General features: G+C 61.0%; 2 protein-coding genes across 4 annotated transcripts; one reads left to right on the forward strand and one right to left on the reverse strand.

Annotated features, from left to right (window-relative positions):
• The first annotated feature begins 6,558 nt into the window (after positions 1 to 6,558).
• On the forward strand, positions 6,559 to 49,748 carry ADGRE5 (adhesion G protein-coupled receptor E5). Of its 2 annotated transcripts, none has more exons than XM_077838434.1 (20): positions 6,559 to 6,631; positions 23,979 to 24,035; positions 24,798 to 24,935; positions 25,640 to 25,795; positions 29,783 to 29,938; positions 31,113 to 31,268; positions 37,618 to 37,749; positions 40,759 to 40,808; positions 41,228 to 41,338; positions 41,717 to 41,891; positions 42,341 to 42,457; positions 42,837 to 43,069; positions 43,297 to 43,461; positions 44,842 to 45,033; positions 46,309 to 46,529; positions 46,910 to 46,976; positions 47,286 to 47,377; positions 47,716 to 47,884; positions 48,566 to 48,655; positions 49,152 to 49,748. In XM_077838434.1, the coding sequence occupies exons 1-20, from the start codon at positions 6,601 to 6,603 to the stop codon at positions 49,185 to 49,187; spliced, it is 2,544 nt and encodes an 847-aa protein (XP_077694560.1). In that variant the 5' UTR covers positions 6,559 to 6,600; the 3' UTR covers positions 49,188 to 49,748. The 2 variants fall into 2 exon arrangements, with proteins under 2 accessions (XP_077694560.1, XP_077694561.1); XM_077838435.1 differs by having other exon boundaries at positions 49,155 to 49,748.
• A 992-nt stretch (positions 49,749 to 50,740) lies between these two features.
• Positions 50,741 to 59,893, reverse strand: DDX39A (DExD-box helicase 39A). 2 transcript variants are annotated; one of them, XM_077838679.1, is made up of 11 exons: positions 59,777 to 59,893; positions 58,694 to 58,902; positions 58,056 to 58,183; positions 56,268 to 56,360; positions 55,616 to 55,799; positions 54,803 to 54,921; positions 53,572 to 53,703; positions 52,920 to 53,029; positions 52,616 to 52,760; positions 51,327 to 51,474; positions 50,741 to 50,905 (listed from the first exon to the last, which is right to left on the reverse strand). In XM_077838679.1, exons 2-11 carry the CDS (start codon positions 58,899 to 58,901, stop codon positions 50,889 to 50,891), a joined length of 1,284 nt encoding a protein of 427 aa, XP_077694805.1. In that variant the 5' UTR covers position 58,902; positions 59,777 to 59,893; the 3' UTR covers positions 50,741 to 50,888. The 2 variants fall into 2 exon arrangements, with proteins under 2 accessions (XP_077694805.1, XP_077694806.1); XM_077838680.1 differs by lacking the exon at positions 59,777 to 59,893 and having other exon boundaries at positions 58,592 to 58,720.
• Between the last annotated feature and the right edge of the window lie 3,438 nt (positions 59,894 to 63,331).

The raw sequence follows: 63,331 nt of genomic DNA on the forward strand, positions 1-63,331 counted from the left end.
GCTCTGCATATCCCATAAGGTGCGTGTTTGGGATCCCTGTGCTGCATCCGGCAGAGCGGAGATTAGAACCTGGGCCTCCCACATCCTGGAAGAGGCTCTGCCACTGGGATAAGCAGGGCACCCCCCATGATCCTTTGTGCAGGACTCAGTTTGGGCTGGAAACTGACTGGGAGGCAGATGGCAAACGAACAGAGCCCAGTGGTTCTTATTTTGGAAGATCGCCTGGTTTGCAAGCTGCGCTGGTGATTCTCTAAGGGTCTGAGGTGTGACGACCACATGCGGCACTGAGGAGACACAAACCTCCACCTTCCTTTCATCTACAGCCCATGGGCGGCCGGAGTCCCCGGCGATGCTCTGGAACGACTCCCTACGAAGCCAGTCAGGACTCTGGGGGAGCCTCCTCTCTCTGAGCAGACTGTCTCCAGGACAAGAAGCTCACACAGCTTCGACCTTCCTGAGTCTGACCTCGGAGCATTCAGCATCCCCTTTTCACACCGTGCGCTTCCCCCAGGGAATCCGCACCGGCGGGGCTCCTGGGGAAGCCAGAGGGTCCTGCACCCCAACTCCGCAGTCAGACGTGACTCTCAGCCAGCCAGTAAAACAGAAGGTTTATTAAAACGACAGGAACATGGTCTAAAACAGAGCTTGTAGGTACAGAGAACAGGACCCCTCAGTCAGGTCTGTCTTGGGGGGCAGGGAGCCCAGAGGCCCATCTGGGCCTCCCTCTGTTTCCCCAGCCAGCTCCAAACTGAAACTCTCCAGCCCCTCCTCTGGCCTTTGTCTCTTTCCTGGGCCAGGTGGCCACCTGATCTCTTTGTTCTCCAACACCTTCCGTGGACACCTTTGCAGAGGAGGGGCCCAGGCCATCAGTTGCCAGGAGACAGGGTGTCGGCCATTCTCTGTGCAGACAGCATCACACTGGCCGTCTAGGGCTCTGCAACAATCACACACCCTTATCCCACCACCTAGATACTTAAGAACTGCCTAGGGGAAACTGAGGCACTCACACAGTATTCAGAGAAAACATTAAGAACATGCCCACTTCGTCACAGGGTTTGTACCACAGATCGTACGCTGTAAAGCCAGATGGGACAAGTGTGACCATCCCATCTGACCGCCTGCATAACACAGGCCCTAGGACTTCCCCCGCTTAATTCCTGTGGGAACTGGAGCAGATCTGCTAGGAAAACATCCAGCCTTGATTTAAAAATAGCCAGTGATGGAGAATCCACCATGGCCCTTGGTAAATTGTTCCAATGTTTTGTTCCCCACACTGTTAAAAATCTGTGTTTTATTTCCAGTCTGAATGTGTCTAGTTTCAACTTCCAGCTTTGCTCGATTGACGAGCACATGATCAATATTTTGTTCCCCATGACGGTACTTATAGACTGTGATCAAGTTGTGCCTTAACCTTCTCTTTGTGGGGCTCTGGGTTCTTTGCCCAGCTCTGGGAAAGGAGCGGGGTCTAGTGTTAGAGCAGGAGGGCTCTGGGAATCAGGAAACCTGGGTTCCGTTCCCAGCTCTGGGAGGGGAGTGGGGTCTCGTGGTTAGGGCATGAGGGGGCTGTGAGGCAGAACTACTAGACCCCACTCCTCTCCCAGAGCTGGTCCATGGCTGGCGTTTCTGCATGTACAGTATTCAAGATAAATAATCCATGCAGTTACCTGGATCTGAAATGGCCCCATTTGAGTATGTCAGGGATGCACTCTGGTCCCCTGAATGTTGAAACCGTCACAGCTGCCTGTAGTGATAAGGACTCAGAAAACAGAGAAATCATAAATAAACCATTCCCCATGTAGTGCAGATCTTCCCCCGGATAAAGCAAATATTAAATATACGGCACTGGCTATTTTTGGCCTCTCGGCCTGGCTGTCCCATGCTGTGTTGGTTGTTCAAACACGATGGAAGTGCGGGGTGGGGGCTAGGCGACCAGTTTATTTAATAAAACAAACTCTTCCCTTCCAGCCGCACAAAGGAGCAGACAGGGCTGGAGCCATCCCTGCATCTCGCTGGGGAATAAGGGGACAGGACAATGAGCGGATCAAAGGGATGATTTGGAGTGGGGTCTAGAGGTTAGAGCAGAGGGGCTAGGAGTCAGGACTCCTGGGTTCGATTATGACTCCATTCTCCTTCCAGAGCTGGAAATAGAACCCAGGAGTCCTGACCCCCAGCACACCATCCCACCACCCTTCTAACCCAGCAGACCCCCGATGTCATTTGCACCAGTAACGTAGAAGATCCTGGACAAAATTGGACCCAGTCCGGGAGGGTAAATAGATCCAATTTGTGGCTCTGATTTCCAAAGACTGGATCCCCCCGCCCCGTTTGTGGGATGCCCTGTTTCCCCCGCCCCCCAGCTCCGGGGCAGGAGCTGCCCATGCGGCTCAGACACGGGCGGAGCACGGGTGCCAGAGGAAGGAGCCGGCCCACGCTCCAGCACAATAGTGCCGTCGCCCAGAGCCAGCGCCAGGGCGTCCGAGTCCCTGCACTGCGGCCGGCCCAGGGCAACCACTTCCCTCAGAACAACAGCAGGAGCCCACGAGCGAGGAGTGGCCCCGGTTTGTCGGCGCTTTCACTTCTCCTGCTCCTGAGCTTTCCTGCCCATTGTTCAGCCTGGGAGTCGTTGCAGACGCTTCCTTATGGCACCGCAGCTGATATCCCACGAGAGCCGGGGCACATGTGCAGCTGCATCCCCAGCCTGGCCCCAGGGGGCGCTGTGCTGCTGGGGGTCCTGCCCCCAATGCCCTGCGTGTGCCCCGTCCCCTTACACGCCCCAGCCTGGTCCCAGGGGGCGCTGTGCTGCTGGGGGTGCTGCCCCCAATGCCCTGCGTGTGCCCCGTCCCCCTACACGCCCCAGCCTGGTCCCAGGGGGCGCTGTGCTGCTGGGGGTGCTGCCCCCAATGCCCTGCGTGTGCCCCGTCCCCCTACACGCCCCAGCCTGGCCCCAGGGGGCGCTGTGCTGCTGGGGGTCCTGCCCCCAATGCCCTGCGTGTGCCCCGTCCCCTTACACGCCCCAGCCTGGTCCCAGGGGGCGCTGTGCTGCTGGGGGTGCTGCCCCCAATGCCCTGCGTGTGCCCCGTCCCCCTACACGCCCAAGCCTGGTCCCAGGGGGCGCTGTGCTGCTGGGGGTGCTGCCCCCAATGCCCTGTGCGTGCCCCGTCCCCCTACACGCCCCAGCCTGGCACCAGGGGGCGCTGTGCTGCTGGGGGTGCTGCCCCCAATGCCCTGTGCGTGCCCCGTCCCCCTACACGCCCCAGCCTGGCGCCAGGGGGCGCTGTGCTGCTGGGGGTGCTGCCCCCAATGCCCTGCGTGTGCCCCGTCCCCTTACACGCCCCAGCCTGGCACCAGGGGGCGCTGTGCTGCTGGGGGTGCTGCCCCCAATGCCCTGTGTGTGCCCCGTCCCCTTACACGCCGCAGCCTGGCACCAGGGGGCGCTGTGCTGCTGGGGGTCCTGCCCCCACTGCCCTGATCACATCCCCTCTCCTCGGTAGTCACTGGGGGCCCATCTCAGCATCGGGCCCATTGGCCAAGCTGCAGCATTTGGAGCTAGTCTCTCATTACTCGGCCTCTCTCGCTCCAGCGAAGCATGAACCCCTGGGGCCAGGGCTGGTTTGTGGTTTGATTGCCTGGTTCCGGAGCAGCAGGGTCAGCCGCCAATTCCCACCCCCCCCGGAATCCAGGCCAGCCATGGAAACTGATCCCCTTGGCGTGAAACTGTCCATGGAAAAACCCCGGGGCCAACTGAGGCAGGAGGGGGTTGAGGAACCCCACAGAATGACAATCGCAATCAGGGAACCTGCCCTCGGCTGGACACGGGGACCAGGGCTCCCAGGCTCTAACCTCACCCCGGGGAAAGGCATGACCCCCAATACCACGGGGAGAGGGTTGTGGGGGCACAGGAGATGGGGTGTATTTGAGCTGTTCGGGGGGGTCAGAGTACACTTGTGGGGGTACAAGGGGTTGGGGGGTGTATTGATGGGGGGTCTAAAGGGGGGTTGGGTTGTCCCAGAGCTGCCCAGCACTACAGAGTATTTTAGGGCAGGGGACTGTGACCTGCAGCCCCCCGCTATTCCAGCCCTGTCCCCACACTTTGCTGATGCCCCTCAGTCCTGACTCACAGGCCCCTGTCATCCCAGCCCAGAGCCCCACAGCTGGACGTTCTCCCCACCCCCATCCCCGCAGCTGATCTCACACACCGGTTCCTGTTTCTGCTGGGGCAATGTTTCCATGAGGTCTCTGGTGCCTGCCCAAGGGGTGGCCAGGATATCCCCGCAGTGACACAATCCCCAGGGCTCCAGCCACAGGGTCTCAGCAGCCTGACCTGAACCGCCCCCCACATGCCAAAGGGCATGACCCTGCCAAGCAGGAGGCAGCCTGTGGGGTGAGAGCAGGCTGGGAGTCAGGACTCCTGAGTTCTAGTCTCACCTTGAGGAGGGAAGTGGGCTCTAGTGGTTAGAGCAGGGGGGTCTTGGCATCAGGACTCATGGGTTCTATTCCCTTCTTTACCATCTCTCTCTCCTCATGAAGAGCATCACACTGGATGGCCGCATTGCCCTGTATCAATATCACAGCCCTTTCCAAACCCTGTGAAGCTCTTGTCTTCCCCCACTCTCCTGTGGCAGGGAGTTCCCCGGGTTAACAACACAAGGCTGAAGGGATTTACAGGTAATGGTGGGGGTGAGTGCAGGTCGTGAGCTCTCAGCCAAGCACAGATCTGCCCCAGGGCCTTTCTGCACTGGGGGGGCTGTTCCCAGGACTTGGATGGGCTTCGGATCTAGCCCCAGCTGGGCTGGAATGTTGGCAGTTCTTCAGCTGTTGCGCCCCAAGGGGAAAAGCAGCCCTTGGCTGCCCCGACCCTGCTAATCTGGGCTCCGCACCATGCTGGGGCTGTGTTCCAGGAGGCACGAGGGGTGACAACAGCGGTGTATGGGGAGGCAGCACAGACAGGGGCAGTGGCGGCATGGGGTGGAGATAAGCTTGGGGCTGGGGGCCGGGCTGGTATGGGCCCTGCTGAGTGTCACGGAGTCCCCGGGCGCTGCTCTGGATCTGCTCCCTACGAAGCCGGTCAGGACTCTGGGGAAGTCTCCCTCCTGTGAGCAGCCTGTCTGCAGGACACACAGCTCCCCCGGCTTCCACCTTCCTGGGTCTGACCTCGGAGCATTCAGCCTCCTCTGCCCCTCTGTGCGCTTCCCACAGCGAGTCCGCCCAGGCGGGGTCCTGGGGAAGCCAGAGGGTCCTGCCCCCCAACTCCGCAGTCAGACGTGACTCTCAGCCAGCCAGTAAAACAGAGGTTTATTAGATGCCAGGAACATGGTCTAAACAGAGCTTGTAGGTGCAAAGAACCGGACCCCTCAGCTGGGTCCATTCTGGGGGGCAGTGAGCCAGACAACCACGTCTGCACTTCACTCCATGTCCCCAGCCAGCCCCAAACTGACTAACTCTCTCCAGCGCCCCCACCCCCACCCCCCTCTGGGCTTTCTCCCTTTCCCGGGCCAGGAGGTCACCTAATCTTTTTGTCTCCAACCCTTTAGCTCTCACCTTGCAGGGGGGAAGGGCCCAGGCCACCAGTGGCCAGGAAACAGGGTGTCGGCCATTCTCTGTGTCCCGACCCCTGCACACCCCTGCCCTCTAGGGCTCTGCAACGATCATACACCCTTACCCCACCCCCTAGATACTTAAGAACTGCATAGGGGAAACTGAGGCACCCCCACAATATTCAGAGGAAACATTGAGAACAGTCCCGCTTCGTCACACTGGGTCATTCCTGGGGCCATCTCAGGGGGATGCGTCCGGGGGTCGGGCTGTCTCTGGTCGAAAGACGGGTCCCCTGGGCCTGGGGAGCTCAGAGCAGTGTCTGTGGTGTGTCAGATTGGATCGGAGTCCAGCTCATTGGTCTGCAACGCAGATATCCCCGTATACGCCGGACCCCTCCCTCCCAGCCAGCCTCCCTCAATGGCCTACACACCCCTCCATCCACTCACCCACCCCACCCTGCCTTCCCCACCTCCCTCCAGCCACACCCCCTGCCCCCTCCCTCAATCTACCCAGCCCCAGCCCCAGGCACACCCATCCAGCCTCTGCTGCCATCCCCTCTTCAGGCTTCCCCAGGCACCTCTCCCTGTGGTCTCCCGCATTGCTAACCCCAGGAAGGGGGGGCCCCTCTGCCCCCCAGTCTGCACCTCGGGACTTGGGCATTGGCCCATGTGGCTGCCTGGTCGGGGGCAGCTATGTAAACGGGAACCGAATCCATGCCCCTCCCCCTCGAGCCCCCCTGGGATGGGGGCTCAGCCCAGACCGGGGTCTGTCATTTAGTGGGAGCCCCTGGTTAAAATATGGCCGGCACCTGCCTGTCAGCTGGCCCCCTTTTCCGACACCCCCCCCCCGCCTCCCCACACACAGCCCTCCCCCGATCCCGCTCTCCTCCCACCCAGGCTCCCCCCTACCCCGCCGGATCGCCAACCCCAGCAGAGAATAACTCCCCCCCCCCAGCCTTCCTGGGCGGGGCCCCCCTCCCCCATATAGCCGGCCCTGCGCTTGGGGGCGCTGCCCTCTGGCTGTAGCTCGGTGCGCGCCGCTCGCTGGACTCCCTCGCCCCACAGCATGGCCCCGGCTCGCCGCCTGCTGACCCTCGGTGAGCCCCCGATCCCGGCCCCGGCTCCACCAGGTGCTCGGGCCGGTCTGCTGCTTCCCGGGCGCGTTTCTGAGCTCCCCGGGTGTAAATCCCCGGGGAGTGACTCCGGTGTCGCTCCGCCGTGGCTGCCAGCGGGCTCCGGCCCCCGGTGGAGCTGGGATCTCCGCGGGCTGGGCTCCGAGTCCAGGGGCCAGAGGGGGATGGGCCCGATTCTGACGCCACTTACTGTGGTGTAAATCCACGGGGGCGGATCCCCAGTTGGTGTATTTTGCTGCGTGGTCTCCCGGGGAGTGACGCTAATTTACAGCCGCTGCCTTTACAGTGTTGTGAGTGTGAGCGAGTGAGGGCAGGATCCGGCCTAGCCAGTGCCGGCTGGGGCTGATTCTCCCCTCCCGCTGCTGGAAAGCTGGAGCAGCTGGGCCCGATTCTGCTCCCACAAGTTTTCCCCTTGTGTGACTCAAGTGGAGTGACTCCTGGATTCCGTGCTGGTGTAAATGGGAGCAGGAGACTTGTCTCTGGCGGGAGGCGGGGCAGGGATCTGCTGGGCTGCCCAGGGCAATAGAGGATTGTGCTGTATGTCCGGCTGGGCTGGGCTCGTCTCTGACACCCTAGGGAGCAGCGTGTTACTGGGGGGGCGCTGTCACAGGCTCTCCCATTCTGGCTTGTGTTCCGGAGAGAGATGATCCTTATTTGACAGAGAGGCCAGCTGGTTTATCCAGGCTCCTGGCAAGATGGTGCTGGGAAGTGAACCCAGGAGTCCTGGCTTCTAACCGCCCTGCTCTTACCCACCAGCCCCACTCCCCTCTCACTGCTGGGAATAGAACCCAGGTGTCCTGACAATCAGCGCCCCCCCCCCCCCAGCTCTAACTACTAGACCCTGTTCCCTCAGGCTACAGAAGCAGGGTTTGTAAACTGATTTCCCGGGGTGTGTCAGCTGGCTTTACACCAGGAGTGGAGAGGCACAGGGACCAGGTTTGAAAGCCCTTTGAGGACCCCTTTCGGGTCCCTTTTGGGGTGATCAGGCTTTGCACTTCCCCCAGGGCTGGAATCGTCGGGTATGAGGTATCAGAGCGGGGGTAGGGGTGCCCCTCCGAACCCTTGGCCGAGTCCCGTGTAGTTAATGACCGTGCAGAAGGCTGGACGCAGTTACCTGCATGTGTCCTGGCTCTGCCCCTCTCTGAGCCTGATCCTGCCCCCACTGGAGACAAGCCAGGTCTACCCCTTGCGTGTACTGTCAGCGCATCCCAGGTGAAGGTGCCCCAAGTGCCTCCCCTCCCTTCCCAGTTCTTCTGGTCACGGGTCGTCCTGGGTCCAGTCAGCTCCCTCTCCAAGCTTCATCCAGACTTGATCTGATCGTTGGGGGCAGGGGAAGTTCCAGGGTCACCTTCCCCACCCCCGCTGGCCACTGATGCACCCGCAGTCGCATCCCCTTTGGGCTGTGGGTGGTGCTGGAGCGTGGGATCCACCTCGGAGCTGGGAGCTGCAGCATCAGGAGCTGGGTGCCTGGTGTCCCGGGGTTCAGAGGAGGCTGGATGGGGAGGGGGCGGGTTGGAATACGGGTCGGGGTCCTTTGCTTTGGGGCCTTTGAAGTCTTCGGCTTCCGTTTGAGGAGAGATTAATAAGACTGGGACTTTTCAGCTTGGAAAAGAGACGGCTAAGGGAAGATATGACTGAGGTCTATAAAATCATGACTGGTGTAGAGAAAGTAGATAAGGCAGTGTTGTTTACCACTTCTCATAACGCAAGAACTAGGGGTCACCCAATGAAATTAATAGGCAGCAGGTTGAAAACAAACAAAAGGAAGTATTTCTTCACACAACACACAGTTAACCTGTGGAACTCCATGCCAGAGGATGTTGTGAAGGCCAAGACCATAACAGGGTTTAAAAAAGAACTAGATAAATTCATGGAGGACAGGTCCATCAATGGCTATTAGCCAGGATGGGCAGGGATGGTGTCCCTCACGGTTGTTTGCCAGAAGCTGGTAATGAGTGACAGGGGATGGAGCACGTGATGATGCCCTGTTCTGTTCATTCCCTCTGGGGCACCGGGCACTGGCCACTGTCGGCAGACAGGACACTGGGCTAGATGGACCTTTGCTCTGACCCAGTTGGGCCGCTCTTATGCCTTTCACTTATCGGAGCATTTGCCTGGCTTTAGACGCCATCAAGGTAAAAAGCAAGCCTAGGATTCCTGGCTTCTATCCCCGCAGTGGGAGGGGAGTGCGGTCTAATGGCTAGAGCAGGGGAGGCTGGGGGCCCGGATTCCTGGGTTCTATCCCCGTAGCTGTGGGGCGGGGTGTTGGTCAAGAGTTCTTGTCTAAGTGGCTGGCCGTACAAAGGGTGGGATCCTGTTGGGTGTTCAGTGCCCCGCCCCTCCGTGCGTCCTATGTCCTGGGGAGGGGGGAGTGCCCCGCCTGTGACGAGAGCAGAGCAGCATCGTTTTCAGAAATATTTCTGTCCATGTTGTGCCAAGTGATAAATAAAATGAAGCATTCCTTGCCCTACTTGGCCCTGCCAGTCCAGCCGCCCTCTGGGGAAGGAGGAAGGGAGAGGAAGACATCAGTGCTGCCCGGGGTCTGTGCCCACCCACCTTTCCAGAGCTTTGGGGGGATCCGGTTTTCAATCCAGATTTAGGCTCCTGAAACGAGAAGCCTGACTTACAAAGGGGCTGCGATCTGTAGGCAGGCAGCGCCGTCTAGTCGAAAGAGTGTCGGCATGGGAGTCAGAACACCTGGGTTCTTTCCACTGATTTGGCAAGTCGCTTCCCTGCTCTGTCAGTTTCCCCACTTGCCTTTTGTCAGTTGAGACTGGGAGCCCTTTGGGGCAGGGGCTGTCTCTCGCTGTGGGTCTGTGCAGCCCTTGGCACAATAGGGCCTCCGTTTTTTTCAGGGCTGGTAGTCGCTGCCGTAATTCACTTAATAACGAGCATTCCCAGATCCTGCAGAATCTGGGCATAACCAGCCAGCTATTTTAGGAGCCTTGATGTGGATTTAGGTGCCAGATTTTAGGTGCCCAGGTTTGGCACGTGGGTCCCCAGCTGGGGGCTGGATCCTGCACTGCATGTTCCCACTAAGCTCCCGTTGGTGGCAGGCACTGTCCTGCTGGTGGGATGGGCTCAGGGTTGGATCCAGGAGTAGTTTGAGCTCCTGTATCCGCTGTTATCTTTGATGCCTCCTTAGATCTGTGTGGCACAGCCTTGCTAGCAGCTGCTGTGTGGCACAGGTGCCTGAGTGGTTCAGGGGCTGCACTGGCATGGGGAAAATCCAGGTTCAATTCTCAGCTCTGGCACTGAATCGCTCCAGGACTCAGTTTCCACAGCAGTAAAATGGGGTGACTGGTTCTTCAGTTGCTTGTCTGTTTGAGTCATACTGGCTCTCGAATCGATGCTGAGGGGCAACAATGGGGCCTTGGTGCCGCAGCAGTATGGCTAATAAATACAAGCTGTGGCTTGTGTCTGCGATGGTAGGATTGGTACCAGCCATTTGTTTGATCAATGACTTTGTTTTTGCATTTGATTTCCTGGTTTCATAAAGTGTGTGGGGAGATAATGTGGAGCAAAGAGCCAGTGGGGCTGTGAGCCAGGACTCCTGGGTTCTCTTCCTGGTTCTGGAAAGGGAGTGGGGTCTAGTGGTTAGAGAAGGGAGCTGGGAGCCACGACTCCTGGGTTCTATTCTGTGATGCAGCAGGGAGTGGGGAGTGTTGACCTGGGAATGTGGCAGGGGAGTTTCACTGGGGATGGGAGACCTGAGAGCCTGTAAGCTGAGCCAGGACGGGGAGGGGTAGGTAACACCTCTGCCAGGGAAACTGGACAAAGGTTGCAGGAGAGAGCCAGCTGCGGGCGGGTTTGGTTTCAGTTTGGTGCTGGGTGGTGGAACGCAGGGAACCCCAGCGCTGGAGTCTAAGCTCCCTGCTCCCCAGAAGGACTTGACTGAGGGGTCCCGGTTGTACCCACAAGCTCTGCTTTGGACTGTGTTCCGATTGTCCAATAAACCTTCTGTTTTACTGGCTGGCTGAGAGTCACAGTGAATCCCAGGAAGAGGGGTGCAGGCCCCGCACTCCCCCACACTCCGTGACATATTCCCAGCTGCCATTTGCTCTGAGACAGTGGGTGAGTTGTCGCTCAGTGCCTCAGTTTCCCCACCTGTCTCAGCAGGTGGAGCCATGTGGGCTGTGAATTCCCATGTAGTGCTTTAGGGCTGGCCTGTCTCCTCTTTGGCAGGGGCCATCTTTCTGGTACAATGGGGACCCAGTCCCAGGCTAAGGGCTATCATAATACCCTTACTACTAACTCCAGCCTTGCTGGCATGTGGGTGCCCTTGAAAATTGAGACAAGCCCTCGAAAATCAGGAGTGACTTGAAAAAGATAGTGAGATTGCAACTTTGGGTTCCTTGCGGTCTCGTAGCCCTCTGGAGGGTGTCCCATTTCTGAGCTCCACTCTGTCATCCGAAGGGTTAGAAACTTGCTTTTAAAGAGAGCCCAGATCCTCACAATCCCAGGAGTCCAGGAGTTGGGGCTTTCAGGAAAGCAACGACTGTCACAAGGCCGGTGGTAAAATTGCAAGTGTCGGCAGTGCCGTGATGCCCTTTCTCTCCTGTATCAGGACCCGGAGCTTTGGGAGAAGTGGCTGGCTGGGGGTCGGGGTGGGGATTGGTTGCATCTCCAGGGATTGGGGGGGAGGCTGTGGGTTGGGGGAGGGGTGCCTCATATCTTGGGGGTGGGGGGAGTTGGCGGATGAGTTAACCTGGCTGAGGGGAGGCGGGCACTGTTTTGCTGGGTGAGGTGTTGCACGGCTGATTTCGAAATCAAGAGCATAACGGAAAGGCGGGTGATGAGTTGTGGGGAAATGGTGACAGGTCTGGGAAAATGACAGGTCTCGTAACCGCTCCTCCTCCCCCCAAAAACCCCCTCGTCTTGTGTCAGGGCTTGCACCTGGGCGGAGTGAGCATGAGCCAGCGTAGGCAGGGGCAGGGGGGTGTTTTAAATTCTCCCAGATCAGCTTGGCAGCCGGGTAGGCACCTCCCTGGCTTGGGGCTGGTGGACACAAGGGGCAGATCAGTGATGGATCGGGCCCACCTGTGGAAACCAGGCCCCGGGTGTGAGATGCAGGGGCTGGACAGAAATGCAGATACAGTATCAGGGCACTTCTCCGGATCTCCGCACGGTTACTCAGTAGCAGCGAGATGCTGACATGATAGCGATTCCCGGAAACTACCCAGGGCAGAGGAAAGCACAGGGGGGCCAGAAGCCTGGCTGGTGTGAACCGGCCTCCTTCCACTGAGCTCAATATGGCTAGGCCGGTTTACACCAGCTAGGGACTCCTGGGTTCTAGCCCCAGCTCTGGGAGGGCAGTGTGGTCTGGTGGTTACAGCAGGGGGGCTGGGAGCCAGGACTCCTGGATCTAGCCCCAGCTGTGGGAGGGCAGTGTGGTGTAGTGGTTAGCGCGGGACTCCCAGGGCCGGGCCGGGGTTTGAAGCAGCAGCTGTTCTGGGCTCCTGAGGGGTGCAGAGATTGGGGGAAACAGCAGCGCATTTCCTGCCTCTTTAGAGGAGCGGGGACTTTCCAGGGGAAGCCGTGGGGGCGGGGAGGGAGGGGGGGGCTGCATCAGCTGCTTCCGCCCCCACCTAGGCCGGGTGCATGGAGGGGGCACTCAGCATCTGCTCGGCTGGGAACGCCGGGCCGGGGGAGACACTGCTTGGTGTCCGGCTGGGAATGTGGGACCCGTGGGGAAGCTGTTGCCTCCCAGGGGCCAGCAATCCCAGGAGGGAGGGGCAGGGGATTGCCTGCGGGGACGGGGTGTTCCCTGGGTAGGATGACACGAGGCTTTCACTCTGCGTCACCCGCCCAGCTCAGGGGTTCCCACCCTGACCCTCCGGAGAGTGGTGGGGCTGCTCCAGGGCTCCCGCGTCCCGGGCAAACAGCACCTCGCTGCACAGGTGGGCAGGCGGTTGGAGGAGTGGGGGCTGGGAGCTGACGCCTGGGTTCTATCCCCAGCTTGGGGAGGGGGCTGGGGGTGAAAGTGCTACCCAATCAGTCTGGGGTAAATGGCTGCTCTGCGGGAGGAGATTACACCAGGGCCAGGATCTGGCTGAGTGAGTAGATGAAAGACGTTTCTCCCTTACACAGGTGTTACTCCAATGAGGCCAGATCCCAGCTGGTGTAAACTGGCCGTCACTCCTTGGGAGGCAGCGGGGCCGGATCCCGTAGCTCCCATCGACTTCAATGCACTTACCCCAATTCCAGCAGCTGAGGATCTACCCCAGAGCCCGGTCTGTCCCGTGTGCTCTAGCCCTGCTCTCAGAGGCCGGGGCTCTGCCCTCCTGGCCGTCCCAGGGCTGAGGTCACTGGGGCACAAGGCCCCAGTCTCAATAACCGCTGGGCACAAGGCACTGACCCTGCTGTGAACGTTTCTCCTGGTGTCTCACGGGGCCCGGTCGGGAAGCGAATCGCTCAGGCCGGCGCTCCCAGAATGCTGCCGCTCCGACTCCAATCCGCCCCCAGTGTCTCCGCTTGGCCCCATTCCACAATGGAGCCCTCGCTCCCTGCCCAGCCGGGGCTATTTTCTGCCTCCAGCTGCCTTCTTTATTTCAGGGGCCTGAGTATTAATAGGAGACCGGGGTGGATTTGGTCAGCCGGCATCTAGCTCTGCCCACGTGTCCAGCGCCTGGCATTCTGCTCGGTGGGAAGGAAAGCGTGGGAGGGGGAAGGTCTCCATTGTTATCAGTGGGAGCCCAGTTCTCTCAGAAATCCGGCCCGATCCTCTTCTTATTGCCCCCCTACATAAATCCAGAGTCACTCCAGTTATGTCAGTGGTTTCACACTGTTCTACTAACCAGTGTCTGGTTTGGATATCACACTCTTATTACTTAGATTACAGAAACTCAGAGACCTCACCCAAGATTGGAGGCCCCTGTTGTCATCGGTGCTGCACAGACTGTGCCCAAGATATAGGGGTCCCTATTGTGGTGGGCGCTGCACAGACACCTAAGAGAGAGAGCCCCTGCCTTGAAGAGCTCGCAATCTACATTGATAATGTGTTGGAAGAGAAACTGAGGCACAGAGGGGGAAAGTGACTTGCCCAAGGTCACCCAACAAGCCAGTGGCAGAGGTGGGACTAGACCCTAGGTGTCCTGACTCCTAGTCTTGTGGCCGAGCTGCAAGGCCATGCTGCCTCCAGCCATTATGCCCTGATGTTACTAGTTACTCTAGATTCCCTCTGGTGTAGCCGAGATCAGAGTCTGGCCCCCTAAACTGGAATGGCTCCTCCCTATGTTCCCAGGGTTAAAAATGAGACAATGGGGTCAGGCCCCCAGCAGATGTAAAGTGACCCCACCGCTCCAATGGAGCGATGCTGATTGATGCCAGCTGGGAGCCTGGCCCACTGACCCCAGCTGCGCTACGGCTGACGGACCCCGGCTGGGCTCTGGACTGGTGCTGCACGCATGCAGATCTTAACCTTTCCAGGGGACACCTGCAGTCTAGTCGAATTCAAAGGCTGCCTTTCAGCTCGCCCTCCTCTGCCCTCCCCCAGCCAAATGCAGTGGTTTTAGAACCGCAATGTGTCACCCCGTTCGTGTGTTTTTTCCTCTCCGCTGTTGCTGAGTGACAGATCCACACAAACACCGAGGAGACTGACAGGGTTTTTGACAAGACCTCAGAATAAGGAACAGGCTGGGGCCGGAGGGCGGGGAGAGGGCCGTGGAACTGACAGGATGCAAAGTTCTGGCAAAGGTACCAAGAGGCAGATTTGTAAAAGGTTTCGGGGCCAAATTCCCCAGCAGCCCAGACACCTCCTCCCCCCCATCTTTGGATCTCATTGGACAATCCAGCTCTAAGGGCTTGTCTTCCCTAGTGAGTTAAGAGGAGACACAGCTCCCACTATCTCAACCCCTGTCCACACCCTAACACCTAGTGGTTAGAGCAGAGGGGGCAGGGAGTCAGGACTCCTAGGTTCTGTCCCCAGCTCTGGAGGGGAGCGGGGGCTAGCAGGTTAGCACAGGGTGGGGCCGGGAGTCTGGACTCCTGGGTTGTAACCCCAGCTCTGACACGCCCGCTGAGTGACCTGCCTGCTCATGTGGGCCTCAGTTTCCCCACGTGTGAAATGGGGATCATGATTCTGTTGCTCCTTGAGTGGAGTGCCCTTGAAAAGGGACTAAGAGAGAGTCGAATGCTCCGGGCAAGGCTCCCTGGAGAATGGCTGGAGACATGGAAATATCTGCCAGGGGCACCCAGGACGTGGTGGTGAGGAAATCCCCAGCTCTGCCCACTGGGAAACCAGGCTGCCTGCTTGGCTCCCCTGTCTGTCTCGCAGCTCTGGTCCATCCGTCTGTCTGTCTAACCTCTGCTGTGTAACGGCTAAACCAGCATTTCTCAAATGCGACTGGATTTTTTTATGGCCACAGCAACCTCCAAACCAGAGACGGGGGGGTGGGGGGGAAGCAGCAGCCCCTCCCTGCAGTGCCCAGCAGAACAGCTGTTCCCGGGGGCAGCGGCTGCCTCCGGTCGCCGGGACGCTCCCCTGGGCAGCTCCCCCTCCCAGCCGGGACTCCGCAGGTGAGTTCCCGACCCACCGTCCCCGGGGCGGGGACAAAGACAGGCTTGTCAGAAGGGCCATCAGCAGGAGTTGGTGGCCGCACTCTGAGGTGAGAACCCCTGGGATAGAGGCCCCGCCCAGTATAGGGCCCCCCAACTCCGTTCGGCTGGGCCCTGCACAGACCTGGCCTGAAATCGGGATCCCCTGTTGCGCCGGGCACTGCGCAGACATGCAGTGGGCTCCGAGTCGCTTTAGAAATAGGCTTGTGCTAAAGAGCTCGCAGTGTAATTGGACACGGGGCGGAAAGGGAAACTGAGGCACAGAGCGGGGCCGTGACTTACCCAAGGTCACCCAGCAGGCCAGTGACAAGAGTCGGGGAATGGAACCCTGGCGTCCTGACTTCCCGTTCTGGACTCTAGCCAACTCTGCCATGTTAGCGCCATTCTTCCCAGTTCCCTGTTGGGCTGAGGGCCCCCTCCCCTCCGGGCCCCCCCCCCCCCAGTGTATGAATTTCCTGACCTAGCCCAGCTCGTAAAGTGATTGCTAACAAAGACAATGGTGATGGCTCCAGAGAGCCCAGGCCCCCTCCTCCCCCAGCTCTGTGTGACACGGGGCCAAAGTGCAGGGTGAAGAGAGGAAGTAATGATGGTTAGAGGCTTGCAGCCGGCTCTGGAAAGGCCCTGGCTGTCCGGGGGGGTGGGCTGTGAGCGAGGGGGAATCTGGCTGAACCACGGGCAAAGCGGCACCATGTCGTGGCTGGACCCACATCCAGTCACTGGCTGAAGCCCTGGGCAAAGTCTGAACCAGTCTGATCCCTTGCCTGGCCTCTGGGTGTCCTCGCACACCTGGGCACTAGCGCCAGGGTCCCTCGCACCAATCCCCAGCCCCTGGGTGTCCTCGCACACCTGGGCACTAGCGCCAGGGTCCCTCGCACCAATCCCCAGCCCCTGGGTGTCCTCGCACACCTGGGCACTAGCGCCAGGGTCCCTCACAACAGCTGCCACAGCGCCAGGCTCCCTAGTGGGACAGGCTCTGTGCTTAGCACTTGTATCTGGGATGGCCTCAGCTAGCCTTGTTAGCAACCTGCCCCACTGCAGCCCCTAACGGCTCAAGGCTTTCGACACCGCTTGAGTCATGCCCTTCAGAGAAGTGGGGGGAAGTAACCAGGAGATAAGTGGCCTCGTGAAAAGGGAACGGATAAAATCCCTAGTTACCACCCGGATGTTTTCACAACAGAGTCGGCCTGGGCACTTCCCCCAGATCCCACCGTCTCACTCCGTGGGAGTCCGTGGGGCCAGCCCCCCAGCTGGGGTGACAGCCTTGCTTCATTGACATAGCAAACTACTGCCCCCCCCTCCTTTCTCCCCCTGCCCCCACCCCGCCACTCTGCTTCAGGCCTGGGTGTTGGGTCTCTAGGTGCAGTCCATCTTTGGCCTTTCTACTGAGACTGGGTCAGGTCACTTCCTCTCTTGCATTAGGTGTATTATCGTAGTGGCTATAGATCCCCGACTGAGATGGGGCGGCCCATGCACCGGGTGCTGCACAACCCTGTCTGTGCTCAGGGCCCTGCTTTGCCAGGTGCGACACAGACAGCCCTTGCCCCGAAGAGCGAGACAAAGGAAGGCCCTTGCGACAGATTTTTTTGTTGTTAAATCAATGGGAGTTAGACACCTCACTACCTTTACAAATCAGAGCCTTGCCCCTGTTTTACAAATGGGGAAACTGAGGCACAGCGGGTGGCAGTCACCTGGCCAGGGATTCTGCGGAAGAACCAGAGAGCTGAGTGCTGATCTCCAAAGTCCCAACCCGGCGCCTTAATCCCCAAACCACCCTGCTGCTCTGTGTCTTTCCCCTTTTGCAAAACAGATAGCAGAGTTTGTGCCCAGGCTCCCAACCTTTCCAGACCCCTGTGCCCCTTCCAGCAGTCTGATTTGTCTTGCGTACCCCAAGTTTCACGTCACTTAAAAACTGATTGCTTGCAAAATCAGACAGAAAAGCGTCACAGCCACGCTCCTCCTGCCAAATGGCTGACTTCATTTTCACCATATCATAAAATTAAATCAATTGGAATATAAATATGGTACTCACATGTCAGTGGATGGTGTATAGAGCAATATAAACAAGTCATTGTCTGCATGAAATTTTAGTTTGTCCTGACTTCACTAGTGCTTTTTCTGTCGCCCGTTGTAAAACTAGGCAAATATCTAGATCCGTTCATGTACCTTGGGAAGACCTGTGCGTACCCCTGGGGGCACGGGTACCCCTGGTTGAGAGCCACTGCTCTGTAAGACGCAGGAGATGATGGTCCCGCCCTGCTTGGCACTGGGGAGGCCTCAGCTGGAGTCCCGGGTCCAGTTCTGGGCACCGCGCGTCCGGGAAGATGTGGACACGCTGGAGAGAGGCCAGAGGAGAGCCACAAACATGATCCGAGGTTTAGAAAACCAGACGTGTGCGGAAAGGTTAAAACACGGGGCATGTTTAGTCTTGAGAAACGACGACTGAGGGGGGAGCTGAGAACAGCCCTCAAATCCGTTGAGGGCCGTTACAAAGAGGACGGAGACATTCACGGAAGGGCCTTCCTGCCTGTACGATTGCCGTGGTGGTGTAGCCCTGTCGGCCCCAGGATTTCAGAGACGGGGCAGGGGGTGATTTATTGGACAAACTTCTGTTGGTGGAAGAGAGGCGGCTGTGGAGACCCCAGCTCTGGGGGGGGGTTAAGAACAGGTTGGACAAACCCCTACAAGGATGGGCTAGGATGAACTGGTCCTGCCTCAGCACAGGGGGCCAGCCCAGCCCTGCCTGTCTGATTGCACAAGAGCGGGGATGCTGCTAGGGGCCTGCGGGCCCCTGGGGCCGGGGCTGCTCAGCCAGGGGTCAGAAAGCCATGGGCCCCATTGCAGACGGCCCCCAGCTGGTCCCAGCAAGCAGCTCCTAGGTTGGAATTTCAGCAACAGCCGGTCCCGGCTCCTGTCCGCATACCAGGGATTGGGTTTCATGCAACCGCAGAAAGCCTAGAGAGAGATTGATCAGCCGTGGCCGCCGGCCACCAGCCCCCAGCGCTGGAGGGGACTTGGCTGGCGTTTCCAGCCCCATCTGGGAAGCGGCACCCACTGCCAGGAGCCCGTGTGCGTCAGGGGAAGGGGGACACCCTGGGGGCAGCAGATTCCAGAGCAAACCACAGCTGAGCCTGCCTGAGAAACGAAGCCCAGACTGTGTGGAGCGGCTAAATCAAACCAGCTGTGCAGGCTGCCTCTGGGGGGCTGCAGGCCAGGAAATGGGGGGGGGGGGCTTAGCCCCCATCCCACCCCTGCAAGGCTCTGTCATCTTAACCCCTTGTGGCCCCAGGAGGCACCATTCTCCTGAGGCCAGAACCTCTGGTTGTTTCTTAGAGTCCAGCTCGTGCACAGAGCAGAGCAGCCCAGCGGGGTGGGCTAAGGGGGGAGTGCCTCCGGCATGCAGAGGAGTAGGCTGTTGTCCTGCAGTGGGGTGGCTACTGGGAGTGATGTGACGGGCACTCAGTGAACAGATCGGGGGGGAGGTCAGTCACCCCGGGGCAAGCCTGGTGCATTGTGACAAGGGTCTACGTGCCCCCTGCATGGCCCTGCTCCTGCACCCTGACCCCAAGGTGCTCTCCGTGCCCCTAATAGCCCCATTGACCTTCCCAGGTCTGCACAGGTGCAGCCGACTGAGCTGGGGCTAAGAGTCAGTCTGAGGATGCTGGATCCGGATGAGAGTTCGGCTCGTCCACCGGTAGCCGGGCTGGCTCTGCCGGCTTGGGGTGCGTTCATGCCAGCGCTGAGAGCGTTGTGTGCCCATCACTCCAGTCGGTGAATCTGCCTGACACTCGTGTGTGTGCGTGTGGGGGCAGGGGGAGTCACTTTTCCAAAGTCCATTCCCAGAGCAGCCCCCCACCCCCATCAGCTCAGCCCCTCCCCCCTTGGGATGCGCTCCTGCCCCAGAGTTTGTGCCCAGACTGACGCCAGCCCGGATCCCTCCCTCCCGCCAGGAGCCCGGGCTCTGCGGTGGCTCTGATCCAGCGCCCCAGGGCGATCACATGTCTGTTCGGCATGGAGGAGGGCAGAGATGGGGACTGTCTGCACTTTGTCTGGGGCCGCGGCTGTGGGAGTCGGGCAGCCCTTTCCATTGCGTCAGGGGGAGAATCACCCGTTTGTCCCGGGATCATTTCTCAGCACCAGCCTCTGTTCCTCCAGCGCCCCAGAGGTGGGGGGCGGCTCTGATTCCACCCCCCAGACTGACCTCGGGGGTGGGGCATCCTCGGGGCTGGGATGGTTCCGATGGAGCTGTATTGGGGGGGTCCCCGAGTGCTGACAGTCTGTGCAGGTTGGGGGGAGGGCACAGGGCCTGATCCATCCCACACTTACACCGTTTCCCAGCAGGGTTACTCCAGATTTACACCCCCACATGGGAAAGGAGAACGAAGAGCTTCTGTACAGGTGGTGGTAACTGGGCCTGGTTTACAATGGGGTGACTCCTGGGGGCAGTGAGAGGAGACTCTGCCCCCCATCCTGCACCGCCCCCCCCCGGCTGATGGTGCCAAGCGCCATGGGTCCCTTGGGGGTGAAAGGTCTAGTCTGGGTGCTGCTCCCCGCCCCCCCATCCCCTCCAGGCACCTCAGGCTGTGGGTCAGATCCTTCCCTGGGGTGACACAGCCAGATCTGGGCACGTCTCCTGGCCTCTGGGTCTCTGCCCCTCACCCCGCTCCTCTCTCATTCACCTTCCTGCCCCCCTCTGCTCAGTGAGGGCCCAATCCTGCCCCCCAGCCCTCTCTCAAACTTTCCACGCTCAGATTCTCCCCCCCCCACCCCCCGCAAACAGCCAGGGGTGTCTTTGCTGTGGCTGCCAAGGGGCAGGATCGGGGCTGTTTGGGGTGGGGCGGAGCGAGGAGCCCTGGCCATCTGCACACTATCTCTTTAAGACCTCCTGACACCCCGCCCCCCCTTAATGTTCCTTTTCATCCCTTCTGCCCCCTGGGAAAATGTTCTTGGCCATTGGGAGGCAGCTGCTGGCCAAGGCATGGAGGGGCCAGATGGGACAAAGGGACAGTTATTCTGTGCACCCGCCTCCGGCTAAGACATGAGCCTGAGACATTCCCGGGGTTGGGCAACATGGCTCATCGCCCCCCTTCCCCCCCAGTGGGGCCCTAAAACGTCAGGGGAGCCGGGGTGTGTCTGTGGTGGTGGCAGACCTGGAAGGGGGGCGCTGGATCGTACCCTGGGAGCACAGGAGATGGGATGAGTCCCCATCATGTCTGGCGGGGGGTGCTAGATCCAGGGTAGATGTGTTGGATCCAGAGAGCTGATGGCGGGGGGGCAGTTCGGACCTAGAGAGCAGGGGAGACAGGTTGGACCCAGGGGGAGGTGGGAGTCTGGAGGTCTGGGGGGCCATGTGGGACCCAGAGAGGAGGGAGACCAGTTTGGGGGTTCAGGTGGGAATCCGGAGTCAAGGGGGGGCAGGTTGGATTCAGGGGTCGAGGGGGGCCAGGTGGGAATCCAGGGGGCGGGGGAGTTCGGGTCACTTGAGTGCCTGAGTCAGCTCTTGACCGAGGTTGTTCCATGATTCACGGCTTCCCAGCACGGTGGGAGAGGACGGCACTCACTGGGAGTGGTCACCGCCCGGCCGTTGCCACCTGAGGGGACAGCCTGGGGGTGGCGCGATACCCTGGCTCCTGCCGGCTACAGGGGAGTCCAGGGGCAGCAGCAGCAAGCCCTGGTTAAAGTGCTGGAGTATTATTATTATTGCAGTCCTGGGCTGACCCAGCAGGGGGCGCTGTGGGGAGCGGGGCGGGAGCTCCCAGCCTCTCCAGATCCAGCCTCGCCCAGCAGGGGGCGCTGTGGGGAGCGGGGCGGGAGCTCCCAGCCTCTCCAGATCCAGCCTCGCCCAGCAGGGGGCGCTGTGGGGAGCGGGGCGGGAGCTCCCAGCCTCTCCAGATCCAGCCTCGCCCAGCAGGGGGCGCTGTGGGGAGCGGGGCGGGAGGGCTGGCTGTGGGATACTCGGGGAGGGAGGACTGATTCCCTGCTAAGAGGATTGAACTGGGGCTGGTGGGGGGCTGCATAGGGGATTCTGGCCACGTCCCTGGGGGGGTAGAGGGGGCAGGGCCCCACAATCTCCTCTCTGGGCAGAGTCACGGCAGCTCTTCCCCGGCAGGGGGGTTTGAAGTATTCTCCCCCCGTTCCGGCCTGGCTGGTGTTTGAGCAGCAGGGAGGGTCCTGGGGGCTCCTTGTTCCTGCATCTGACGCTACAGCAGGCTGCCAGTGCGTGTGAACGTACGTGGGTGTGTGGCACACGTGTGTACCCGTGCGTGGGTGTGGGCTCAGCAGTATGTACATCGGTACTTGTCCACAAAGGTGAGCACACGTCTCCACGTTTGCGTGCGTGCCGGAGTGTGCGTGCATGGGAACACGAGCGTGTGCCGTGTGTGTGCCTGGCCTGTGGGCGATTCTCCTGCTAAGGCTCTGTGGGGACTTGGGGGACAGTTGAGGGACCGGACCCAGCCCAGGCATGGAGGCTGGGGCTGTGGCCTTGGCGTGGGGCTGTGGGGCCCCCTAGTGGCTGAGGCTGTGCAGTGCCACTCTGTGGGCACAAAGGTTCGATGGGGGCGGGGGAAGGTGTTGGGCCTGGCCTTGGGGATCAGGTCCCCTGTGCTCCAGTCTAGCCCACGATGGAGACTAAAAATTGCTGACAGGCGTTGTATGAAATGAGTTTGGCCCTGCTTCCAAGCTGGGCATCAGGACTCCTGGGTTCCGGCCCAGCTCTGGGATGAGGGGAGTGGGGTTTAGAGGTTAGAGTGGGGACTGGGAGCCAGGACTCCTGGGTTCTGCCTCCAGCTCGGAGGGGAGGAGAGTAGGGTCTAGTGGTTAGAATGGGTGCTGGGAGCCAGGACTCCTGGGTTCTCTCTCCAACTTGGAGGGGAGGGGAGTAGGGTCTAGTGATTAGAGCAGGGGTAGGCCTCAGGACTCCTGGGTTCTATTCCTAACTCTGCCCCTGCACCAATGGACCATCTCAAAAGAAAGGCCTCCAAGGGGCCAAAGCCCTTCACCCTGGGTGGGGTGGGGTGTGTCCCAATGGGGCTGGGGCTGCCTGGGAACAGGTCCTGCTGCTGCCCCTGTTATAAAGAGCCCAAATAGCCAACACATCCCCTCTCAGGGCAGGACTAAGGCTCGTGTTCTAACGGGGAGGGGAGTCACCCTCGGGAACGACTGCCCTGGGGCGCGGCAGCTTCTCCATCACGTGGAGTCGAACAGATGGGCTCTCCTCGCTCAAGCTCTGCGCTAGCTCGATCCCCAGCTACGGGCTGGATGCAGGAATCCCTGGGTCGTTCTCGGGCCCGTGCAGTGCGAGAGGCCGGATCAGCCTGCTCCCTTCCTGGCCTTAGAATCTCTGAATTAATGGCTCGGCCTTCGCTCCCAGGGGAACTGTGATGCCATCAGCTCCCCAGCTCCCTCGTCCTCCATGGAGGCTCCCCGGGGGAGATCGACCGGAGCTGAATTTCAAAACCGCGCCCCCTTTCTAGCTCCCTTCTTATGAAAGCACAATGGGGTTCCACCGCGCACTGGGCTTCCCCTTTTCACATCACCTCGGGCACTCGGCCCACGGGTCCTTTATCATCTGGTTCTTCGCACCCACGTGTGTTTAATGACTCAGGGCAACAGGCTATAAATAAACACCGGCAGGAGGGGGTGGATCTGGGGCAATACCTGAGTGAAAAGCCGATCAAAAGCAGCCTGTGTTGTCTTTTCGCCCCATCCCGCCTCAGTGCTTCCCCTTTCCAAGTGGGTTTGTCCATTGCATGGACGCACTGGGTGACCTTGGGTAAGTTATTACCCCTCGCTGTGCCTCAGTTTCCCCATCTGTAAAGTGGAGAGAATGCTCCTTCCTTTGCCTATTGCCATGAGCCTTTTGGGTCACAGACTGGCTCACTGTGTGTCTGTGCAGCACCGAGTGTGATGCAGCCCTGATCTCGGTCGGCTCTGTGCAGCACCTGGCACAATGGGCAGGGCCGGATTGCCAATTAGGCACAGCAGGCATGGGCCTAGGGGCGCCGGCATTCTATGGGGTGCCTAAAAATTCCAGTTTTGCCACTCCCAGGTCCCAGCAGGGGGCAGGGCTTGCTGAGGGGGAGACAGCCCCACGGAGCCCTGCTGCTGGAGCGATCCTCGCTCTGCCCGGCAGACAGCGTCACCTCCCGGGGGGGCCAGTGAGTGTGGGCCGGGGGGCAGGGCTTGGGAGAGTGGGTCTCTGGGGGAGTTCAGGGGGCAGCTCTGGATAGAGAGAGTGGGGGGCGCTGGGAAGTGGGCGGAGGGGGCGCTGGGCAGCAGGGCACCTAAAAGTTAAAAGTGGTGGGGTTCCCCCGCCACCCGTGGCAGTTAAGAGCTTCCCGGCAGCAGGGGTACCCTGCCGTTCCTGGCCGTCTCCAGACAGCAGGGCCCCCGGAGCTCCAAGCCGGGGGGCGGGGAACACCACTGAGACCTACACCTAGGGGTGCCCTAAGTATAAATCCGGCCCTGACAACGGGGGCTCCTGGTCTTTGTTTCTAATACACACAATAAAAGACCCAGTTGCCCTGGCCCAAAGTCCAGTTCCCAACTGGAACCAGTTAAAAATATTAACAGGGATCCCAGCTGGGGCTGATTTCCCAGAGCACCAGGCGTCTGCATTTTTAACTCCACCATCGTCAGGGCACTGACTGGCCCTTGGCCCAGGATTGGCAGGACTGGGGCGGCTGGGGGGGCGGGTGCAGCTGAGTGGTGGTTATCATCTGCCCATGGTGCCTTACCCTGTCTCTTTGCCTTCCAGGGCTCTGCATCGCCCTGTGCCTGTGGGGCACTGTGGCCCAGAATAATAGCGTACAAGGTAAGGCCGACTCCTCCTGGCTAACCTTCCCGAGCGCTCCCGGCTGCCCGGGGCCTCTGGCCTCCAGCCCCTCCGGTCCCTTTCCCTTGTGGGAGGAGAGCAGAGTCAGGGGTCTGGTGAGCCAGGAGCAGCCCCCTTGGCGTGGGCGTCTTCGGGTGGGATTATAGAGCACGGTGGGTACGTGCAGGGGAGAGGAGAAGGGGCCCTGTGTAGCCCTCACCTTCCCAGCCCCGTGGCCAGCAGAGAATAGACACTGGGGCCCAGGGCTTTACACTGGGGGCTGGAGTGAGGGGCAGATCCCCACTGCAGCCAAGGCCGATTCGGTTCGGAGGAATGTTTGGTTTTACTCGGGGAAAAAATTGCCTCAGGGGAGGAGATGAAATAATTTTCAAAACAAAAAATTCCCGTTTTCCGGTTTGAAGCGAGGTTTGGGTTTGAAATTGACGCTAATCAGAGTAACGACGACAGCAACAAAAAGGAAACAAATTGGGTGAGATTGAAAACGTTTCACCTGAACCGACGCCCGGTTTCGGTGGCTCTGCCTGTCTGTACCGGGGGCACCCCCGGGGAGCCAAGGCCTCCTGTGCAGCCGAGGGCAGCTTGTTGCCAGGCGGTGGATGGCGTCGGAGCTGTTTGCCAGGCGCCCAGGGACGAAAATCAGCGAATGGGGCGTGTGAAAGGAGTCGATCCCACGGTGGGTGGGGGACACGGGGGGGCCGCTCTGCACTGGCTGACCCTGCCCAGCTGTTCCCGCCCCTGCAGGTACCACTGAGGACTGCAACAACCATGTGCTCTGCCCATCAAATGCCATGTGTGTGAACAACACCCACTGCACCTGCCTGGATGGGTACTGGTCCGGAAAGAATCGCTTCTTCACCGACGTAACGGAGACCTGTGACGGTAACGGGGCTCCCACGTTGTCCTGCGGGGCTGGGGCAGAGCAGGGCATTAAGAGCAACTAACTCCACGGGCTGTGGGGGGTGCTCAGCAGGGGAAAGAGTGGGGGCGGCAGCACGGGTGAGGGCCGCCCTCCTGGGGATCGAACCGGGGGCCTCCAGAGTCAGCAGCAATCTTGGGTTCTGTGAATTGGGCACAGGGTGGGGGGCCCATCACACTGACCCGTCTGAATCCCAGCCTGGGCCCTAATCAGCCCCTGGGTGTCCAGGGGCACAAGGGCCCCACAGATCCCTGCCCAGAGGAGCAGGACGGGGCAGCCCTGGCTATACTTCCCCCCTGCCCTTGACCCCCGCCACGCAGGGATCCAAGGAGGGAAGGGGCAGAGGAGAGGCAGCTTCTCATCCCCCCCACAACACACAGGGAGCCTGGAGCCCCAGGGGGACGTCTCCCCACCCTCCCCTCACATGGGGATCTGGGTGTTTGTGGGGCCGAACCCCCCCGTACCTGGGACTGGAGGCTCGGGGGGGTTATTTCCAACATTCCAGCTGCAGAAATGGGTAACTGAGAATCAGGGCCTTAATCACGAACTGCTCAGGGCCCCGGTCTCCTGGGTCCCATTACCCAGCTTAGTGCGGGGGGCTTGGAGGTGTGATACAGGGAACGTCTCCCTGCCAGGACTGTACAGAGCGTCCCCTCTTGCATTACAGATATTAACGAGTGTCTGGAGCCGAGCCCGGCAGACTGTGGACGCAACACAAACTGCAGCAACATGGCTGGGTCTTACTTCTGCATCTGCCTCAGTGGCTATGAGCTCAGCTCTGGGAAAACCATATTCATGAACGCGAGTGAGAACACCTGCCAGGGTGAGCTCTCCCCTGGCCCCCACCTGCTGAGACCCCCCCTCACACACACAAATGCTCGTTCCAGGCCTGGCGCTGCACCGGGGCTGCTGCTGGCTTTGGCAGTGGCCCGAGGCCGTCAGCGAGGCTGTGAAGAGACGTGGCCCCGGGCTCACCCCTGTGCCCAGCACTTGGACAGGGAATAAACCCTCGGGGTTAGAAACAGACCCACGGAGCAAACTCCTCATGCTGCAGAGATGCGCTGGGGAGAGGGGAGGGGACCCTCCTGGCCCCGGCACGCAGCATCTGAGCGGCTAGTGCCCCGCTGAGCCTGGGAAGTGGCCCCGGGAACAGCTCTGGGAATTGGGCTAAAGCGTTCTTGAATTCACCCCCAGCCCCCTATTGCTTGAGCTTCCGCTGGGGGCAGGCAGCCATGCTCTCCTCTGGCCTCTAGGGGGTGCAGCTGCTAGTTCGAGGGACCCCAAGTTCCCTGCGTGGGCAGCGCTGTGAGGGGGCATGTGCTGTGACTGGCATTGCCAGCCCAGCCCCGGGCTTCCCTGAGGCACCCCGAGTTCCAGCAGTCTGGTGCGGGGACAGGGGGTTGGCAGTCGTCGGCTCCGTGTGCTGTCCCGGCTCTGGGCGGGTCCCTGGCCCGGCAGACCTCCACCGAAGTGCCCAGACGGCCCACAGAGTCGGATCAGTGACGAAGGCGCTCGGTCGGGTTTATCGCCAAAGAAGGCCGGTGCTAGCACCCCTAGATGCCCAGGGACCTGCCACGTGTCTGTCTCTGACAATGGACCCCAACAGTTAGACTCAGACAAACCATCTGGGATAAACAAGTGACATACCAGCCTGCGTGTTTCACAACCTGCTTGCTACCCGCCCTTGTGCCTTTCTCCTGCTGCTTCAGACAAAACATCCCTTATTCACTGTCACGGAGTCCCTGGGCGATGCTCTGGGTCTGGAACTGCTCCCCATGAAGCCAGGCAGGACTCTGGGAAAGTCTCCTCTCCGGGAGCAGACTGTCTTCAGGACACACAGCTCACCCGGCTTCCACCTTCCTGGGTCTGACCTCGGAGCATTCAGCATCCTCTGCCCCTCCATGCGCTTCCCCCAGCGAGTCCACCCAGGCGGGGTCCTGGGGAAGCCAGAGGGTCCTGCCCCCCAACTCCGCAGTCAGACGTGACTCTCAGCCAGCCAGTAAAACAGAGGTTTATTAGATGACAGGAACATGGTCTAAAACAGAGCTTGCAGGTGCAGAGAACAGGACCCCTCAGCTGGGTCCATTTTGGGGGGCAGTGAGCCAGACAACCACGTCTGCCCTTCACTCCATGTCCCAGCCAGCCCCAAACTGAAACTCCCTCCAGCCCCTCCTCCTCTGGGCTTTGTCCCTTTCCCCGGGCCAGGAGCTCACCTGATTCCTTTGTTCTCCAGCCCTTTAGCTCTCACCTTGCAGGGGGGAAGGGCCCAGGCCATCAGTTGCCAGGAAACAGGGTGTCGGCCATTCTCTGTGTCCAGACCCCTGCACACACCTGCCCTCTAGGGCTCTGCAATGATCATACACCCTTACCCCACCACCTAGACACCCAAGAACTGCCCAGGGGAAACCGAGGCACCCCCACACCACTCGGAGGAAACATCAAGAACAGTCCCACTTCGTCACATTCATCACCTGGCTTTGTACTTTACTCATGATGCTTCAGACAAAACACTCCCCGTCCGTCAAGCCATCTTACCATGCGCTAGGCAGGGGAATCTCGTGCTGGAAAGTGGTTACATAGTCACTGTGTTTTGGCAATGCCAGGAATACCGCTGCCAAGTTCGTGCGCCGGATGGTGAACTTGCAGGCAGGCCTCGGCTTTGTGACAGGGTGTGATTGTTGGTGCTTTGGGGGAGCACACTGAGATCGCTCAATCAGGGTAAACTGCAGAGGGGGGCCGACAATCCCCAAACTGCTGATTATTTCAAATACTTTGATTCACCAAGCCAGCAACAAAACAGGTGCTCCGATACTGGGCTGCTTGCCCCGAAGCCAGAAACACAGCTCCCAGCTACTTTTCTAGTGTGGCTTTAAAGGCAGAATTTGGGTCATTTAGCCTGCCAGTTGCTTAACCCTTTCTGGCTCAGTGTCCCACAGGGCCGGACTTTTGCTCCGAGCATCCACTTTTGCTGACTTTGGTTCAGGCCTTGTACCAGGCCCCTGCTCCAGGCTCTCTACTCCAGCTCCACGTTGCTCCCCCAGGGCAGCGCTGTGAGGGGGCATGTGCTGTGATTGGCATTGCCAGCCCAGCCCCGGGCTTCCCTGAGGCACCCTGGCTTCCAGTGGCATGGCTCGGGGACACACGGGCTGGCCAGCTCCGCACTCAGGGACACACGGGCTGGCCAGCTCCGCGTCGCTCCCCTAGGGCTGGGAGTTTGCCCAGGGCACAGACCGAGAGGTCTTTCTGGGCTCGCAGTCCAGTGGATTCGGAGACCCCTTTGCACTGGTGAAGCTGGTGCGTGCACCAATGCAAGTCCCGGGGCAGGGGATACCCACATGCTGGTGTCCCACCGGGGGACGCTGGAACTTCCAGCTGCTAAATCGCTTTGTGCTGGTCCCTGTCTGTGCTCCCTGAGCCCCCGAGTCAGCAAAGCACGTGCTTAGCTCCATCCCTGCACAGCTACGCACTTAATTCGGCTCCAGTGGGTCTTGAGTGCACGGCTGAGCTCGTGACGACAATCCCAGGCATTAAAAGAAAATCAGATTAGCTTAGAAAATCACGAGCTTTAGAAAGACCAGTGAGCAAGGGGGCAGCCTGTGGATTAAATTGAATTGAAAAAGGGGGAAATTCAAAGCAGATACAAGGAAATACTCCTCCTCCACCCGGGGCAGCATTAGCCTCTGGAACTCACTGCTACCGGGGCATGGAGGCTGTGAATGTCGGGTTTTAAAGATTTCAGAGTAACAGCCGTGTTAGTCTGTCTTTGCAAAAAGAAAAGGAGTACTTGTGGCACCTTAGAGACTAACCAATTTATTTGAGGCATCAGCTTTCGTGAGCTACAGTTTTAAAGAGGGACTGGCTATTTCTATGGGGAATGACAATGCCTGGAGCTGTGCTAGTTAATGGACAATAATTCTGGGAGGGAGGGAAAACCTCCCACTTCAGGGCTTAAGACAACCTCCAACTATTAGAGACCAGGAAGAGACCTTCACGGGGGCAGATTATCCCCCAGCTGCTGTTGCAGGACTCTTGCACCTTCCTCTATAGCACCTGTCGCAGACGGGATACCGGGGTAGATGGGCCTTGGGGTTGACCGAGGCTGGCAATGCCTGTCTGTTCCTCTGTGGTTGGAACCTGAGGGGGATTTCTGCCAAGTCCCAGTGTTCCCACCCCTTGGGCAACTCAGCTTCAAACATGGACTCCTAAATCTCCCCAAATCTTGGCCCCACTGGGGCTTGGCCCATAGAGACAACAGTGGCTGTTCTGGGGTCTGAAGGTCTCCTTCCCTCTGTTATGTTCACGGCATACACACACAGTTTGAAACACAGCATCACATCCTCTCCCTGGCAGCCTGCAGCTTGACACAGGGTTATTCTTAGAATCCAGAACCCTAGCACACGCGGACCCCAAACAGAGAGAGACAAAGCAGGCTGCTCCTGAAGGCAAACAGGCACAACTAACCCCACTATGCTCTAGGCTGGCTCTTTGGCAGACACACTGCTGGAAACCCCAGATCACCTGCTTGTCACCCGAGCCCCCGAGCATGCAAGAAGCTCCGGGAAAGCCCCTTGCAGATGTAAAGTGAGAGCTTGTGATGCTAACACAGTTTTCAATACACCATAGTCTCGAGGGGCCGTTCCGCTGCCGGAGAAGCCTAGTGCGGCCGGAGCATAGCTGAGAATCAGGCCTGTGATTGTTAAGCTCCCAGGGGCCTGGTTGCCTGGGTCCCATCACCCAGCTCCGTACAGGTGGATGATACAGGAGCGTCTCCCTGCCAGGACTGTTCAGAGCGTCCCCTCTTGTGCTGCAGATATTGACGAGTGTCGGGGCCCGAGCCCGGCAGACTGCGGACCCCACGCAAACTGCACCAACTTGCCTGGGAGTTACTTCTGCATCTGCACCGATGGCTACGAGTCCAGCTCTGGGAAAGCCAACTTCACACACTCAAGCGAGAACACCTGCCAAGGTGAGCTCTCCCCTGGCCCCCACCGACTGAGACCCCCCCCCACCCCCCCAGCACACACAAATGCTCGTTCCAGGCCTGGTGCCGCACCGGGGCTGATGCCGGCTTTGGCAGTGGCCCGAGGCCGTCCGCGAGGCTGTGATGACACGTGACCCTCGCCTGCTCCTGCAGAGCCTGGGGCCGGGCTCACCCCTGTGCCCGGTGCTTGGATGGGGAATAAACAGAGCCACAGAGCAAACTCCTTGTGCTGCGGTGATGTGCTGGGGAGAGGGGAGGGGACCCCCGCTGGCCCCCGCACGCAGCATCTGGGCTGCTCGTGTCCCCCTGAGCTGGGAAGGGGCCTCGTGTAGTGCGCTCTGCCTCCTATGGGCCCTGGTGAGGAGAGAATAGCCACAGCCCAGTGTGCCCCAGCCACGCCCCCGATCCTCCCCCATGGGTCCTGGGGGGCAGGGAATAGCCACAGCCCAGTGTGCCCCAGCCACGCCCCCGATCCTCCCCCATGGGTCCTGGGGGGCAGGGAATAGCCACAGCCCAGTGTGCCCCAGCCATGCCCCCGATCCTCCCCCATGTGTCCTGGAGGGGCAGGGAATAGCCACAGCCCAGTGTGCCCCAGCCATGCCCCCGATCCTCCCCCATGGGTTCTGGGGGGCAGGGAATCGCCACAGCACAATGTGCCCCAGCCACGCCCCGATCCTCCCCATGGGTCCTGGGGGGGCAGGGAATAGCCACAGCCCAGTGTGCCCCAGCCATGCCCCCGATCCTCCCCCATGGGTCCTGGGGGGGCAGGGAATAGCCACAGCCCAGTGTGCCCCAGCCACTCCCCCGATCCTCCCCCATGGGTCCTGGGGGGCAGGCAATAGCTGCAGTGCTGGGCACCCCGGCCTCAGCCCCTACATCAGGGGCTAGGAGCAAGGTGGGTGCAGGACCCCGACCGCAGCTCCACACCAGCTGGGGTGGCCCCTTTTGCGGGGTGGGGGCTTCTCGAGTGGCCATTCCGCTCTGCCAGAGCAGCCCAGTGCCGCCGGAGCGTAGCTGGGAATCAGGCCTGTGATTGTTAAGCTCCCAGGGGCCCGGTCGCCTGGGTCCCGTCACCCAGCTCGGTGCGGAGGGTTGGGGGGGTGATATGGGGAATGTCTCCCTGCCAGGACCGTACAGAGCGTCCCCTCTTGTGCTGCAGATATTGACGAGTGTCGGGGCCCGAGCCCGGCAGACTGCGGACCCCACGCAAACTGCACCAACGTGCCTGGGAATTACTCCTGCAGCTGCACCGATGGCTACGAGCCCAGCTCTGGGAAAGCCAAGTTCATGCACGCGAGGGAGAACACCTGCCAGGGTGAGCTCTCCCCTGGCCCCCACCGCACCCTGCTCAGTCCCCCTGCACCCCCCCACACACACCCCTGCGCTCATTCCAGGCCTGGTGCTGCACCAGAGGCTGCTGCTGGCTGCAGCAAAGGCACCCGATCCACTCACCGGGGCTGTGATCAGCCGTGACCCTCAACTCCTGGGGGCCAGGATCTCCCCTGCCTCGGTCTTTGGATTGGGAATAAACCCCTAGGTTTGCGGGGAGGCGCCGGGGAGACCGGTGGGGACCCTCACTGTCCCCAGCACAGAGAATCCAGGCTCCTGGAGCCCCCTGAGCCTGGGAAGGGACCTCGTGTATGGTGCACACACAGCCCAGTGCTCTCTGCCCCTATGGGCCCTGGGGAGCAGGGAATAGCCCCAGCGCAGGGCACCCCGGCCACATCCCCAATCTGCCCCCTCGCTCACGGCTGGGAGCAGAGCCTTTTCCAGCTCCACACTGACAGGGAGCCCCCTGGATGGGAGGATATTTCCTAAGGGGGGCATTATGCCCCCTTAGGCAGCCAGGGCGTCCTGACGGGAGAAGGGGCCGGGGGGTTCAAAGCCCTCGTTTGCGACATTCAGCCGGTAGTTAGAGCTTGTACCAAGTCCCAGCCGGCCGTTCCCATGGGAACTGCCCTTTACACCCCCGTTTGGGGGGCGCAGAGCCCCGGGCCCGTAGAACTGGGAGAACTCAGGAGCCCATTCGTTCAAACGCTTCCCCTGGCAGAGACCTCGCCCAGCCGTTCCTGCGCCCAGCCCCAGCCCGCGGGGGATAACCCCAGCCAGTGTCCTGGGGCGGGTCGAGGCACAAGAAGAAGTCAGCGCCGCAGTTATCTCAGCCAGCGTCCCGGGGATTGTCCAGGGATAGCTGGTATTGGGAGCCGTAGGGAGAATCCCTAGGGCTTGCCCCCGGGGGGAATCGATCGCGATCGCTGTTCTCTTTGGAAGTGCACTGATTATTCCAGACCAGAGTGTCCGGATGGGGAGCTATTCCACAGGAGCTGTTACCGTCAATTTCCCCGTGTACTGAAGCCCCTGGAGACACCCGATCCCAGCTCCCTGCAACTCGGAGCGAGTTTGGAAGCCTCGGGACACCCGTGTGCCTGAGGGAGGGGAGAGCTCTGGCCACCCCACCAAGAACCCAGCGCATGGCGCCGTCTTCAGCAGACAGAGCGTTGGAGCAGGGGGAAAGCGCATTGGAGCAGCGGCTGTGGCTGGATGTGTGTACAGCACCTAGCACCACGGTGCCCCGGCTGCGGCGCTACCCGCTATAAACATCCCGATCGAACCAGGACGGGCGGGATAAGGATGCTGGAAGCTCCGTTCCCATCCCGCGTGGACTCTTGGAAGCCTTCGGGGGCGGAACCCGATCCTACGTTGTTCCCGGAGTAAAGCAGGGCTCTGGAAACGCGGCACCGCCTTGGTGCGTTCAGGAGAACCCGAGAGCGGTCGCAGGGTCGAGGGGCAGAGGAGGCAGAACTGGGCAGGACGCAGCCGGTCGGTTCTCCCAGGGTTCAGTCTGCCCCGGGAGCAGCTCAGCCTCTGAAGAGGCGAAACGGAGGCGCCGGCCAGGCTGAGACATAAGTAATGCTGGTACTTGCACAGTACAGACGGGATCAGAGCTGAGGCCCGTCTAGCCTGGTATCCCGGCTCCCAGGGGCCAAAGCCAGATGCTGCCGAGGACGGTGGAAGAGCCCTGCAGTGGCAGCCGGGGGATAGTCTGCCCTCACTTCCTGGTCTCCAATACTCAGGTGGGCTGAAGCCCACAGCAGGAGGTTCTCTCTCTTCCCAAACATTTGTGCCCTTTAACTCTGATCACTCCGGCTGTTCTCATCATCTGTATGAATGTCCAGTCGCTCCTTGAATCGTTCTCAAGTCTTGGCCGCAGTGACTCCTGTGGTGAGGAGTTCCACAGGCTAATTGCACATGGCGCGGAACAGCCTTTCCTTGGCTCAGTTTCGAATTTCCCCTCTTCTAACTTCCCTGACTGGCCCCTGCTCTCGTGTTATGAGATGGGGAGAACAGAAGCTCCCCATCTCCCTTCTCTATCCCCGTCAGTCACGTATAGACTCTTAGCACATCCCCTCTTACGTTCACTCTAAACTGGCAGTCCGTCTTTTCAATCTCTCTCTGTAGAGGGCATTTCCAGGCCCCGATCATTCTCATTGCCTGTCCCTGAACCCCCTCTGGTTCTGCACTGTCCTTTGTGCAAGGGGGTGCCCAGGGCAGCTCATGGGTTGCAGAGGGGGTCACCCCATTGACTGATATCAAGGCATTAGACTAGCCCTCATGTTGTTCTCTATCCCCTTCCCCAAAGCAGCTCCCCATTTGTCCCTTCCAGGGGCGGACGGCTCATTCAGGCATTGCCATCTGCACTGATATTGCGGCACTGGGCATCGCCAGATCCGCTTGATAGCTTTAGCAAGCAGCAGGCATGTGTCCTGGCGGGGCTGCTTTTCCCTTCCCAGCTGGAGCAGCTCATTCCGGACAATAGCCAACTTGCTCCCGTTCGCTGACCCAGTAACTGAACTCCTGGTTCTAACCAGCCCCGTCTCCCCAGAGCACGGTGCATTTCGGACGGCTGGATTATCCCCCAGCAGCGTCACCCCAGTGCCCAAGGTACAGCTCCTAGATCAGCCTGACCTACCGCTTTCTCTCTCCTTGCAGACATTGACGAGTGCCAGCGAAACGCCACAGTCTGTCAGCCCCATGGGAACTGCATCAACATGCCAGGGAGTTACAGGTGTAAATGCAGTTGGGGATTTGGGAAGAGTCAAAGGGATACCTCTAAGATCTGCACAGGTAGAACGGGAGCTGGGAACAGTCGTGGCAAAGGCATGATGTTTCTGGCTTCTCTGCAGTGTTGCTAAAGTGTGATGTTGCCTTAAAGCCCCACCTGGAGTCATGTGATTCCACTTTTGGCTAAAATCAAATGGATTGGTTTAAAAATCAGGAGATTTTTTTAAAAAAAAAAATCTCGTGACTTTTCTGCAGCCTGGCTCAGGGTTTGGGGCTTTTCTTGATTGCTTGGCGTTGGCGATGCTGTTAATGCACGGCCACTGAGCTTACCCAGGACCTCTGAAACTAACCCGCATGCAGGGAGGGTGAAACTAACCAGGTTGCCCTGAGGTCTCACTCTTTCTCTGCGCCACACCCGGGCAAAGTGTCTGTTCTGACTCCCAGCCTGTCTTACGAATTGGAAACTGAGCCCAGGGACTGAAGGTCGCCATGTTGCTTAATTCCACCGAGGCTCGAGCGTAAGGCATTGGGGACGCCATTAGAAGCTGCAACATCCCCCCAAACCTGCAGCTGCAATCAGAGCCCAAGATGCTCTTTCATAGCAGAGCTTTGAGGAGGGGAAGGTCAGGTCTTTGCAAAGCAAACTGGGCTGAGACAGAGCCGAGGACTCTATGTTGGACAACCTTTAATAGAGCTTGGACTCAGAAAGCCCATTAATTTCTGGAACCCCATTAACCTAACCCTCAGCAGCTGCTAAGGCTGGGGAAGGAGCTGGCATCACCAAGGAACCAGCTTGGGTCATTAGCAGGAATCAAACCCAGGACTTGTCTGCTGAAAGCACACAGCACAGCTGCTGGAGCTAAGGGAGTAACTCCGGACAAACTTGCTCTCTCCTTGTTCCATTGCTCAGCGGCCTTCGCTAGAGGCTGGCACATACAAGCCCCCTGACAGGCATGGCGTAGGCCCGTTGCCTTCCAAGAAGTTTAACAATGGAGCAAAAGTTGAGTTTCCTGCCAAAGGAACAAGGGATTTTTTCCAGCCCTGATGCACTCCCGACACAAAGCTCCTCTCAGTGAGGGGGAGCAGAGGGTAAAATCTGCATGGTGAGGCAGGGGAGACAAATTCTTGGCCTTCTATGGAGGAAACAAGCTGAAAGAGACTGGGACTCGGGAGACTTGGGTTCTAGTCCCAGCTCTGTTACTGATAGGTGTCCTTGGGCAATTCTGTGCCTCAGTTTTCTCTCCCACTTCTTGTCTATTTAGACTAGAAGCTCTTTATGGCAGTGAGTGTGCAGCGCTCTGGGTGCTGCCTTTATGCAAATAACGACCAAAGGGAAAAGGTGTGGTGGGAAATAGCAAAACGCTGTCACGGGGAAGAGAGAGAAGGGGAGTCTAAGAAGGAGCTGCTGGAGCATGGCCCAATGGAAGGATCCATGAGCGATCTTGACTCTCGCCGCTGATCGACTTGTTTGTTGGTGTCCAGGTGAAAGGGATTTTAGCCACAAGGATTTCTCTGAGAAGCAAAAGCGTTATGGATAAATATCAGGGAGAGCTTAGCTTTCTTCTGTGGCCCTGCCCCTACTTCCTCAGGAATGGCCGCCACCCATCTGTTTCTAAGCATGGTGACTGATAGGCCACTGCTGATCTGAACGCAAGGGGAGTCAGCAGAACAGCTCTGCCTGTTGATCCAAGCCTGCTCGTTCATCAGCCGACCCTTCAACTGTTTGGGTGGATAAATGTCTGTGATTTTATTAGCAAACGGTTTCCTCCGAAAACTTGTCACTGATGTTGTACAGTTGGTTGTCTAAGCCCCATGGTCTTTCTCTGCTTCCTCATTGGATGGCTGAAATGTTGGGTTAATAAGCAGGAGAATGTCTAATTCCAGCACTTGTTCCTGACTGGGATTTCCGGGCAAATCGGTCATGGCCATTTCCGCAGTGGCTCGACCGCTTCCCCCAGCCTGCTGGAATGACTGACGATGCGCCCGTCCCCCATGTGTCGCCACAAACTCAGTGCTTCTGTCTGAGAAATGGCCACAAAGCGGGGGACAGAGCCCAGTGGTGTCAATTGTGCAGCACCACTGACTTCAAGGGGTTTTCGTCCCAGTTCTGCTTCTCCACCTCTCATTGCCCCAGACAGGACTGCAGGCTCCTCAGGGGCTGGCTGGCCGGAATGAGTGAGTCTCTGCACATACAAGCCGGGTCCCCAGGTAGAAAACCCCACTCCCTGCACGGGGCGAGTGACCCCGCTGCACCACGGAGCCCTGACGTCCCCCGTGTATCCCCCTTTGCCCGGCAGCTGGCGCTACCCGCGTTGGCAGCCTGGCAGGCGCAAGGCCCTCCAGCGTTTGGCTAGATCACGGCAGGGCTCTCTGCGCCCGGGCAGGGCGGGGCCCGTCTGTCGGATCAGACTCTCCACAGTGGTGAAAGGCCCCAGGACCAGCGAGGGCTGTAAAGTCCTCTCCCTTTGGGGCTGGATTGGTGAATCGCTGGGTGGCGACTCCGGCTGGGGCTCTACTGGGGGTCAGGCTGGGCAGGTCTCCTCTGGCTTCAGTTTCCACAGGCCGGATCGGCAGTGAGTGTCGAGCTGGCGTCATCCGTCCGAGGGCTCGGTGGATTTGGCCTGCGGGGCCCTGGGCCTGGGGGTCACAGCAGGGTCCGGGAATGGACATTGTCAGGCCGCTGCTCACTGCGCAATGTTAGGAATAGGGGGATCCCCTGGATCCAGCTGGCTTCCAAACAACCCCTTTACCAGCCATGCAGGGCCTGCCCAAATGTTGGGGGTCTGCGGGCTTCTGTTATAGACCCCCGTGAGCACCACCAGAGAGCAAAGAAACTAGATAAAAGGGACACCACCTAATTCCCCTGCACGCCCCTGAGCGCAGCCCACCCACCCTTCTCCTAGTGCTCCATGGGGGGGCGGTGCTGGGTGTATCCCAAACCAGGAGGGGAGCCATTGGGCTGGGGTCTGTAACGCTGAGCGTGGCGCCCCCTTATGGTGACTAGCTCCAGTTCAGCACCCCCTTTCTTCTCTTGGAGTCGCGGCTGCCCCATGTCTCAGCCGTCCGGCCAGGTCACACTGTGATCCCCGTGCTGGGGGAGCCTTTCAAAGTCAGACCCCTCTCTCCTATGCCTGCCAGCGAAACCCTTTCACCAGGGCTCCTAGCCCCCCTTGCCTCAGGCCCCCACCACTGGGCCCAGCCCTTGGTCTCTATAGAAGCCCCCCCTCCCAGGCGAGCTTCCTTCTAGCTAGCGCCCTGCACGCAGCCTAAGTTGCTTCCCCTTTGCAGCTTAACTGGCTGATCGGCCCCCCGCCTTAACCCCGCTCTCTCAGGGCTGGTGCAGGGAGATCACAGGGTCCTGGTCTGGCAAAGGTTGGGCCCCCCGGTCTGGGGGTGAGGGAGGGGTTGTGCTGCAGGGATTGGGGCCCTGCAAATAGCAGGGAAGAAAGGAGAATAGAAGGGGGGGGTTAGATGGAGCAGACAGACTGACCGACAGACCACGCCCCCTGCAATCGGTGGGGGGGTGCCTCCACGGTCAGTCGCCCCCAGTGCGCCCCCAGCCGTGCTGTGTGTGACACCACCCCCCCGCTTTCCCCTCTCAGACATCGACGAGTGCCGCAAGACCCCAGATATCTGCGGCCCCAACGCCACGTGTATCAACACTAAAGGGAGCTACCGGTGTGAGTGCCGGGCCGGCTACGTCCCCTCCAACAGGAACACGACCCTGTGCAAAGGTGGGTCCTGCTGCTTGGGGCATGGAGGGAGCAACTGGGGGGGCTGGGCAGGGCCTGGGGTTACACAGGCAGAGGTCTTGCCCAAGGGGGCAGCGAGCTGGGAACTGGTCTGGATTGGTGCACCAGCCCCGCTGCTCCCCACGGACGGGGTCCCTCTGGGTCTCAGCCCTAGCAGGGGAGGGCTCAGCCTCCAGGCCCTCACCTCCCCCCAGCCCAGCCTGTCCGTCCACTGGGGTCTTTCTGGTTGCCTCAGAGCCACAGCCACCAGCGTGCCCATGTCTGGCTCTGGGAGCAGAGCAGGGGCCAGGCCGGGGAGGGGGTGAGCAGGGCTGCCAGGGGCCGGGCGTCTCTCCCCCCCAGCGGTGCCTGCATTCCTGCTGCATGGCTGGATTCTCTGCCCTGGGAAGATGGCAGTAGGGGGCGTAGTCTGTGCCTATTGGCCACTAGAGGCCACTGGTTTCAGAGTGGCAGCCGTGTTAGTCTGTATCAGCAAAAAAAACAAAGAGGACTTGTGACACCTTAGAGACTAACAAATTTATTTGGGCATAAGCTTTCGTGGGCTAAAACCCACTTCATCAGATGCATGCCATAGAAAATACAGTAGGAAGATATATATACACAGAGAACATGAAACAATGGGTGTTACCATACACACTGTAACGAGACCAATCAATTAAGATGAGCTATTATCAGCAGGAGGAAAAAAACTTTTGTAGTGATAATCAGATGGCCCATTTCAAACAGTTGACAAGAAGGTGTGAGTAACAGTTGCGGGAAAGAATTAGCATGGGGAAATAGGTTTCAGAGTAACAGCCGTGTTAGTCTGTATTCGCAAAAAGAAAAGGAGTACTTTTGGCACCTTAGAGACTAACCAATTTATTTGAGCATGAGCTTTCGTGAGCTACAGCTGATGAAGTGAGCTGTAGCTCACGAAAGCTCATGCTCAAATAAATTGGTTAGTCTCTAAGGTGCCACAAGTACTCCTTTTCTTCATGGGGAAATAGTTTTTACTTTGTGTAATGACGCATCCACTCCCAGTCTTTATTCAAGCCTAAGTTAATGGTAAATAGTTTGCAAATTAATTCCAGTTCTGCAGTCTCTCATTGGAGTCTGTTTTTGAAGTTTTTTTGTTGGAGAATTGCGACTTTTAGGTCTGAAATTGAGTGACCAGGGAGGTTGAAGTGTTCTCTGACTGGTTTTTAATTTTATAATTCTTGATGTCTGATTTGTGTCCATTTATTCTTTTGCATAGAGATTGTCCGGTTTGGCCAATGTACATGGCAGAGGGGCATTGCTGGCACATGATGGCATATATCACATTGGTAGATGTGCAGGTGAACGAGCCTCTGATAGTGTGGCTGATGTGATTAGGCCCTATGATGGTGTCCCTTGACTAGATATGTGGACAAAGTTGGCAACGGGCTTTGTTGCCAGGATAGGTTCCTGGGTTAGTGTTTTTGGTGTGTGGTTGCTGGTGAGTATTTGCTTCAGGTTGGGGGGCTGTCTGTAAGCAAGGACAGGGCTGTCTCCCAAGATCTGTGAGAGTGATGGGTCGTCCTTCAGGATAGGTTGTAGATCCTTGATGATGCATTGGAGAGGTTTTAGTGGGGGGCGGTAGGTGACGGCTAGTGGCGTTCTGTTACTTTCTTTGTTGACCCTCTCCTGGAGTAGGTGACTTCTGGGTAATCTTCTGGCTCTGTCATTCTGTTTCTTCACTTCAGCAGGTGGGTATTGTAGTTTTAAGAACGCTTGATAGAGATCTTGTAGGTGTTTGTCTCTGTCTGAGGGATTGGAGCAAATGCTATCTTAGAGCTTGGCTGTAGACAATGGATCGTGTGATGTGGTCTGGAGGCATGTAGATAAGCATAGCTGTCAGTAGGTTTCCAGTATAGGGTGGTGTTTATGTGGCCATCTCTTATTAGCACCGTAGTGTCCAGGAAGTGGATTTCTTGTGTGGACTGGTCCAGGCTGAGGTTGATGGTGGGATGGAAATTGTTGAAATCATGGTGGAATTCCTCAAGGGCTTCTTTTCCGTGGGTCCAGATGATGAAGATGTCATCAATATAGCACAAGTAGAGTAGGGGCGTTAGGGGACGAGCGCTGAGGAAGCGTTGTTCTAAGTCAGCCATACAAATGTTGGCATACTGCGGGGCCCTGCGGGTACCCATAGCAGTGACTTGAAGGTATACGTTGTCCCCAAATGTGAAATAGTTTTGGGTGAGGACAAAGTCACAAAGTTCAGCCACCAGGTTTGCCGTGACATTATCGGGGATAGTGTTCCTGACGGCTTGCAGTCCATCTTTGTGTGGAAAGTTGGTGAAGAGGGCTTCTGCGTCCATAGTGGCTAGGATGGTGTTTTCTGGAAGATCACCAATGGAGTGTAGTTTCCTCAGGAAGTCAGTGGTGTCTCGAAGATAGCTGGGAGTGCTCGTAGCCTGAGGAGGGAGACTACATAGCCAGACAATCCTGCTGTCAGGGTGCCAATGCCTGAGATGATGGGGCGTCCAAGATTTCCAGGTTTATGGATCTTGGGTAGCAGATAGAATAGATAGAGGCCACTGTGGGGCCAGCCCAGGGCTCCCTGCTGGATTCTCCCCCGCCACCCCCAACACACACCAAAACCACGCATAGCTGCGGGGAGACGGTTGCGGGGAGATAAGGCTGGGCTGATTCCATAGCCCTCACCCCACCCCACTGCGGTTCAGTCCCCCTAAGGCGGGGCGGGGAGGGAGGGTCCCTTTCACAGAGGTCGGCTTGGGGGCAGAGGATGGGGAGAAGGGGCTGCGCACATGTGTGGGGCTGAGTGTGTGTGGGGGGAGGGCCACTGCTCCCCCTGCTGGGAGGGGATCTATTACACCCATATCACTGACATGGGCTGTGTCCCTGCCGCCCCCTGCTGGAGGGAATGAGTGCTGCTCTCTGTGCCTGGCTCTGCTGCATGTACCTACCCAGCCAGACCTCACATTTCCCCCGGCCCACCCCTCACTCCTCCTCCCTTTCCATCCCCAGAGCTCACCTGCCCAACGCTGCTGGGTGATGACAATTCTGCAGAAGCCAAGGTGAGTGGGGCACAGACCCCGGGGGGGCGGGGAATAGACCCTGATTCCCCTTTACGTGCCACGTTACTTTTCACTGATCTCGCCCAACGAGGATTCTGGGGCGCAAACTCACCCCTGGGCACAGAGCCAGTGGCCTGTCCTTGGGAGCCCCTGCAGTCCAGCCGAGGCCTAGGCCTTGCCCCCAGGGTGATTCTCACCCTCCAGGATCAGCAACATCAGGCTGCTGCAACACGCTTTAGCTTGCAACCGCCTTCCCCTGCCATCCTTTGCAAACACTGGGCACCCCTTTGGGGCCAGATGGGGCATTGTCCACGCTCCCTCTGGCGCCTGGCTTCTGAGCCGAGGGATCCTCTCAGGACGGGGTGGGCTGCGATTCTGTGATCTCGTTTCCTGAGCCAGGCCTGGGGCTTGTTTTGCAGAACCTCCTGGGGAGCTTCCGGGCCCAGGCGGGAAGCCTCTGCAAGGAGACGCTGGAGGAGCTGAAGCACATGAAGGTTCAGAGCGCTGAGCCTGTGAAGAGGCAGCTGAAGGTGCCAAGCCAAACTTCGGGGCCTTGCTGGGTTTGTTCCCATTAGGGGGAGGAATCGCTGCTCCTACTCGGATCTAATCTAAGGGCGATAGATAGGAATGCAGCATCTGGAACAGGAGATGAACAGCAGCACTGCCCAGAAATTCCCATGCCTGCCTCTCCAGGGGGCTCTGTGCCCAAGAAACTGGCTCTCCTCAGTTCCTAGGCTAGACAGGACCATTGTGATCATCTAGTCTGACCTCCCAGGCAGCAATGTCAATTGCAGGAGAACTTGTCTTTCCTTTCAGGGGGATTGTGGGAAGGCAGTGGAGGACTAGCAATCTGGGGATGGGGGGCTCAGGCACTGTGACACCAACACCCCCTACGTTTGCTTGGCCAGGGCTTCTTGGACATTCTGGAGAAGGGGATAAATGTGGTTGGGCAGCAGAACGAGAGCATGGAGTGGAGACACCAGGCTGCAACGCAGCTGATGGCCATAGTGGAGACGCTGCTGAGATTGCTGGCCCAGACCCTGCCTGAGAGCATGATCAGCATCACGTCCACCAATGGCACAGGTCAGCACCCGGCCACATGGCCCCCGTTGGGCTTTCATCACTCGCAGCCAGTGCTCCCGCCCCACGCCCCACCGTGCCCCCTGCTGGGAGTCGGGAGCTCCCCCACACAGCCAGTGCTCCCGCCCCACTCCCCACAGTGCCCCCTGCTGGGAGTCGGGAGCTCCCCCACACAGCCAGTGCTCCCGCCCCACTCCCCACAGTGCCCCCTGCTGGGAGTCGGGAGCTCCCCCACACAGCCAGTGCTCCCGCCCCACTCCCCACAGTGCCCCCTACTGGGAGATGGGAGCTCCCCCGCCCCCAGCCAGTGCTCCCCACAGCACTCCCTGTTGGGAGAGGCTGGGACTGGAGTAGCCGGGAGCTCCCCCCACAGCCAGGAAAGCACCTTGCCTAGCTACAGGCTTCCTGTCCATGTTCTCTGTTGTGAGCCCTGGCTGGCGCTGTGGTTGCAGAGCTGGGGCTGGCGGTCAGGAAGGCTGGGGCCCAGAGCCAGGAGACCGTGACGCTGCAGCAGAGCAAGACGCAGATGGAATTAAAGTGGGCCAGAGCCCCAGGGCAGAAAAATGAAGGTATGTGGTCATCCCCTGTGCTGGGGTGTGTACAGCGATGGGCACGGCCAGGGCATTGGGAGCAGCAGCACAGCGCCCCCTGGTGCCAGGCTGGGGTGTGTAAGGGGACGGGGCACAGCCAGGGCATTGGGGGTAGCACCCCCAGCAGCACAGCGCCCCCTGGTGCCAGGCTGGGGTGTGTAAGGGGACGGGGCACAGCCAGGGCATTGGGGGCAGCACCCACAGCAACACAGCGCCCCCTGGTGCCAGGCTGGGGTGTGTAAGGGGACGGGGCACAGCCAGGGCATTGGGGGCAGCACCCACAGCAACACAGCGCCCCCTGGTACCAGTCTGCCCCCAGGCCCCTCCTGCCCTTTTCATCCATCTCTGGCTCTCGCAGGCTTCACCCCGGCTGGCCTGCTGACCTACCAGGGGATGAGCCCCATCCTGGACGGTGCTGTGCGGGTGGAGGTGCCCGAGTGGGACAAGATCGGCCAGACGGGGAAGTGGGCGCAGGAACGGGGGCGGCCCAGCTACCGGGTGCTGTCTCCAGTGGTGTCGGCCTTCGTCGGTGACCTGGACACCCGGGCACTCAACCTCTCCGTCAGCCTCCGCTTCAGCCACCCGGTGCCGGTGAGCCCCCGGGCTGCGCATGGGGGGAGGGAGCCTGGGGCGCCGGGGGGGGGCAGAGCTGGGCCCATCTAGTAACACCCCCACCCCGGGCAGCAGGCGAATCCACCTCCCACCCAGGGACAAACTGAGGCTCTGTGCCCCCAGCCCTTCGTGCCCCCTCGACCTGCCCTCTTGGGGCCTGGGGAGTTCTCCCCCCCGCCTTGCACCAAGTGTCTCTCTGTCCCCAGGAGAAGAAGGCCGACCTGCACCTCTTCTGTGCCTACTGGGAGACCAGCACCAGGCGCTGGGACTCCCGCGGCTGCAACCTGCAGCAGTTGAATGCCACCACCACCTGCTGCAAGTGCAGCCACCTGACCAGCTTCGCCGTGCTCATGGCCTTCTACGAGCTGGAGGTAAGCGTGGCCCTCACTGGGGCCTCAGGGCTGGGCTGGTTCTGCTCTTCCCCTCAATCCTCCCCGGCGGAGCAGGAGTCACTCCAGATTCCCCGCCTGAGTAAACCCGTTCCCCACCGACAGGCCAGGCCCTGGATCCGAGCAGGGGCACAAGCAGCCACGGGCTCAGGGAGACTGCCCAGATAGCGGCGACCGACGTGCCCCCCAGCCTGGCCGGCTCACCCCATTGCATTGCAGGACAGAGCGGTCCCCATCCCCATCGCACAGAGGCAGGGAGGGGTTAAATGCCTCACTCAAGAAGACACAGGGAGGTGACATCGGAGCTGGGAACGGACCCCCCCTGTTAAGGAAAAGTTAGCACATGTGACTCCATTTTGGTTTGGGGCCCACCATTGTTTAAATGCCAGCACATCATACACCAGGAGGAGTGATCCTTAGATACTGAATCCCTGTGAAAATCCTCCTCCTTGTCTCCAGCCTGTCTTGACTCCCAGTATCTGGTTTTTGTTAGTCTCTAACTCCCTGTCTCTTGGCCTTGATGTGAGGCCTCCCATCCTGATAATAAAAGTTACTGATGCATGGCTTTAGGACCATGCTGTGTAATTAACATACTGGTATAGCACGAGGAATGCACCAAGCAGGGATAGGTGATAGATAAGACAAGGGTTTGTTTATTGGCTAAGGTTTCCGATGCACGAGGGCAACATGCTTTGCTAAAAAGTATATAACCTTTGTATAATCTGCATTCAGGGTCCCCTCCCGGCTAGCAGGGGGGCACCTCGCTCGAGCGTAATAAACTTAGTGTCTTTTGGGAACTCTGCAGCTGTGGACTTTGTTTCTGTGCCTCAGCCTAGATTCGAACTGTGCGTGACCTATCAGGTGTAATTCGCAGCACTGGTGTGCGTGTCCTATCAGGTGTAATTCGTAACACCCCCCAGCCCCCCTGCTCTAACCCCTAGACCCTGCTCGCCTCCCAGTGCTGGAATAGAACCCAGGAGTCCTGAGCTGCAGCACCTTTGCCACAAGCGCATCCGTCTGGTCTAAAAGCAGCTCCCCCCTGGGCAGGGGCTTCCACCCCCCAGGTGGGGGCGCTCTGCTCTCTGCCACAGGGGAACAGCCCCAGCCCCTCGCACTTTCTGGCACCCCCGTCGTGCAGGGATCGGTGCCAGGGATTCCCCCTTGGTTGGTGATGACCTTAGAGCCCCCATGGCTCTGGGGCTGTGGGTCAGCCTGGGGAGGGGCAGGCTGGGCAGTATCGACTCCATCTGGCTGCTAGACCCAGCCAGACAGTGTGGCTCCCGCAGGCTGCCTGGTGTCACCACTAGGGGGGGGGACACACGGGAACCCTGACTAACCCCCCCACCCCACCCCCTGGCACAGGACTGGACCCTGGACATCATCACCAAGGTGGGGCTGGTGATCTCGCTGCTCTGCCTGCTGCTCTCCATCATCACCTTCCTCTTCTGCCGCGCCCTCAAGGGCCCCCGCACCACCATCCACCTGCACCTCTGCCTGGCGCTCTTCATCGCCTACGCCGTCTTCCTCACCGGCTCCTCCAGCACCGGCAACAGGGTACCCGGCCCCCCCGCCAGCCTGGGGCCCCGCTCCCCACTGCGCCCCCTGCGGCCCCCGAGCCAGCCTCAGGCCCTGCTCCCCACAGCGCCCCCTGCTGCCCCCGAGCCAGCCTCGGACCCCGCTCCCCACAGCGCCCCCTGCTGCCCCCGAGCCAGCCTCGGACCCCGCTCCCCACAGCGCCCCCTGCGGCCCCCGAGCCAGCCTCGGACCCCGCTCCCCACAGCGCCCCCTGCGGCCCCCGAGCCAGCCTCGGACCCCGCTCCCCACAGCACCCCCTGCTGGCAGCTCCCCCCACAGCCAGCCTCGGGCCCCGCTCCCCACAGCGCCCCCTGCTGCCCCCGAGCCAGCCTCGGACCCCGCTCCCCACAGCGCCCCCTGCGGCCCCCGAGCCAGCCTGGGGCCCCGCTCCCCACTGCGCCCCCCTGCTGCCCCTCAGCCAGCCTCGGGCCCCGCTCCCCACAGCGCCCCCTGCTGCCCCTCAGCCAGCCTCGGGCCCCGCTCCCCACAGCGCCCCCTGCTGGCAGCTCCCCCCACAGCCAGCCTCGGGCCCCGCTCCCCACAGCGCCCCCTGCTGCCCCCGAGCCAGCCTGGGGCCCCGCTCCCCACAGTGCCCCTTGCTGTCCCCCAGCCAGCCTCGGACCCCACTCCCCACAGCGCCCCCTGCTGGCAGCTCCCCCCACAGCCAGCCTGGGGCCCCGCTCCCCACTGCGCCCCCTGCGGCCCCCGAGCCAGCCTCAGGCCCTGCTCCCCACAGCGCCCCCTGCTGGCAGCTCCCCCATAGCCAGCCTTGCACCCCACTCCCCCACAGCGCCCCCTGCTGGGAGCTCCCCCCCAACCAGCCTCGGGCTCCGCTCCCCACAGCGCCCCCTGCTGCCCCCAGCCAGCCTCAGGCCCCGCTCCCCACAGCGCCCCCTTCTGGGAGCGCTTTCCCAGCGAGCCTCAGGCCCCGCAGCACCCCCTGCTGCCCCCCAGCCAGCCTGGGGCCCCGCTCCCCACAGCGCCCCCTGCTGCCCCCGAGCCAGCCTGGGGCCCCGCTCCCCACAGTGCCCCTTGCTGTCCCCAGGTTGGGGCGGGAGAAGCCAGGAGCTACCCCCACAGCCAGCAGTCCTGCCTTGCTTCCCACAGTGCCCCGCCAGCATCTGGGGCTGAAGTAGCCGGGAGCTCCCCCCACAGCCAGTGCTCCTGCCCCGCTCGCTACAGCGCCCCCCGCTGGGCTGGGGCTGGAGTAGCCGGGAGCCCAGCCCTGACGTGCCCACACCCCCTTGGCTACAGGTGGTGTGCGGCGTGGTGGCCGGGCTCCTGCATTACTTCTTCCTGGCCGCCTTCTGCTGGATGTGCCTGGAGGGCGCCGAGCTCTACCTGCTGGTGGTTCAGGTCTTCACCCCCCACGGCCTCCGGCGTCATTACATGTTCCTGCTGGGCTACGGCGTGCCGGCCCTCGTCGTGGGCCTCTCGGCCGCCACCTACCACACGGGCTACGGCACGGCGCGCCAGTGAGTCACCGGGCTGGGGCGGGGCAGGCCCCCTGCTCGCGGCCAGGGGCTCGTGGGGGACAGGGCAGCACACGGGAAGAAGAGCGGCTCAGCCGGGTGGGCCGTGGCCATCTGGGCCCACCAGGGGAGAGGAGGGGCGGGCCCCCCTGGGGTGGGTGAGGCCAGGGTGAGGGAGGGGGCACCCGCCTGCCACTTGGGCCAGGGCCCCCGCCCGGGACACTTGTACAACGCAAGGAAGCGCCCAGGCACCAAGGGGGGGTGGGGGTGGGCTGGCATGTCTCCATACCCCACTCTGCCAGTGCTGGGGAGACCCCCACCCCACAGGGCCCCCTGCTGGCAGGTGAGTGACTAACCCCCATATCTGTCCCTCCCCCCCACAGCTGCTGGCTCTCGCTGGACAACGACTTCATTTGGAGCTTCCTGGCGCCCGTCTGCATCATCATCGCGGTAAACCCCCCTTCCCCAGCCCAGCCCCATGCCAGCGCTAGTCCCCAAGCTGGCCCCGGAGGGCCTGGCTGTCGGCTGTCCCTCGCTTCTTTCCTCGGCCACCCAGCCCCAGCTCCGGGGCAGCTGGGCCCCTCGCTGGTTGTCCCCCAGCCCACCCCAGAGGCAGAGCTGGGTCACTACAGGGCTTGGGGTGCCCTGGGCCCAGGCAAGGGGCTGCCCCATGGGCCGCACAGCTGGTAAATCCCATAGTCCCAACCCTTGGGACACACTTGCCGCTCTCCCAACCAGCCTCCCCCCTGCCCCCGACAGGTCAACGCCGTGATCTTCGTGGTCACCGTCTGGAAGCTGTCCCTGAAATTCGCCGACATCAACCCTGACATGAGCCAGCTGAAGAAGCTCAGGTAGCGGACAGGCAGGCGTGGCCCCCAGGGCAGCAGAGACCCTGGCAGTGCCCTGCTGACCCCACTTGCGGGAGGGGGATATAATTAGCAGGATGTTATCCCCCCCCATGCGTGGGGGGGTAGGGGGTAACCTGGGGGAGGGGGCCACATATGAGTAACATTTTCCCCCACCCCCTACTGGCTGGGGGGGGCAGAGCTGGGGACATGGGGGCTGTGTGTGGGAGATGTCAGTCACATGCCACACAGGCGGGGCCCTAGGAGGTGGGGCCCCGAGGGGGGGAGGGGAGGTGAGCTGTGACTGAGGGGCAGGGCCATGTGACTGGTTCCCCCCCCCACAGGGTGCTCACCATCACGGCCATTGCCCAGCTCTGCATCCTGGGCACCACCTGGATCTTCGGCATGTTCCAGTTCAACCAGCGCAGCCTGGTCGTCTCCTACATCTTCACCATCCTCAACAGCCTGCAGGGGCTCTTCATCTTCCTGCTGCACTGTCTGCTCAAGCAACAGGCCAGTCTCCCCCTAGCCGGCGCTCAGCCTCAGCCCCACAGTGCCCCCCTCCCGCCCCGGGCACTGCCACAGCCAGCGCTCAACTGCCCCCAGCAGCGCCCCACAGCCGGTGCTTAATGGCCACCCCACCGCCAGCGCTCACCCCCTGCCCCACAGCGTCACCCCACCCCTGGGCTCCTTCCACAGCCAGCACTCAACTGCCCCCAGCCGGTGCTTAACGGCCACCCCACAGCCAGCCCTCACTCCCTGCCCCACAGTGTCACCCCACCCCTGGCCTCCTTCCACAGCCAGCACTCAACTGCCCCCAGCCGGTGCTTAACGGCCACCCCACAGCCAGCCCTCACTCCCTGCCCCACAGTGTCACCCCACCCCTGGCCTCCTTCCACAGTTGGTGCTCAACCCCTGCCCCACAGCCACCCCCCCAGCACCCCCACAGCCAGCACCCCACCCCTGGGCTCCTTCCACAGCTGGTGCTCAACCCCTACCCCACAGCCCCCCCCCCCGCTGGGGGCTCCCCCCTGCTGGGAGCTCCCCCTAGTGTCCTCTGCTGCGAGGGGCTGGAGTAGCTGAGAGCTCCCCCCCCCAGCCAGTTCTGGGCCCTTGTCTCCCTACAGCTGAGGCCCCACCCCTGTGAGCTCCCCTGCGCCGTGGGGTGACCAGCCCTCTCCTCTCTCCTGCCAGGTGAGGGACGAGTACCGCAGGTGGCTGAGGTGTGGCGGCCTCAAGGGACCGGCCAAGTACTCGGAGTTCAGCAGCTCGACCACCACACGGGTAAGGGGGGGGCCGGGCCGCGCCCCACAACAGCGCAGGAGCCTTCTGCCCTGCAGTCCTTCCCCACCCTCCCCTCCTGCTCTGGCCCCCACAGCCAAACCCCACCCAGCAAGTGCTCACTGCCTCCTCCTTGTGTTGGGGGGGGGGGGCGGGGGCTAGAAGAGAAATGAGGCAGAGCTGGGCTGAGAAGGAAGTCAAAGCCAGAGAGAGGGGCTGGGAGCCCTGGGGTCTGTGCCCAGCTCTAGGAAGGGAGGGGGAGCTCTAGGAGCCAGGACCCCTGGGGTCTGTGTCCAGCTCTGGGGGGGGGGGGGAAATCTAGGAGCCAGGACCCCTGGGGTCTGTCCCCAGCTCTGGGTGGGGCTGAGAGCCAGGACCCCATTTGTCATTTTGACTCACCATGAGGCCTTAGGGCCACCAGTGACCAGCCTGGGGGGAGGGGAAGGGAGAGTTGGGGGTTAAGTCCTGCTCTAACTCCCCGCCCCCCACTCCTTTCCAGCAGGGGCTCCAGCCTTCGCAGGAGTCAGGGTTGTAGCACTCTTGCGCTCAGCCCATTTCTGGACAACGCAGCTTTGCACGTGAGAAAACCCGGCCCCCTGCCCCCGGCCTGGCAGGGCCCGTGAGCAGGAGCCCCACCACGCACCTGGACTCGCCGCACGCAGATGCTTCAACGGTTGCCCAGTGGAACCTGCCAGGCAGCGGGGGGCACCATTACACTGCCCAGCTGCCCCCACCTGCTGGTCACTCGCACCAGCCCCAGGCCTGCGTGCAGCGGCCAGGGGGGCAGCCGCTTGGCTCCCACGCGATGTACTCTGGCCACCCGGGGGCACCTTTTCCTTCGGTACGAACGGTTCCCTGTCCCCGCCTGCGGCACCACGAGGGGCTGGGCCGAGTGCACGCAGTGGAGATGAATCCAGCCGCCCGTGATGAACCCTCCACCCAGGGTCTGCAGCATCAGCCACTGCCCTTGGCTTCGATGACGGTACCACACGGCCTGAGCGGAAGGAGGCAAGCAGCGGCCCCCAGGGCTCGGCTGTCTGTGTCTCACGGGTGACACTTTTTTTTAAAATGATCTTTTTAAAGTTATTAAAATAAGTTTGTGACAAAAACAGCTGCTTCGAGGAGCCACGTGTGTGGCAGCTAGAGAGAACCCAGGAGTCCTGACTCCCAGCCCCCGCTACTCTAATCCTCTATTACATGTTCTAAGGGCAGCTGGGCCCCCTGTGATCCTCTGAGTCCAACCAGCTGCAGAACAGGCCCGTGCCCTCCCTGGATTAATTCCTGCTCCATTGAGAGCAGAACATCCCAGCTCCATTGGGAAAAGGCCAGTGACAGCCCAGGGGAAGCTGTCCCAGTGGTTAATTTACCCTCCCTGCTGATTTCCAGCGTGACTTGGTCTCACTTCCAGCCCTCTGGCTGCTAGACTGAAGAGCCCATGATCAAAGTCCCTGTAGACTGACCAAGTCACCCCTTCCCTGTCTCTTTGCTAATCAAATTGAGCTCCTGGAGTCTGTCACTACAGGGCAGGTTTGCAAATCCTTCCACCATCCTCGCAGGCCTTCTGACCTCTCCAATTTATCAGCATCTATCTGGAAGTGGGGGCACTAGTTAAGTGGCACTCAGCCCAGGTCCAGAAATATAGTAAAATAACCTCCCTACTCCTACCTGAGCATCCCCTCTTCACACATCCTTTAGCTACAGCATTGCCGTGGGAGCTCCTCTTCTGCTGATTATCCATCATAACCCCAAATCTGCTTTGCAGGATAGCGTCCCCCTCCTGCAGGTATGGCCTACATGACACCCTACTTCCCCTCATTGCTGGGATAGAACCCAGGCGTCCTGACTCCCAGTGTCTCAGGGAGACAGAACATGTAATACTCTGAAACCGTTTTTAATCGCGCAGATAGATGCGGCCATCTCTGGGGTGGGACAAAGCTGTTGTGAAAAGCTGCAGCCACTTTCCAGCCCAATCCAGATAAGGCATTTAAACCAAATTAATCAGAACCTCCTTTGCAGGGGGCCCATTACACACAAAACAAATTAAAATCTCTTTAAGCCCCTCAAGAAGCTAAAACCCCCCCACAGGCACTTGGTAATAAAAAGTTTATTTGAGACACTGTTACACACACATCTACAGGTTTAAAAACTGCGTAAAAAAATGAAATACCCGTGATCTGACTTAGAAAGGGTTAAAAAGAGCAGCCGGGCTGGTTCTGGGCAGGGGGGTCCGATCCCGTTATCGGCTCTGTTCAACTGTAAGAGAAAGAGGCTGTTAATCCCACTGCTCCCACCAGAGGGCTCCCTCACCCCATTCAGTTCTTCACTGTGACCAGACTCCCCACCACCACCACTAGGGGGCTCCACCACTGTGGCCCCCCCAGAGCAGCTGGGATGGCAGCCACCAGAATCCTCCCTCTACAGTCATGGGGGCAGAAGCCATGGGGGGGAGGAGTCAGTGGCTGCTGCCGTTCCACAAGCATCAGAGATCAGGAGAGGCCCCACCCCATGCTGAGTCTAATCTACGGGCCCATCACCATGGCACCTGGGCGCCCTGAGGGCATGGGGCTCCCCAGCTGTGATGTCCCCCAGAAAGACAGGATTTGGGCCCAAACCCCGCAGCTGCTCCCTGGGGGGAGGGCGAAGGGCCGAGGGCTGCCCCCCGGCCGGTACGTACTGTACGTGGAAATGTCGATCTCCTCAGGCAGCTCTGCCACGTTCACCTCGAAGCGATCCTGCACCTCGTTGAGGATCTTGGCGTCGCCCTCGTCCGACACGAAGGTGATGGCCAGGCCCTTGGTGCCGAAGCGCCCGGCACGTGCCACCTGCAATGAGCGGGGTGGGGCTGTCAGTGGGGAGGGGCCTCCTGGGAGCTCCTCCCCCTAGGAACCTGTAACTGCCTGGGAGCCCAGCACAGGTGTGGGAGGGCATGGGGCCAGGAGAGGCTGGGGTTCTGTGACCCACCCTGGGCGATGTAGCGGGGGGGGGGCAACTCTGAGGCCCCCCAGGTATGCCCCTCCAACCCTATGGGGGCATCAGCAGGGGCCACTTGCCAAGCACTCGCCCTGCCTGATTATTAAAGAGCCAGGCAAAGAGCCCCCCACATCCTGACAGCATTACGAATTACACCCAATAGGTCATGCACAGTTTGAGCCTCAGCTGAGGCACACGACCAAAGTCCACAACTGCAGAGTTTCCAGAGACACTAAGTTTATTACGCTTGAGCGTGGTGCCCCCCTGCTAGTCAGGAGGGGGCCCCGAATGCAGGTTATACAGAGATTATATACCTTTTAGCAAAGCATGTTGCCCTCGTGCATCGGAAACCTTAGCCAGTAGACAAACCCTTCCCTTATCTACTACCTGTCCCTGCTAGGTACATTCCCCGTGCTAGACCATTACTTCAACTACACAACATGGTCCCAAAGCAATGCACCAGTAGCCTCTCCTATCAGGATGGGAGGCTCACATCAAGGCCAGGAGGCAGGGAGTTAGAAACAAACAAAGAACAGAAACCGGGAGTCGAGACAGGCTGGAGACAAGGGGGGGCTTTCACAGGAATGCAGTATCTAAGGAACACCACTCCGGGTGCATGAGGTGTTTGCTTTTAGACAATGGTGGGCCTCAAACCAAAATGGAGTCACATATGCTAACTTCCTTAACAACAGGCCCAGATCAAACCCATCCCTGGACAGCCAGGGCCATACTGCCTGTCAGCCGGGGCCATACCGCCTGTCAGCCGGGGCGCCCCTTGCTCGGGTACCAGAGTAGCAGCTGGTCCAGGGGTGCTGGGCCCCCAACGTTGGGCAGAGCCTGTGGGCAATGAGGCTCCCCACCGATGCCCATGATGTGCCTGGGCCAGCAGCCGCAGGGTCAGGCCCCGGCTCTCCCTAGGCCGGTGGGTGCAGGGTCAGAACCCTCCCCCCGCGTGCTGGGCCAGGCCCGGCTGTCCCCAGCGGCAGAGCTCACCCGGTGCAGGTAGGTGTCCGAGTCCTCGGGCATGTCGTAGTTGAAGACGATGTTGACACGCTCGATGTCCATCCCCCGCCCGAACAAGTTGGTGGCCACCAGGATGCGGCGCTGGAAATCCTTGAACTGCTGGTACCGGGACAGCCTGTGGAGGGGGGGGGGAAATCACACCTGAGACCCCAGCCCTGCTCCAACCACTAGGCCCCGCTCCCCTCCCAGAGCCTGGTGCCAGCACAAATCAGGTCAGCGAGACTCCCCAGGCCAGGCCAGGCCCTGCCCAGCCCCTCCAGTGCCCGGCACCCACCTCTCCTCCTGCGACATGCCCCGGTGGATGGCGATGGCCGGGAAGTTCTGTTCCACCAGCAGCTGGGCCAGGGCCATGCAGCGCTGCACCGACTTGACGAAGATCACCACCTGGGGGAGGGGCAGAGGGTTAGCACCCAGCACCCCCCACCTCGGCAGACAGCTCCACCTCCTCCCTGCCCCCACCCCATCAGCACAGGAGGTGGAGGGGGAGGGACAGGACACCAGCTGTTCAACCCCAGCCCGGCCCACCCCCCGGATCTTGCCTGGGATCAGCCCCCCACAGGTGAATCCTGCTCCTGCCCCCCTCTGCCCAGCTATCCACAGGCCTCACCCCTTCTGCAGTGGAGTCCAAAGGGCCCATCTTGCCCTGGTCTCCCATCTGGGGGGTGTCACTGCCCCTCCCCCCACACACAGAGTGCAGCCAGAGGAGACTGAGCACACTCTAACCCCCCCAACCCCGAACCAAGCAAGGCTCCTCCCCCTCCTGGCTCTCCCAGGGGCCTAGCGCTGTGGGTGGCTCTGGCAAGGATCCACAGCCTGGCCCTGGTGTCACAGCCAGCCGGAACCCAGGAGTCCTGCTCCCAGCCCCACACTCCCCTCCCAGAGCTGGGGACGGGACCCAGGCGTCCCCCCGCCCCACACACACACACCTGGTTGAACTCCAGCACGTCGAGCAGGTCGAAGAGCTTGCGGTTCTTCTCGCTGTCCTTCAGCTTGACGTAATACTGCTGCAGGCCGTGCAGCGTCAGCTTGGTCTCGTCATCCACGAAGACCTCCATGGGCTGGAGGGAGGGAGCAGCTCAGTGACACCCCCTCACTGCCAAAGAGGCTTCAACCCAGCTCTCCGTGAGCCAACCCCCGGTCTGAACCCAGCACTGAGAGCAGGGGCTCCGTCACTTGAGCTGGGGGAGGAGCTCCCTTCGACAGCAGCCGTAGTAGACCCTTACCCTCCCCACACCACCCAGCCACTAGAGGGAGTCAAAGCTCCACCTCCAGCATGGGTCAGCAACACCCCCACAGCAGGGCCTGCCTCACCCAGGCTATGGACGTGCCAGGGGCATAGGGCTGCCAAACCTCGCTGTGCCAGGGCCTGGGGCAGCAGCCAGAGTGGTGGGAAGGCTTTTCCACAGCAGACCCTCCCACACCCTCCCAGGGACCCTGCGTGAGGGGGCCAGGAACCCCAGACTAGCTGGCCCCCCACCATGCTGCCTCCTGTGCAGAGCAGGGGACCTGGCTGGGTGCCCCCGTCAAATCAGCAGGTACTGGGTGAGTTGCTGGTGGCCAGGCCCGGAGGCTTAGGGCTGCTCAGCGCTGAGCCCAGCCGGGGATCGAGGGCACCTTTCCTGGCCAGGCTGGGGAGGGACCAGGCCCACGAGGGGTGAGGGGCAGGGGGTGAGGGACCGGGGGGGCAGGGCAGGGGGGGATGAGAGGCTGGGGGGGCAGGGCAGGGGGGGAGGCCCACGAGGGGTGATGGGCTGGGGTGTGAGGGGTCAGAGGCAGGCTGGGTGGCGGGGGGGGAGGAGTGAGGGGCCAGGCCCACAAGGGGTGAGGGGCCAGGCCCACAAGGGGTGAGGGGCCGGGGGGGCAGGGCAGGGGGGATGAGAGGCTGGGGGGGCAGGGCTGAGGGGCAGGCCCACGAGGGGTGATGGGCTGGGGTGTGAGGGGTCGGAGGCAGGCTGGGTGGCGGGGGGGGAGGAGTGATGGGCTGGGAGGGCAGGGCCAGGCCCACGCGGGGTGATGAGCTGGGGGCAGGCTGGGCGGCAGGGGGCGAGGGGCCGGGCCGGGGGGCCGGGGGGCGAGGGGCCGGGGGGCGAGGGGCCGGGGGGGCGAGGGGCCGGGGGGCGAGGGGCCGGGGGGCGAGGGGCCGGGCCGGGGACTCACATCCTGCATGAACTTGCGGCACACCGGCCGGATCTCCTTGCTGAGGGTGGCGCTGAACATCATGCACTGCTTCTCGTGGGGTGTCAGCCGGAAAATCTCCTGCACGTCCCGCCGCATGTCTGTGGGGAGGGAGGGTCACTGCATTGGAGACAGCTGGGGGGGGCCTCGTGTTTAACCCCCAGAGGTCCAGCCCTGGGAACGAGGCCCAGAACCAGCCCGCTGGGGTGAAAGCTCCAGCCCCCCCCAATTCCCCAAGTCGCTCTCTGCGACCGGTGACTTAATCCCAGACTGTCTGATCCCACTCCCCTGCAGGCAGCCTCCCCCTCGCTCCCCGCCGGGTGTCTGCACCCCCCCGCCCCGGCCTGGGGTCACACCCCAGACACAGCGGCCTGGCCTTCAGACCAGCAGGACCCAGGGACACATAGCTGGGCCCCCAGGACTGGGCAGCACCTGGCATCAGGCAGCTCCAGCCCTGATGCTGGCAGGGTCCCTAGGGCAGAACCAGCTGGCACCATCCCTGCCCCAGAGAAAGGAGACGCTCGCCACCCAGGCAGCTGGAGAAGGTTCAGACCCTGTCATGTATTCCCAGCGCTGGGAGGGGAGCGGGGCTTGAACCCAGGGGCCGTACCCTCCACCCACCAGTCTCCCCTGGTCTAACCACTAGACCCCACTCCCCTCCCAGGGCTTGGATTAGAACCCAGGAGCCCTGACAGATGATGCAGACAGCCCCTAGGCCTCAGGTACCCCAGGCAGGTTGGGACGCTCTGGGGATCCCTCCCCCTACACCCCCTAGCGCCCCCCACCCCATCTCACCAAGCTGCTCCAGCATCTTGTCGCACTCGTCCAGCACGAAGTGCTTGACGCTCCGCAGGTTGAGGCTCTTGTTGCGCACCAGGGCCAGAATGCGCCCCGGGGTCCCCACCACGATGTGGGGGCAGTTCTTCTTCAGCACCTCCTCGTCCTTCTTGATGGACAGGCCCCCGAAGAACACCCCCACCTGTAGGTGGCCGGGGGAAGAGCAGGGTCAGTGGCCAGGCAGCGAACCCCCAGCACTGGGCAGGCCTGGGGCTAGGGGAGCATCCCTCCACTCCCACTGGAGGGAAACTGAGGCAGGGGGGACAGGACTTGTCCAAGGGCAGTTTAGTGGCAGGGCCTAGACTTGAACCCGGGAGTCCTGACCCACCCCCAGCCACTCTCTGGGTCTCCCACATGAGCACGGAGGAGACGGAGACCCACCCTTGCAGCTTCCAAGCTTCAGGCCCTCAACACAGTCATACGGGCAGCTGCTGGGGGGCTCACGCTGTGGGGGGTGGGGCTGTGTCTCCAACGTCTAGCCCCCTGGAAGTGGGGATACTCCCCACACTCCTCACTCACTGGCGCCAGGCTGAATAACACTCGCGGCTCCACCGGGGGCACCAGGGGCGCGGGGGAGGGGTTCCCCTTGACGCCGGGGGGCCAGGCTCACCTTGACGCTGGGCATGTACTTGGAGAAGCGTTCGTACTCCTTGCTGATCTGGAATGCCAACTCTCGCGTGTGGCACATCACCAGCACCGACACCTGGGGCAGGGGGGAGAAGAGAAGGGGTCACCCCAGCAGAGACCCTGCCCTGCCCCCCTGGGATACAGCCTGACGTCCCCACCCAGGGACACCCCTCCCCCGTCCCCTCAGGGATAGCTGCCACCTCCCACAAATCCTGGAGAACAGGTGCCCCCATCTTCGCCCCTTCCCCTGAGCTTTCAGAGCTCCCCCCACCCCCATGGAGACCGGACTAATCCAGAGCGCCGAGGGTCCATGCTGCTAATGCTGCAACAGCAGGGACAGGCCCCACTGCTAGCCAGGATCGCTCTGGCCCATGGATCCGGGGCAGGCCATGGCCCCCAGTGGCCCGGGCTCAGCGGAGCAGAGTTCGGTGGCTGCCAGCCCCATGCGGCTACAGCCCGCTGGGAGGCTGTCCCGGGGCAGGATCCAGCCCACAGGGGGTATCCCAGCACCAGCCCAGTGCCAGGCTGGCGGCTCCGAGCCAGCCCCCTGAGGCAGCAGAGCCGCTGGAGATCCAGAGAAATGGCAGCAGCGCCCAGGCAGGCCCATCCCCAGCCAGAAGTGGGCAAAGCCCTATGCTCCCTGCAGTGCCGGGGGCAGCAGGGCGTGGCCGGGGGGCAGCAGGCTCCTGAGGCAAATCCAGCTGGGTCAACGAGGGCCCAGGGCCGCGCTTCAGGGCGCTCACATGCAGCGAGTTCGCCAGCTCTCGGATCAGCATGGCAGCAGTCTCCCTGCTGCTGCCCGGTCCCGACCTGCTCCGGGGATCCCTCCAGCGTCGCTGGGGTGGCACCAGCCCCACAGCCCGGGGTGGCACCAGCCCCACAGCCCGGGGTGGCACCAGCCCCACAGCCCGGGGTGGCACCAGCCCCACAGCCCGGGGTGACCCCCACCAGGGACCCCTGGCCTCCCCCTCCAGCCCATAGTCAGATTTGAAGGCAGAAGGGATGGTTCTCAGCAACAGCCTGTCCTGGACTCCGAGGCTAGCCTGGGCCAGAGAAACACATGGCTCTGGCCACACTGGATTCTCCCACTGCGTCAGCAGCACCTCAAAGTCCCCCCGAGGAGCAGGCCCAGAACCAGCCTCCCAGGGATCCACTTCCCAGGAGCTGCAGGCCAGAGGGGCCTGTCTAACCCCAACCTCCTGCAGCATGGCCAGAGACTGGCCTCCGCTCACCCCTGTACTGAGCCCACAGCGCATCAGGCTAAGGCACCTTCCCCACAGCAGCTTGCGTGCAAGGCATCGAGAGGCGGAGAATCCAGCCCTGCCCTGGCGTCCGTTCCCAGGGTTAACCCCCTTCACTGTGAACCAGGCGCGGCCCTCATTTGCTTAACGAGCAACAACGCAAGCAAGAGGTGGCCAAAAGTACACGTGGGCTCAGAAACGAATGAGCTGAGTTCCTGCAACACAGGTCCAGTCACAGCTATGAGCCAGCATGGTCAAGGACGCAGTGGGTGTCCCTAAACCTGGGACTGGCGGACAATGGATGGATCACTCGCTAATTGCCCTGCTCTGCTCATTCCCTCTGAAGCATCTGGTGCCATGTTCTCCTTGCCAAGTCTACCCCACAGCACAGCCATGAGAGTGACCCCAGGTGCCTTCCCACATGGGGTGGGGCAGAGAAGGGCGAGGGGGCTGGGGAGGCAAGCCTGCTCCTCTCCCCAGCAAATCCCACAGCCCAGACACACACACGAACACCCGCCCCCACCCTGTACCTGTCCATCCACTGGCTCAATCTGCTGCAGCGTGGCCAGCACGAAGACGGCCGTCTTGCCCATGCCCGACTTGGCCTGGCACAGCACGTCCATGCCCAGGATGGCCTGCGGGATGCACTCGTGCTGCACTGTGGGAGCAAAGGCGGATGCACGGCCGTTACACGGGGCACAGCAGAACGAGGTAGAGCTGGGGATAGAACCCAGGAGTCCTGACTCCCAGCCCCCTGCTCTAACCCACTAAACCCCACCCCCCTCCTGCTCTGGAGCATTAGGGTCAGCCCCCCTACTGAGCCCCACCCCTCTCCCAGGGGCACAGTGCCCCCTAGTGCCACACTGGGACCAACACTGGGGAGAGCACCCCCTCCTGAGCCCCACCCCACTCCCTGCAGCACAGCGCCCCCTAGTGCTGCACTGGAGCCAGCACGGACTGTGGGGGAGAGCGCCCCCTGCTGAGCCCCTGCTTGCCCCCACTTGGCAGGGCAGATCTCGAGGATCTCACTCCCTTGCCGACGCCCCCGTCCCCCCGCAGCTCTCACCAGGCAGCGCCGCTCTCTACGGCCCCCGCCTGCAGCTCCTCCCAGGCGGGCTGGCAAGGGGGTTGCGCTCCTGGGGGCCGGGGGCCTCGGCTCCGCTCCTACCTTCAGACGGGTGCTCAAAGCCACAGTCCACGATGGCTCGCAGTAGCTCAGGTTTGAGCAGGAAATCCCGGAAGCCCGAGCTGTGGATGGACACATAGGAGCCTTTCACGTCCTTCTTTGCTGGAGGGGGCACCGCATCCGCCACCACCTGGGGCTCCTCGTCCTCCTCATAATCCAGCAGCTCGTTCTCCACGTCCTGCTCAGCCATTCTGCGAGGAACAGACGCGCTCAGCGGCTGCGGGTCCGCACTGAGGGGCGCCAGCGGAGCAGGGGCAGGGGGAACAGGGCTGGGGTAGCAGGGGGCTGCGGGTCAGGACTGAGGAGAACCCACAGAGTTGGTGGGGAGCTGAAGCTGGGCTAGCAGGGGGCTGCAGGTGGGGATTGAGGGGCACTGCCAGAACTGAGGGGGGCCCAGGGCTGACGTATCAGGAGCTGCAGGTCAGGATTGAGGGGAGCTGGTAGAGGTGTGGGGGCCTGCGGGTCAGCAGTGAGGGGCAGCAACAGAGCTGGTGGGTGGGGGGACACGCGCCCAGTGCTGGGCTAGCAAGGACTGAGGGTCGGGATTGAGGGGCACTGGCAGAGCATGGGGGGGAGCGGAGGGGGCAGGGCTGCGTTGGCAGGGGGCAGCGGGTCGGGAGTGTGGGGGACCGGCAGAGCTGGGGGGGGCAGGGCTGGGGCAGCGGGTCGGGAGTGGGGGGCACTGGCAGAGCTGGGGGGAGGGCTGGCAGGGGGCTGCGGGTCGGGAGTGGGGGGCACTGGCAGAGGTGGGGGGCAGGGCTGGGGCAGCGGGTCGGGAGTGGGGGGCACCGGCAGAGCTGGGGGGGGGACGGACTCCTGCACAGAACTTGCCCCCCCCCGAGAGCTGCTCCTGTCGGGGATCGAGCCCAGCCACCCCGACCCCGGGAACACAGAGCGGGGAGGGGGGCGGGGGGGGGCCGCCGCCTTGGGGACACCAGAGCATCGCCCGCAACAGGCCCCCGATCCCCGGCCCCGGCCCGCCACGGGGCTGCCCGATCCTGGGCCCGGACCAGGCCGCAGGCCAAGCCCCGGGCTCGCGTGACCGCCCCGCCCCGCCGCTCTCACCTCGCGCTCCCGGAGGCCGCTCACGTGGTGCCGCGCTCCGGCTCCGACTCCGACCGACTCCGACTCCCGCGCGGCTTGTCCTCCTCCCGGCGACTACAGAGCGTTCCTTCCGTTTCCGCCCCCATTGGCGCGGTGCCCCGTCACTCCGGCCGCGGCCTCCATTCTCATTGGTCTTCGCCAGGCCCGAAGCCCGCCTGACGCCGGAAAAAGGCGGTGCAGTTAGACGCATTGCCAGTTGATTGGCTGATAGAGCTGTCGATCTTTCCAAGCGGCCTGTTGATTGCGTCGACTCGCCTGTCAGTCACCGCGCCCTTTCACTGTTTTCCCGGGAGGGTAGATCTGCCATCTTGAGTGCGGGCGGTGCAAAGGGCACGCGAAGCCCGGGGTGAGACGCCATCTTGATTGATGGCAAAGAAAGACACCATTGGGCTGGGAGGCAACGGGACGCCATCTTGAGTGCTGGCAGGAGCAGGGGCTCCCAGCCAGGATCAGAGGCGCAGAAGGGCCAGGCTGGGCCATGGTGGGCAGGCGCCTTAGCTGGGGATGGGCAGGGCTGCTGGCAGCCAGGGGACCGACCCGGCCGCCTTGGCTAGCAGCCATTGATGGACCCGGCCAGGGTCTGCTCCAAGCCCAGTCCCAGCTCTTGGCGGAGAAGCCCGTCCTTCCGTTTGCTCGTTAATTTCATCCGTTGACCCCGGGTTCTTGTGTTACGTGAAGGGGCAAATATTCAATCTCTCCACCCCATTCCTGATTTTATAGTCCCCTATGTCGATATCCCCCCTCAGTCAGCTCTTTTCTACACTGAACAGTCCCGGCCTTTTTAATCTCGCCTCGTACGGAAGCGGATCCGTCCCCCTGATCATATCTGTTGCCCGTCTCGGCACCTGTCCCAGTTCAACATATCTTCTTTGAGACGGGGTGACCAGAGCTGCACCCAGTATTCAAGATGTGGCTGGACCATGGATTTACACCGTGGCATTGCGATATTTCCTCACTTATTTTCTATCCCTTTGCTAATGGTTCCCAACATTGTGTTCGCTTCTTCGACGGCCGCTGCCCACTGAACGGATGTTTTCAGAGAAGTATCCACGAAGGCTCCGAGATCTCTTTCTTGCATGGTAGCAGCTAATTTAGACCCCCTCACTTTGTATGTACAGTGGGGCTTTCGTTCTCCAATGTGTGTTACTTTACACTGCTCAACACTGAATTTCATCTGCCATTTTGTTGCCACGTCACCCAGGTTTGTGAGATCCCTTTGTAACTCTTCGCAATCAGCTTTGGACTTAACCGTTTTGAGTAACTTTATATCATCTCCCAACTGCCACCTCACTGTTCACCTCTTTTTCCGGGTCATGAATGGAAATGTTAAACAACACTGGTCCCGGCACAGACCCTGCTGTTTACTCATCTCCATTGTCAAAACAGACCATTTATTCCTACCCTTTGTTTCCTGTCTTTTAACCAGTTACCAATCCATGAGAGGATCTTCTTACTTATCCCATCACTGCTTACTTTGCTTGAGCACCTTTGCTGAGGAACCTTGTCAAAGGCCTTCTGCAAGTCCAAGTGTAACCCACACGCGTCCTGGGTGTGGCGTTCTGTCCCGTCTAGTGGCACCGAGACCACTTAGAAAGAGATGAATGAGTCCTCTCTACAGCCTTAGCTAAGGGCCACGCGGCTTTTAGCTCACGCAGGAGAGGCTCATGCATTTAGCTCGAGCGATCCCAAGTTCGATCCTGCCCGCCGTCAACCAGTCTTTCAGCATTACACAAGCATGCTATATCCACTGACTGGATCACCCTTGTCCACATGTGTATTGATCCCCCAAAGAATTCTAGCAGAGTGGTGTGAGGCATGATGCCGTGCTCATCTCAAACAGCCCTCCCCTCCGCCCCCCGGGCTGCACAGCTGTGGTATTGGGCCGTTCTCCAAGATACCGCAAGACAGAGCATTTCTACCACGGAATTCATCATTTTCCTGCTGCTAATCACCTATCTTTTGTCTGTTTGGCTGGTTGGTTTTTTTCTCTCTGCCCTGCTGGGATTGATCTGCAGCTGCTCCGCTTGCTCGGCAGCGCTCCCCACAATGGCTCCCCACCAGTGCTAACTGGTTTACAGGGCACGCTCCCTGCACTGTCCAGGAGCCCCGTTTGAAGCCAGGGAGAGTGGGGAGCCAGGACAGTCTCGGACATGAGACAGTGAAGCTGGCTACAAGATGCCCCCTTCCCTGGACGCACCAACGGGAGGCAGTGGGCAGTGGTGGAGTGAAGCCAATGACAGAGCAAGGCAGCGAGGCTCTGTGCAGGGGCAGAGTGTGGGAGTGACAGGTGTCCCATGGCACCGAGATCAATTCATGTTGCTGTAGGATCTGTGGGTTCGCTGCAGCAGAATTGGGTCCCGGGAGGCCCCTGCAGCGTTGCTATTTGCTGGGGCTTGTTACCACGTCTGCATCCACCCAGTCAAAGACCAGGAACCTCTGCGCATGCCTCATCCACCCGGTCCCAGCCAGCTTACAGGATAATAACCCGGGACATTGGGGTCAGCGCTGAGTGCCAAGGGAGAGCACCATCTCCCCACTCCCTGAAGCACCCCCGGTAACACCCTGGGGCTTTGTGAGCAATGTAGATCCCAAGTGGCCTGCATTAGTTTGATGGTGTCCTTGCTGCAGCCTCGTGGGTGGGAGCCCAGCTGGCGACTCTCCGTGCCAGAAGCCCATACGTTCCCCCCCCCACGCAGGAATGTTGGGCATATGGCAGACCAATGGGCAATGTGTAAACAGGGTGGATTCGTTATCAAACGAAGCAGACAATGATTCCACCCTACCAAGCCCCAGGCTGGCCTCATTCTGAATGTGGGATGAGCGGGAGCTAGGCTCTGTCATCAGGCTTTAAATACATCTGCAGAGAAGGGATGTTGTCATTAGGGGGTGCTGTGCTGCGGGCAGGGGGGTGCGGGGCTCAGGAGGGCGCCGTGCTCCCCGGCTGTCAGTGCTGGCCCGTGGCCCCACTGCAACACCTGGGGGCGCTGTGCTGCGGGCAGGGGGGTGGGGGCTCAGGAGGGGGTGCTCTCCCCTGGCTGTCAGTGCGGGCCCCAGTGCGATATCTGGGGGCGCTGTGCTGCGGGCAGGGGGGTGGGGTCTCAGGAGGGGGTGCTCTCCCCTGGCTGTCAGTGCGGGTCCCAGTGCGATATCTGGGGGCGCTGTGCTGCGGGCAGGGGGGTGGGGTCTCAGGAGGGGGTGCTCTCCCCTGGCTGTCAGTGCGGGCCCCAGTGCGATATCTGGGGGCGCTGTGCTGCGGGCAGGGGGGTGGGGTCTCAGGAGGGGGTGCTCTCCCCTGGCTGTCAGTGCGGGTCCCAGTGCGATATCTGGGGGCGCTGTGCTGCGGGCAGGGGGGTGGGGGCTCAGGAGGGGGCGCTCTCCCCTGGCTGTCAGTGCGGGCTCCTGTGCGATATCTGGGGGCGCTGTGCTGCGGGCAGGGGGGTGGGGTCTCAGGAGGGGGTGCTCTCCCCTGGCTGTCAGTGCGGGCTCCTGTGCGATATCTGGGGGCGCTGTGCTGCG

The sequence above is a fragment of the Eretmochelys imbricata genome, chromosome 20 (genome assembly GCF_965152235.1).
Source record: "Eretmochelys imbricata isolate rEreImb1 chromosome 20, rEreImb1.hap1, whole genome shotgun sequence".
Lineage (NCBI taxonomy): Eukaryota > Metazoa > Chordata > Testudines > Cheloniidae > Eretmochelys > Eretmochelys imbricata.

Coding starts and splice junctions, on each gene's coding strand:
- ADGRE5 (XM_077838434.1), top strand. CDS start 6,601: ATGGCCCCGGCTCGCCGCCTGCTGACCCTCG. Junction 6,632..23,978: donor TCGCCGCCTGCTGACCCTCG/GTGAGCCCCCGA, acceptor TTTGCCTTCCAG/GGCTCTGCATCGCCCTGTGC. Junction 37,750..40,758: donor GAACACGACCCTGTGCAAAG/GTGGGTCCTGCT, acceptor TTCCATCCCCAG/AGCTCACCTGCCCAACGCTG.
- DDX39A (XM_077838679.1), bottom strand. CDS start 58,901: ATGGCTGAGCAGGACGTGGAGAACGAGCTGCTGGATTATGAGGAGGAC. Junction 56,361..58,055: donor TTGAGCCAGTGGATGGACAG/GTACAGGGTGGG, acceptor CCCCTGCCCCAG/GTGTCGGTGCTGGTGATGTG. Junction 51,475..52,615: donor CGGACACCTACCTGCACCGG/GTGAGCTCTGCC, acceptor CGCTCATTGCAG/GTGGCACGTGCCGGGCGCTT.